The 72,089-nt window shown below is 34.9% G+C and overlaps 3 protein-coding genes across 4 annotated transcripts in view; 1 reads left to right on the top strand and 2 right to left on the bottom strand.

The window, feature by feature from the left end:
• Window positions 1-4,573, top strand: part of LOC129804926 (hairy/enhancer-of-split related with YRPW motif protein) — a 15,120-nt gene extending 10,547 nt beyond the window's left edge. Inside the window, exon 3 of the mRNA XM_055852712.1 lies at window positions 3,500-4,573. Coding sequence (XP_055708687.1) covers window positions 3,500-4,200 — 701 coding nt within the window. The 3' untranslated portion in view covers window positions 4,201-4,573. The remainder of the gene's footprint in view (window positions 1-3,499) is intronic.
• A 42,614-nt stretch (window positions 4,574-47,187) lies between these two features.
• On the bottom strand, window positions 47,188-56,196 carry LOC129804924 (uncharacterized). The gene is made up of 3 exons (XM_055852710.1): window positions 55,799-56,196; window positions 48,554-49,075; window positions 47,188-47,829 (listed from the first exon to the last, which is right to left on the bottom strand). The coding sequence occupies exons 1-3, from the start codon at window positions 55,844-55,846 to the stop codon at window positions 47,308-47,310; spliced, it is 1,092 nt and encodes a 363-aa protein (XP_055708685.1). The 5' UTR covers window positions 55,847-56,196; the 3' UTR covers window positions 47,188-47,307.
• A 3,645-nt stretch (window positions 56,197-59,841) lies between these two features.
• Window positions 59,842-68,464, bottom strand: LOC129804890 (semaphorin-1A-like). Of its 2 annotated transcripts, XM_055852610.1 has the most exons (4): window positions 68,312-68,464; window positions 67,750-68,250; window positions 62,391-62,990; window positions 59,842-62,119 (listed from the first exon to the last, which is right to left on the bottom strand). In XM_055852610.1, the coding sequence occupies exons 2-4, from the start codon at window positions 68,148-68,150 to the stop codon at window positions 60,943-60,945; spliced, it is 2,178 nt and encodes a 725-aa protein (XP_055708585.1). In that variant the 5' UTR covers window positions 68,151-68,250; window positions 68,312-68,464; the 3' UTR covers window positions 59,842-60,942. The 2 variants fall into 2 exon arrangements, with proteins under 2 accessions (XP_055708585.1, XP_055708586.1); XM_055852611.1 differs by having other exon boundaries at window positions 67,750-68,464.
• Between the last annotated feature and the right edge of the window lie 3,625 nt (window positions 68,465-72,089).

Raw genomic sequence — 72,089 nt, 5'->3', positions numbered from 1 at the left:
TATTATAATAAGGAATCTTTTATATAGAATTTGAGGTTATACTAAACTAACCTCCAAAAAACAGATCGTTTAATAAAATTCAATATAATTTTAATATCGATATTTTATAAATCTGCGATTATTTCTAACGAAGTTTATTAGTTTGCGTTCAGGTGGTGTGAAAGCAGACCCAGTCACTGCAACTGGTCAATCTATTGTACCCATCCTGTATTTTTTAGGGTTTTAGTTTCGTATCCTTATTAAAGCATTGTAAAACTCCACGTTCAGACGCTTCAGACGTTTTAAAGACGGAAGATGGGTAAACAAGTTCGCTCAGAAATATCCTCCGAAACTCTAGCTGGTATCACAGGATATGAATTACTCTTCGTCCTCTAGACAAAATCGGAAAATCCCATCTGTGATGTCTATTCCTTTTAAGTAGAAGCCTAGAGCACAGTGTCTTGTAAGCAGGTCAAATAGCATTATTAACTGTGTTTTGTTGAAATATAAGATCTTTTTTTCCATTTTGGTTCCAAGATTAGCTTAGTGAATCTACGTATCTTTTGTTCATTGGTTGCCATTGAGAAGGTCATTGATGTGGGTCTCAGAATAGCCGTAAATAAGCATTGGATCAATGATTGCCTAATGTGCTGAACAAACCTACGGCTTAAGCCGAGAGACGGCTCATCGTAATTATAATTAAAGTATTGCCCTAGACGCCCTAAGACACACGTACGACTTAAGCCGAGAGACGACTTAGTGGAAAATGATGGAAATTTAGTTTAACTATTATTTATAATATAATTACGCTAAGCCGTAATTTTCAAGTGAGTGTTTTTGAATTTGATATTATTTGGAAAAAAAAGTAATATAACGCGAAACAAGGAATGCCGTAGATGGCGTTCGTTTCTTAATTGCGATTTATGACAAATATTAAAGTTGCATATCTCGGGAACGTATAAAGGTTTTTCTATACTTATTTTATTTCAAAGGAAATTTTGTTATTTTTGAGACAATATACTTGATCTTAAATTAAGTGTTCAAGTTTCTCGTAAGAACCTTCTGAATTTTGTTTGGAATAAATTAAAAAGTGTTATTAAAGAATTAAAAAAAAAAATAGTAATCAGTAATATTGAATGCTACATTCCATGACAAGACAGCTTTTACTTTTATTTTCTTTTAACATAATTAAACTACATTTTCACTAAACCAATAAAACAGTAAATGCGCTTAAAATCATACACTGGTCAATCATAAAACGGTAAATGCATTTAAAATCACACACAGTTCAATCGTAAAACGACTAAGATCGCGCTTAAAAAAGCGCATTCTTAATCGTTTTATAACTGCACTGTGCGTGATTTTAAGCGCAAACTCAACCGTTTTACGATTGAGCTATGCGTGATTATAAGCGCAATCTTAACCGTTTTAAAATTGAGCTGTGAGTTATTTTAAGCGCATTTACCGTTTTATGATTGAGCTATGTGTATTTTTAATGGCAATCTTAGTAGTTTTATGATTGAACTGTGCGTATTTTTAAGCACAAACTTAACCGTTTTATCGTTGAGTTGTGCGTGTTTTTAAGCGCAATTTTAACAGTTTTATGACTAAGCTGGGCGCGTAAGTGCAATTTTATCAATTTTTTGTTTGAACTGTGCATGTTTTTAATCGTAATTTTCTCCGTTTTTTTAACTGTTTTATCCTTAATCTATGCGTGTTTTTAGCACAGTTTTAGACATTTTATGATTTAACTGTGAGTATTTTCATCGCAATCCTAACCGGTCATCTGTGCGTTTTTTAATCACAATTTTAACGAAAATAATTTAATTTTAATGACATAACATGCTAAATTTGATCAAAAATATGAGTATTGGTCAATTTATATAGCCAGATATTAGTGGATTATACAATAGCTAGTGTACTTTCATATATTTATCAGTGAATCAAATTTTTTATTAAATAATAGTTAGTTTTTCTAATAATTGAGAAGACAAGAGTAAATTTGAGCTTAAATTTGTGAGAAAATGTTTTAAGGATATATTTAACGAATTATACTCCTGAACAAGTTTAAGAATTCATAATACAAGATAATATTGTCGCTTTATTAAATTTCAGAAAATATAGTTTTGGGGGTACAAGCCCTATCATACTTAAAAGAAATTCGATAAATTATCTTGCTATTTATCCCGGGAATAAGCATATTTTCGCGCCCGAAACAATTTAGGGAATTGGCGTTATGCACCTAGAGGTAATTGCGTTTGATTAAGACTAAAAGAGCTGTATTTATAAAAAGTACTTTTTGGTTTTTACCCAGAGTTCTTCAAAATATTGTCAGAATATTCAAAAATATTACCTAAATTAAAGAAATTTAAGTTTCAACAATGGTTTCACAAAATGATATCCAATTTTAGGCAAACATTCATAATTGTATGAGCATAATAGAATAATCCCGTCAGGTGCGTAATTCCTGGATCTAGTATAAATATTACTTGTCTTCGTCAGATCACTTTATTACTTCTTTAAATCCATATGCTCTTCCGATCACATAAATTGTTCCTTGATTTATCATATCGTTTTTCTAGGTTTATGTAAACTTCCCCAAAGCTTAATTAATTTAAAAAAAAATGTTTTTAAAAAATCCTTGAAATCTGGTCGGATAAATGTTTAAATAATACCCGAAAATTTGAAGGGTTTTATCCGTAATCCGCCCGACCCGCAGAAAATAAAATAAAACCCGCCCGACCCGCAAAAAATCATGCGGGTACCCGCGGGTCGGGTCGGGTCGGGTCGGGTATGCAGGGCTCTAGTACGCACTGTATTTTAAGCCAATTATGAAAAACTATTAGCGGACCTATGACACCTAGGTTAGCAGTCTACGCCCGGCGATCTTCCGTCACTTCGGGAAGATGTTCACAGTCGATCTCAAGGATATCCAAGGAATTTGTTTCAAGAAATCCTGAATTTGTTTCAGTCACTTTGTCATAGGTCTGCCCCAAGGTCGACGCTTCCTTACCTTTCCTTTCCGGGGAAAAGTGTATTGTTTTTCAAATAGGAGAAACTGGGGCACCACCGAACCTGGGGTACTACCGAACACTGATTTTTATTTCTAAATTACTTGGACTATATCGACTATTTTTTCAATGGATAAGAATCCCTAGTATCTTATGAATTTATACAGGTCTCGTCCTCTGAAGTCTGTCTAATGTGTAATTAAAAGATCGCAGATTTTGGTGCTACCCCTTGTTCGGTGGTGCCTCAGTTTCCCCTTTTTACATAATTTTAATTTAAAAAACCACGTAAATATTGCAATTAAAAAGAAATAGGAGGCCACTGGGTATATCTTTTGAAATACCTAATGAATGTTTGTTGAATATTGATGGGATGCAATTCCCTCGGAATTTTACCCGTGTGGTCATCCTGCGTGTTACATTACGCTTGAATGGTTAGAGAGCGAGTGATTGGAAAATACTGACCAATATGCGCGGAAAATTTATGCGGTTTGTCCTGTTTTTCGCTGCAGGAATCGACTCGATTGCCTTCGATCCACAGCGTTTTGCCATGGATTACCATATAATCGGCTTCCGGGAGTGTGCTTCGGAAGTGGCACGGTATCTAGTCACCATTGAGGGAATGGACATTCAGGATCCCCTTCGATTGCGCCTCATGTCGCACTTACAGTGTTTTGTAGCTCAACGAGAACTTTCTGCCAAGAATTCAACACATTCCACAGCTACCCAGGCAGCTGGAGCCTGGTCAACTCCTGGATCTAGTGGAGTGTCAACATACCAAAGTGCAGCTTACCATCATGCAGCATATCAGAACTATGCACCGCAGGCTGCCAGTTCCTCAGGATATGTTCCCAATTTGCCTGCTCCTGTACCGTCCGTGGAGACCCTCCATGATACCTCAGTTTCAACGGCCACTTCGACGCATCAGTCAGAGGTGACGGTGCATCAGAATCAGGAAGCTCAACAGCAGCACTATCCTAATAATAATCAAGAACATCAGAGCAATGCAGGTCCCATTTACACGGATCTCTCTTCAGCTGTGCACCGTGGAACAGCATCGATTCATGGATCGGCCTATGCTCAACATTCTCAGTACCCTGCCGGAAGTGCCCTCAGCTATGCGGTGCCCACATCAGGATACAATAATAATAATGCACCGGCTGGGAATGGGTCTAAGCCCTACAGACCCTGGGGAGCTGAAATGGCGTACTGAAGGGGGTCAGGAGGAGAAGAAAAGAGAGTTAACTGAAATCTAAGTCGTTTCATAGTCATTTTATACAAAGATGCCACAGAGGATGTCTATTTTTTATACATAAATTATTTACTAGGATAGTTGGAGAGTGAACAGGATGTCTCAAGGGGGTAAGTCAATTTATATAATTTTGTACATTGGTGGTGGATTAACAATAATTCCTGTAAAATATTAAAGTGAGAAATCGTGTCGAATCTAGACAGAGAATGGAAGTGGTCGAAGAGCTTGAAATATTGGCTAAGCTAAAAACGCATTGAATAAATGTAAAAAAGGATTTATGAAAATCCAAAAAGATTAAAAAATAAATATTAAATAGGGAGGTGCACAATAAAAATGGTTTGTAGATAATATCCCGCCTTTCGGACTTACGGAATTCTGGAGATAGATTATCATATTTAATATTGTCGTTATTTCGAAATGTGAGGTTATATTTGACATAACCTTAAAATAAAAAGTCCGAAGTTCTGACGTATGATATGATCACCTAACTTAATACGTCAGAGAAATATATTCCTTACGTTTTTTTGCAGGGAATGTAGGTATCTGTACAACAATATCAGAAACTTACGAAATTATAACCAAAAAAAATTCATAAGCAGAGAATTTTATGAAATTGGGACCGTAAAGAAAAATTTACTGAAAATTGCAACTGTAACTAGACGAACGTTATAATATAACCTCAAAAACTTTGAAAATAACGAAATTAGTGAGATTATATTTAGCCTAACTTGTGAAATAAGATGCTTGTTTATTTTTAAAAGACAAACACAAGAAGATCATTCTACATTTTTCCCTAAAAATATTTATCAATAAGAGCTAAATTCATAAAAATTCATATTATTTTTTGTGTTTGCTAAAAAACAATATATTTTTAGCATACTTTTGCTGAGTCGATTAGCAAAAATATGCTGACCGGTCAGCAGTTCTCGAACAAAAAGTGCTAACCAAATATACAAAAATGGCACTGTCTCACGAGTGTTGTTTTTAGGTTAGCAGAATTCAGCAGAAAATACAGTAGACGAGTAGACTCTCTCTAAAATGGGCATTTGGGGCAAAATGTCATCCGGTTTATCGATAGATTTGGGCGTCAAAGCCTTTGTAAATTCCACAAAAAGCACTCAATTATAAAGAACCACGATAAAATAGGAAGAACTACAGCGAATTTGAGCAAATTAGCTTCATAATTAAAAATTAATTGGGCGCAAAATAAAATTTTGCACCCAATTGAAAAAGAGTCGATTGAGCGAGAGTCTACTGTATATAATTTTCAGGTGAATTGATATTGATTAGCTTTTTGTGCTCACTGAATATTCAGTATTTTGTTTAATTTCTACCCAATAAACATTTTCTTTTCTTTATTCTCTTACAATTCTCTAAGGAGAAGGCATTATAGAACCGAAATTCTTATAATCTGGTTATAGTGTTCTTGATAGAAATAAAGTGGAACACTCTTAAGAAGTTTAAGAGTTTCTACGGGAACTTAAACACAAAATTCTCGTCCATTAAAGGTGCATTTAGGAATTCTTAAAATCTTGGTTCTATGGCCTCTACACACTGGAGAAATTTATGTCCATATTGTAGCAAATTGCCTACGCTTGTGTAGGAAAAACTGTCATATATGGACATAATATGGAATGAAACCTTGGAAATTACAAGGGGCCAACTAATTTTCGGCCATTCTTTCAGGAGACAACATGAAAGATTCAACTTTGTGTAAATAAGTATCTCAATTTAATGGCTGAACAAAAACAATTTATTTCTTTTTTATTTGTATGAGCACTAATATAAACATCGAAACTTTTATATTTTTACCTTTCAAAATATGTTTTTTTAATGAGTTAGCTTCTTGTCGTTCTAAATGATGTGCAAATTTTGCTGAAATTAGAATGACAAAGGCGACAAAGGCATAACTTGCTTGAGTTAGTCCCCTGTTTCACAAAAATTTGAACGATGAATATATTTTGTGCCCCTTTACTTGAAACAAAATTATGCAAGTAATCAAAAAGATTAAAATTTTGAAAAACATTTCTAATAACGAAATTTAATGACTTATATCATCTGAAAATTTATTAAATTGTCTTTCTAAGTGCATTAGAATCTCAAAATCGCAAAAAAGTGAGTTGACCGCTTGTAATTTCCAAGGAGCGATATTTTTCTCTAGTGTGCAGAGGGCGTAAGGTAGCTATTTTGCTTCTTGAGTTAGTAAAAAATAATATTCGATCAGAAAGAAAAACAAGTTTGAAAGCTAAATAAATCTCAGCTAATGGTGTCTACACTACACACTAGAAGCAATTTCCTCAAAAATTGCCTTTAAAAAAAATCTGACGTTTCTGCCTACAAGGATAGGGGAAATTTTCTATAAAAAGACATTTTTTAAAGGAAATTTCTCCTAGTATGTAGAGGCCTTAATACAAAAAATGCTTGGTAAAATGTTTCCTTTCTGGTGACCAGGATTATCTAGTTTTTTTTTACAGAAATGAGTCTACTCTCTACAATGTGCGTCGGTTGATTGACTATAAAAATATCGATATGTAGACTCAGTTCTTTATTTACAAATCAAATTTAATTTTTTATGAATAAATTTAGTAAAATGCTGACGATTTTGCCATAATTAGCATGTACTATTGGCTAAATTGTTACATTTTCGAATAACAAGACTTTTTCAAACATAAATCATCAGATGAACATCATAAATCCCCATTATTTATCTTTCAATTAACTTATTGAAATAAAAATTGAACAATGAATTTTGCAGGTTAGTGGTATTTCTAGTCTTAAACTTTTGTAGTTTTAGAACATAACCTCACATTCCGAAATATTGATTCAGCGGATTCAGCCATTAATTGTCCGAATCTATTGCAATTCATAACAAAAAAAATCTTTTTGTTTTGTTCTGTTTGAAGTGGCTGAATTGTAGATAAAACTGCTCAGAGATGGAAAGTTTAATTTCAATAAATTTTCAGTTTATTTTATTTTAGACTGATGCGTTTTTAAAAATTTATCATCCAAATATAATTTTTGAAAGTTTTGGTGTGTTTTTCTGTTAAAGTTAAAAGCATTAACAATAACATAACCTAACATTTTAACATAACCTCTAACTGAACTAAATAAGAAAGAGTTTCGTTTCAAAATATTGTCAGGGCAACATTTGATTTCTTTTAGATAATTCAAAGAAGGCAATAAGTAATTCAAAATTTCCTCAATTTTGAATTTCGAAGTTTCAGCAGCTTTTTGGAGGTTATGTTTGGCTTAACCTCAAAAATGCTCACTTACTTCTTTTTCAAGAAAAAAAAACAAAGGAATACGGATCAATGAGCCTCTTATATGATGGAATTCTTTCTTATTAACTGATTACCTGCCCTGTGGAAGTCGGCATTAGTTATTCCTATACCTAAGGTTAGTAACCCATCTGGCCCCTCTGATTTTAGGCCGATCAGCCTCCTTCCCGTCCTATCCAAAGTATTCGAGGCTTTGCTTCTCGAGCAACTAACTACCTATTTGAACTCTGAGGGACTGCTTGTTGACCTTCAATCAGGATTTCGTAGTGGTCACAGTACTACTAGCGCTCTGCTCAGGGTACAGCATGACATTGCTTTGTCACTTGACAATCGCAATTTTGTCTTGCTTGTACTTCTGGATTTTTCCAAGGCCTTCGACAGCATCCCTCATGAGTTGCTCTGTTTCAAACTTTATAATCTTTTCCATTTCTCCTCCACTGCTGTTCATTTAGTTAAATCTTACCTCGAAGGCCGCTCTCAAAGGGTAAAGATCGGTAACAAGCTCTCGGAACCTGCAGGTCTTCGCTGTGGTGTGGCACAAGGTTCTCTGCTTGGCCCACTTTTATTTTCCCTGTTTATAAACGATCTGCCTTCAGTTTTGCGTCAATGTTCGTATCATCTTTACGCTGATGATATGCAAATTTATGCTGCTGGGGACCCTTCCGACTTTCAGGCTGTATCAGCTCATGTGAACAGCAATCTCCTTTGTATCGGAAATTGGGCTTCTTTAAATGGCTTAGCTCTCAATCCCAAAAAGTCTCAGGCTCTTTTAATTTCTAAGAAGCCCTTAGCTGCTCCTTCAGTTCCTCTCACTATCTATGGGCAACCCATCCCATTTGTTGATCGGGCACGCAATCTAGGCGTCGTTTTTAACTCCTCTTTTACATGGTCTGATCATGTCTCTCACATTAATCAGAGGATTTATGGCACTCTTCGCACACTCCGACGCTTCCGTGAAATCACGCCGTTTAACACTCGTCTACTCCTCGTCAGATCTCTTCTCATCCCAGTGATTACTTACGGTGCTGAACTCATTTTCGCAGCTGACTGCGAAACACTAAGGCGTCTAGCGGTGACCTTTAACAACTGCATCAGATACGTTTGTGGTCTCGGCCCTCGGGATCATATTTCTAGGCACCGCAACATTCTGGTGGGTTGTGATCTCCCATCACTCCTCCGTCAGAGAGCGGTTTCTTTTCTGTTTCGTTTGATTTCATCGGGTCGTCCGCGCTACTTGACCTCACTTCTGATTCCTGGGGCCTCTGCCAGGGTTCGGGGACTCTTGGTGCCGAGAGCTCACTCTAACCAGCTATCGCGAACTATTTTTGTCGACGGGGTTGTCTTGTTCAACTCCCTTCCTTTGCATACCAGATCATCTTTGATCGGCATCGCTAGATTCTACCAGACTGGATCAGGCTAAATTAGTTTTTCTTTTTCCTTTTTTTTCTTTTTTTCTGTCATTTTTTTTTCCCTAAATTTCTTTCTTCTTCAAACCATGTAAGAGGGGCGGACCCTATTGGTATTGATTGAAATAAATAATAATAATAATAATAATTAGGAAAGAAAATACAAAGATATTTAATTTCTTATCTTTATTATATAATCTATTTTACTTATATTAAATATGGTCGCATTAATTTATGTGAGTAAGCATAAGTTAGGGCAAATTTGATTCAAAATTATGATAATGAACAGGAAGACCGATTAACTTTTCTATTACAAAATTAATTGAATCACTTCAAAAACCGATAAGATGAAAATATAAAGACACGATTTCAACCACAATGTACATGAATTTTTAATGACGCACCCCTGAAAAAGAGAGCTTTACAATGCCACAAAATTATATATATCAAGTGTAAAGAACACAAGAAATCCATTTTGAAAATGCCATAAAGTATTTTAGTAATTACAGAGAGAAATTTTATATATATATATTTAGGAGATACGGGAGAGACAAATTAGAGAGAAAGAAAATATATTTAAATGAGAGCAAATGGTGAATTTTTTGTATTTTTTTCACACAAAATATCTAAATAATTCTTAAGCAATAAAAGATTTTACAGAAAATTATATCATAAATTAAAAAAAAAGATAAATTGTGATTTTAACACCAAGATTGCCTCTTTTGCAATAATAAAAATAAAAAAAAACGAAATTTTAAATGAAAAAAATCAGCAGAGTTTAATTTAACTTTAGTAAAATTTGATCCCTATTCTGTGGAAAGCATTTTCAGCGGAAACGAGAAATGGTCTACAGAAGAAATTTCCATAATGAAAAATTCACACATCTGCGATTTCCGCAGCTGGATGAAGGAATAATTTCTTGGTGTTAAAGGCAAAGGGGATGCCGGTCGCATTTTTTTTCCAGTGCTTTGGGGTAGTATACCCTTTCTGCGCGTTTTACATTTTTTAGTGTCTACCAAAGTATTAAATGCAAATTAGGGCTCATTAGCACAATATGAGTCACATGAACGAGAAATGCAAGTGCGGAGACAACGAGGGCAGCTTCCGGTGGTGACCAGTGGTCAATTAGCATCCAGGAGGACGCCTCTTTTTTTCCTCTCTCAAACAAACATGAATTCATTCGTCTGGAATATTCATATGCGCGTCCGGGAGATTTTCCATGGGCATGTGAAACGGGTTTATGATGCATTTTCCACGAGGGAGTATTTATGTGTTCATTTTATAATGAGCGATGACGGACACTGGGGGAGAATTAGTGGCATCCTGGACTAATTTATATTGTGTGTCACACGATGAATAAACAGGGAGCTAGGAAATGGGAATAGCTTGGTTGGGATTTTCCCCATTTTGCATTCCCTTACACATTTTGGTTCACTGGCTGCAACTATTACTATTACAAATCAATTACAAACACAAATTTTGCTATCTTTCCCTGAAAACTGATTAGGGGAAAATGGGGCAATTTTATGCAGTCGTTTAACCCTATCGGGACCGCAGCATTATGTAAGCCAATTTCACGATTTTTAGATCAAATATCTTATCTCAGGATTTAATTGAAGCCCTACAAAAACTACACTAAATTTTGACATTCTTATAGTTCGTAACGTACAAGAATCGGATCAATATCGGTTCTAAACGTTATAAATACAGTGCCCGCTCTCTAATCCAGATCGCCGTAATCCGGACGAGCTATCGACGGTTACATTTAAAATAATTTTGAGGTCATGTATGCATGTGTGTTCAGCAATGAAAATGAATTATCCTGTGATGATTTTGTTTAATAAACGAAGTATAATAGCATAGAATTCTCTAATTACGTCTTTTTAATCTTTTTTTTAAACTTTTATTCTATTTCTACAAATAAACTTGTATTATGTTTGCGAGACGTTGAACAAATTCAAAAAATCCATCCGGATTACGAAGCGGACATCTGTCAGATTGTCTCCCAATCATCCGGATTACAAAGCGGGCACTGTAACTAGAAAAAAAATGTCTTTCCCAAAAAATTCATAAACTTCTTTTGGGTATTCGCAGAGTCGATTTTTAAATTTTGTTCTCAATTCAGTAATTGAGCCTTTTATAATTATTCTGTTATCACTAGCTTCCTCGCAACGGCTTATTCCCTTCCTCCTGTTGGTATTTGAATTGACATCTCGGCCATAAGTTTCTTGACAAATCGATGTTCGAGAAACCAGGTGGAAAAAATAACAGAAAAAATAACATTTTATTTTTTTTCTGTTTGCAAATGAGTTGCTTGTAATCCATATACGTTTTTTATGTATTTAAAAAAATTATTAATTTTATTTCACATCAAATATAATTGTTTTTCCAAAGTTGATAATTTTTCATCGGCCATAAGTTTCTTGACAAATTTAAAAGAGTGGCTCAAAATAGTATTCTCCCTTCTTTCTTCTTGGATTTCTCCTAAGAAAGTTCATAGTGTTAGCCTGTGAGTTACCTCTTTGGGAAGGATATCCTAAAGAGGATTAGTAGTGAGAATAAGTTTATGTTCGATTGTTGTAGGGTATAAATCATAAGGAGGAACGCTGAGGGTTCTGGAGAAACCACTGTTGGCCAAGGTGTTCATTGACGCGATTATCTTAACTCTTTCGCGTCACACTTTTATTCAGCAAGTGAATTCATGTAAAATTGAGTTTTTTCTAATGCTTTATGATCAAATATAGGGTAAGTGTGCCAAATTTCGGCCAGCTTCTAATTTCTGCCACTTTGAGTGTAATTTCGGCCATGCAAATAAATTAATTAAAATTACACTGTGCAACAATTTTGAACTTTTTTTTGTCCCTGGGTTCTCATGCTATTTTTTTCTATTGCTAGGGTCAAATGATTTACGAAAATACTAATCATTTTGATTTCATTTGGATTTTGCGCCTGGTATTTAGGAAAAACCGTTTTTTCAGTTTTTTGATACTTGGGTGTCTATATCTCCGATTCTGCTGAACCGATTTATTTCTCGCTATGGAATAATTTGTTCTCCTGTACATGCCCGATAAATCCTCTGAACAGATGAAGTTCGTACAACTGACACCAGAGGCGCTGTAGTCTCATAAATTTCATAAAACATGGAAAAATCGAAATTTTTAGCAACTTTAATCAAGAATATCTCGAAAACTAAAACTGTCCTTAACAATCTGTTTTGTGGGTTTGATAGAGAGTTTTATTAGCTACATGTCCATTTATCCATGTAGGGGGAGGCTTTGATCGTTCGCATATACGCTACCTTCGGACACTTCATATTTCTCCCATATTCCTTTATGAATCTGACATATGGCTTTATATTGTAATAGCTAACCTTAAATCCCATCTTTCCTGAAAAAATTGAGAGTCTAATCCTTTTTTCCTAGTTTCAGGAAGCAAAAAATAAAAACAGGTCAAAAACTGTAATTTTGCTGTGCAATATTTCATACGATTGTGCAGAATTAATATCACTTTTCTGAAAAACTACTATCACAGAGGGTAGAAGGGTTATTAGGAATCAGATTTAAGTAAAAATCTTTTAGGCTGAACAGACACTTTTTGTGGGTGGAACAAAATTCACAAACTTGACTCAGATTCATCGATCGCAAATAGAAGACTGCTTCTTTCAGATATTTTCCAGGAAACTTCATTTTAGATACGATCCCTCATATTCACATCTATTGTAATCTACCGATTTGATCCATCACTAAAAAGGAAAACTTAAAAATCGTAAAATTGATAAACAAGAAGTAATTTGACTCAAATAGGTTGCAGTTGAGTAATTATTAAGCAATTTTGCATTTCTTTGATATAAAAATATTTTTCAAGCTTGCACAAACTGAATGTGCAATGAAAGAATCACATCTGTAATAAGCTCATACAGTTTACAACTGGTTTTTGACAATCTTTGACATAACCTCACTATTGTGTTGTTTTGCATGACAAAGAAAAGAAACTGGTCCGTAAGAAGATGTTTTGTGAAAATTTTAGCTTGTTCACCTGCTGAAGCTCAATATCTGTGCTAAATCCCGATTCCTGCAGCTGCAGGAACAGAGAAATCTTCAATGATGCACATTCAAACGTTTTTGTGCATATCCGGCTCCGTGGAGGAATGGTGGAATCTTGTGTGGTCTTCTCGCTTGCAGAGTTTTAGTCAATTTTTAGCTTTAAAAACTTATTGATTCGTGTAAATTTGGTGATATTTGGACTTTTCAAGAAAGTATTCATCAGATTTAACCGTTTCCGGAGTGAAATTCTCGTAGAATCAAGCAAAAAAATGGTTTTTAATGTCAATAAAACATCTCTCAGAAAAGTTCCAAAAAAGTGATATTAAAATGTTTTATTCCTTATAAAAATGGGTTAATCAAGTAGATTAGAGTTCCCTTTAAACAATGATGTGCAACTTTTAGTGTCCGGTGCAAAATTTACGGTGAAAATGGGGTGTTCAATGATGGCGTGAATCGTGTGCGATAATAGAAACTTGATTCATCTATCGGATAAATCGCCATTAAATTTTCATTTTCCTCTGGAGGAAAATCTAAGGATTTCCTGGGATTATGTTTGGTGGGATTATGAACCTTATAAGTAAGACATTTTTTTGGCATAGTTGGAGAATCCATACGGTTTGCATGGTAGTCAGAAAAAATCACTGAACTTGAACATCATTTTAGTATGCGAAAGTTCAAAGCCTCCCCCTACAACTTTTCACTCAGATTGTTTTTTAACCTCGAAATTGAGGTTCAAACGAAAAACGAGCACTTAGCCAACTAGAGAAACGTTTGGATATTGTTAACTGATTAACTCACAATAATTTTACAAGTTCGTCTTGTGTCTAAGGCAATAATATATAGGGACACAAATGGATAGGATCTCCAGTATATAAGGATTCATATAATGTTTGTAAAATTTCAGAATAATGGTGCTATTTCAATGAATAATGAATACGTTTTCAGTACTTTACTGTTCTCAAGGGTTTCTGCATTATCGACTTTTTTTTGTATTGGTTGCTCTCACGACTGTTTTGTGATTTTAGAACACAGCGAAGACTGCAGAAAACAGTCGAGACAAGAACCAAGGCAAAGAAGAGTCGCTAATGCAGAAGCACTTGAGAACAGTAAAGTGACAATTAAGATTTTGCCAGGGGTCAGTTCTCCATTTCGGATATTCCGATGCATCCAGGCCACCAATTGGGCCCCTTATGCTTCCCCACTCCTATTCTATCTTATCCCCCGATACGGGTAGCCGCTCTATATCACAGCTCTGTGAGCAGTCAGTGCCGTTACTATGTCACAGCATCCCTTCTCGGTGTGTGTTTGGGATCAGTGACAGCGAATATTTGTATCGATTGAAGTACCACTTTCACATCGAAACGCGTTCTCGTACCAGCCTCTATTGTTTAGGCGGTTCACTTTTTTGTCAATATGCACCATTGACATTACTATTCATTCATTCACTGGACGAATTCAAAGCCGATATGGCATGAGAAATCTTTTTCTGCTGCTGCTCAGCTTTGAACCCCAGACCTCGCAGTCATAGAGCTACTACTCTATCCACTGACCCACTCGAGGCCCAAAGTGACAATTAAAACATGTTAATTTTTCATTGGAATATCATCATAAAAGGTATGTATAGTATATTTGACGGATGATTTTGTAAGTAACCTAAATTAAGTAAAGATTTATTCATCTAAAAAGCTTGGAGATAAAGGTTTGTATTTTTATCTCTTTATTAAATATATTACAAAACCCTTAATCTTTAACAAACTGCAGTCCCATTGCAATAGCGTAAATGCTAAATATTTTAAATTATACACATAGCATTCATATTATTAGCGTTTCTATATTAAATATTTTAATAACTGGAAAGGTATAGCTCATTATTTTTAACTATTGCAAATTCCATAAAATTGCAACTGTCTGACAGTGCCCCGATTTCCCATATTAGTAAATTTGTACAAGTCCACAAATTTCACAGAGCTCTTTAAGTACTCTCTAAATTATTCATTATAAAGTTAAAATATATTTGTTCAGTCATAGTATCAATAAAATTGACCAAAATTTATACTTGTTTGTGAATTATTAAAATTTAAATTTGAACTACTATAGAGCTGGGAAATATTCACTAAATATTGCACTTGTGAAAATGTATTTCAGCTTTCAAGTGGAGTTATCATACAAGTGCAAATCGTGACGCCAAATCTCGCCATACTTTGAAGGCATATACTCACCCTCTCGCTCCATAATACCCCAAAAATGTACCCTCAGCAAAACTATGTGAAAAAAGCGATGAGGTTTTAATGCAACATACCCAATATACCCTGCAGGAACGCAATAAATCAATACGGATTTTATAGTGTGAATTTTTCATCAGAACCAATGAGATTTTTCCTGTTCTGCTGCAAATGCAAACTTTTTGAAATCAAACATTTCATGAGCAACACTCGTGTTTTCCTTTGTTTGTGAATGAAAAGAACATATTGGTTTATTGGTATTAGATGTTGCAACACAATCATTTTGAGCATGTTTGAAAATGGTATCAATGGTATCAATCACAGGTGCAGAAACTTCACATTCAAACTTTGCTAAAGAAAATCAAGTTCGATACAGTGCTGGAAATTCTATCAAACTCCTTTTGAAGAAATTTAGTGAAATTTTTGAATTGAACTTTGAAATACAAAGTTTCATGCATGATCTGAATTTTGATTTAGTTTTTAAATAAGTGACTCAATCTCAGTGTTGTTGTTAAAGATTCACTTGTGGATTCAGCATTGGAAGCTGAAAGAACACAAAAAAGGACTTTGCGAAGAGAGCTAGACTTCTAAATTCGAAATACATTCCAAATCCGTATACAAAAAAAAGTTCTGTTGTTTAAATCGTGTCCACGATAAAACTGTTCCCAAGAATAATGCTTTAAAAATGAAGTCTACATAGGGTAAGTGTGCCAAATTTCGGCATAGTTGCAAATAAGCACCGAAGTCCTAAGTTCGAAATGCAATATTTTTTAATTCATATTGATATTTCTTGTTACTTCCTTTTCGGGAGGGTTGTGTGGAACCTTGAAAATTAGTTGATCATCTTTGTTTTCTTCAAATCGCTTCCTAAAATATTGAAAAATTAATAAAAATATGGACATTGCTTTGGGTAGTACTCCGGCCACTTTGAATGAAATTCCGGCCACCTTGTTTGTGACCACCTTTTGTGAAGCAACGGATTGAAAATTTCAAAACGTCAAACGGAACGAGTTTAATATTTAGTTTAATACGTTTATATGACCCACAAGCCTTGAGATCTTCCGTGTAATTTGTCCTGAAGATCTGAAGGGTAGCATCTCAAATTTACGCGCAGATTCCTGTAGCGATTTGCCCTTCCTGATGGTTTTTCTTCTCTGGACATTGTAGAACTCAGAAATTGAAAAAAGAAACACAAAATGAATAAAAAAATTAGGAAAACAAAAGATGTTGCCAGAATAGGCAACACTACTTCACTGGAGAGACGCTTACAAAGTATATACTTTTTTACGCGAAATACAGGATCCAGATGGGAAATTTCATCCGAAATTTAAAGATTGATTCACTATTAACATAAACAGAAACAATCTTTAATGAAAACTAATTAATTTTCCTGAAAAACACCGAAGGAAAACCTATTGCACTTCACCACAAATCGTAAGACTGCTAGAAACACAATCGATCTAGGGTAAGTGTGCCAAATTCCGGCCAGCTTGCAATTTCGGCCACCTTTTTTGTTCTTCGAATTTCCATGAATTTTTAGATTTTACGTACTCTAGAGATTATACAATGTAAAAGAATAATAAAAAATGTAGCTTCGACAAACAAGATAACGTGAAAAAGATATTGGTAGAACTCCCGAAGGGCAAGGAACTATGAGAATGAAGGTGGCCGAAATAGGGTACCAAAGCTATGTCTATATTTTTATTCATTTTAAAATGTATTAAGAATGATTTTAGAGTAAATAAAGACAGTAAACTCTTTACAAGGTTCCAAGCAACACTCTTACAAAAGAAAGAATAAAAAAATCAATTTGTATTTAAAATATTACATTTCAAACTTGAGACTTTGACGCTTGCATGCAACTATGCCGAAATTTGGCACACTTACCCTATCACATTTTTTGTAAGATTCTTTCCACACTGAGTTCTACAACGCAATTTAAATTCAAATTATACCTAAAATTTAACGGTCTTTGTGTTAATACATCCTAAAAACCAGAGATATAGCGTACTACGGACAGCCAGACGGCAGCCGGAACCGAAATTGCCGGCTTATGATTTTCGGCATCAGAGATGTTCAAAACATATACCCTGTGAATTTCAGCTCGATCGGAGCACTTTGAGAAAATCCGAGGATTACAAAATGAATAAATAGTTAAAAGCAAAATGAATTCATTGACTATTCGAAGATTACATAAATACTAATTCGGCCGAAATTAGAAGATGGCCGAAATTTGGTACACTTCCCCTAAACTTTTTATTCATGCATACCACCCCCTCCCCCGGCCCTCCATTCTTGTAGGCCCATACAAAATGAGGCCATTTTATCTAACGACTTCTTTCTGAGAAGAGGTACAATGCTGAAATACGGCATGCGAACAAGGCTTAAAGAAAACTTTTTAACCATAGATACCGAACCCTTCTTCCATCATCCCTTCTGGTTATTATTAATCGTATCGGGATATTTTTGTTGCAATTTAATCATATTATGTTATATTGTTGTTGATCCCGTGTTGGAAGAATCTGCGAAGTCCATTGTAGACCACCCAGGAGCGTCTTCCCGTGATGTGAATGCTACTTCCATGCTCCCGGAGTGTTGTACGGTATCACTTGTGGTAGCCCCCATACAAGATGAGAGCATTTTACCTTATAATTCCTATCTGAGAGGAGGTAAAAAGCTGAAATTCGACATGGGAACAAAGCTTAAGGAAGACTCTTTAACTAGCATACCACCCTAACACCCACCTGTCTGATAGTCCCAATATAGAAAGAATTCCTTCGCACAAATTGTTATTAATCCACTGAATTGCATATTAATACAACTTCTGTAGACAATAAATCGAGAAGCAACTCCAAAACCTTGATTACAATATAAAAAAATCACCACTAATGCCAATTAGATTATATGAGGATATGTTTCTTTCACGTATCAACAGATCTTAATAAGGCGAAAAATGAAATTATAAAAAATATGGAAAATTATTGTTAACGTTATTACTTATTCATTTTTTTTTCATTCAATCAAGCTTGATCAAAAATTTCTTCGTGAGGATTGTTGAAATACCTCTTCTCAGAAAGGAGTTATAAAGTAAAATGGCCTCATTTTGTATGGGGGCTATCAGAATGGAGGGTGGGAGGAGGGGGTGGTATGCATGGATAAAAAGTTTAAGTAATATACTGACCCTATACAGAATTTCATCAAGATCTCTTTAGCAGTTCTTGCGTAATTTGTTGTCAAAACAGTGATTTATCGAAAGGATAGAGGCTTTTCTACAAGAACTCCCAGCGTTTATCGTCCTGGGTCCCGAGAATTTTTTTAATCTTATACCAGTATCTGCAAAATGCGCCTACTCTCAACTCTAGATAAAGATGAATCGGTGCCCATATATACTTTCGACCATCATTCCTTCTAAGAAATAGTTTTTATACTCTAGATTTTTTCTTCCATATAGTTTTAGTCCTTCACTATAGTTTAAAACATTGGTCCCAGAACAAAAGTTCTTACCTATACCAATGTCTATCCATTGACATAGGCGACATAGGTCCCGTTCGTGGCGATTCCGGGACCGGATTTGACCATTATCCTTTCACAGCTATTTATTTACAATAAATAACGTTTTGTTATGTCGAGAGTTCCATAACAATCCCTGAAGTTTAATAAATTACAATATTACTAACTATGATTGCAATTTTTTGATGCTACAGGTTAAGCATGGGAAAGCTTTTAAAGCTCAAAAGTTCTTATGCAGGTATTACAACTATAAATTTACCAACAAACTTTTACTAATTTATAATGCAAAATGTTTGTCAGTTTTTTTCTTCCTGTTTGAAATGTATACCTGCATTGGGATTTCCTGCCTCAATCCACCGACGTGGAAGAGTCAGGTGTTTAGCAACTTCCCAGAGCTAGAGTTTTCTGTGTCTCCCATGTGGTTTGCACTGACTCCCTGGCGTTCTCATGGTAGCAAATGATGCACTGTGAGTGTGAGAAAGTTCACTCTAGTGACAAAGAAGGGTGTGCTCCGTGTGTTCCCTGTGCATTCACCAGGCTGAGGATTTGCTCGTTCGTTTATTTAGGGACATGCCCCTAGAATGGGTGCGTAACCCATTCAATTGTAAAAGGTTTTTATATATGTGTACAGAGGCTTTAAATAAATTTTCCCACGTATAATGCTGCAGCTCGAGGAACACATCAAAGTATTGAGGGTGGAACGTGAGGCTTCTATACTCCAACCCCAATCTTTCAATCTCCATCAATAAGCACCACACTAATGACTATGAAAATTGTAATTGAATTTCCATGAGATTTTTCCACCACTCAATTTTCCTCATGAACTCACTGTAGTGGTAAACCAATCACCTTCTGGTTATTCGCTCTATATTCTGCTATATTTTTTTTCTTAGGGTGATGAGGTACATCAATAAATAATGAGAGCAGAAGCAATAAAAAGGAACCACAGCAATTTCTCCCTCATCGAATACATTGGCTTTGTTTAGATATTCTTCTACAAAATACATATTGAATCATTGATTTGGAGATGTAAAAATTCACATATTGGAAGCACATTTGCATTTAATGTTGTAGAAATAATCATAAAACGTGCCATACACCTTGACCCTTCCTCCTCCCCACAATTATTGAATATTGATTTGTTTATCCATTTCAATAGAATTCACCAATTTTTCCACCCAAAACCCAAACTACCAAAACAGAGTTGAAATCAGTTAATATAATTTACATAGATAAGATAAACATCACGTGCCCAAATTCAGTGACAAGTGTAATGGTGCTATTTTACTGAAAAATAAAAATGAGAAATCTTTCTCCTCTGCATTTTTTAGCACTTTACTGTTCTCAAGTTCTTATGCATTATCGATTTTTCTTCGCCTTGCTTCCTGTCTCGACTGTTTTCTGCAGTCTTCGCTGTGTTCTAAAATCACAAAACAGTCTTGACAGGAAACAACACAAAAATATAGAGCATTTGAGAACAATTAAGCACCATAAGGCGTATGCATTATACAATCATAGGCAATTTTACTTCAATATACACATAAATTTGTCAGATAGATGGCTTGAGAACCATTTTTCATGCACACACTTTATGATGCTATACGAATAAAAAATGAACAGTTTTTTTTAGCACTTAACTATTCTCAAGAGATTCTGCATGATCGACCTTTTTATGGAAGATCAGTTTTCAAAATTCCCCATTCAGTATTTATCAGATCATAACAGATTTTTCAGCTGTTATCGCTGTAGTATTAGTCTCGAATTCGTCCAGTGAGGCAAAGTAATGTCAATGCATTGACAATGAACCGAATAAAAAGGAAAATTGGTACAAAAACGTTTGGATATGCAGAATTCAGTCAAATACACTTTCACTGCCCAGATTCACAAACGAAGGCTGCTCTACCGTGCCATAAAACAGTAATATGTGTACAAGAATGTACACAGAGCACCGTGATATAGAGCAGGTTTACCGCCTTGGGGGTTAAAATAGAACAGAAGAATAGGGAGTTCATAAAGGGTATAAAATAAATGACCTACGTGCAACGGTTCCGAAGGGAATATGATCGACCCAGAGGCAAATTTTAATTCCAATCTTAGCTGCCAAGTAGTTTTATTAGGTTAATCTTGAATTAAACAAAGTTCTGTTGCACCCTTATTGAAATTATGAACAGATCGTGCAACCCCCATTTACTATCTTTAATCTATAGTTTTAACAACTCTGTTCAATTCTTCGAAAGCGATCATTTGAATTTAAAGTGGCAAATAATGCAGATTTTTCACTTCAGAAAATCTTTAAAAAATATTTACAGATCTTCGTGACTACCAAAGAAGCCAAAGAAACGAGATTATTGACTATCTAGCACTTGCGGGGGAGTCCCTTTTGGGTCAAAGCCCTATTGTCATATAAGAGTCCCATGAGTAAAATTATAAGGTGGATGATTTTGTCTCCCAACTGCCAACTCCATCCACAGATAATTGCCACGGGGTGTGAGTACAAAGTAAATGCAAATTCAGTGGCAGATGTTGATGGTGTGTTCGCGTGCCATAAAGTACAACAGCAGAAGTCACTCAGCTGTATTTTCAAAACAGAAACATTAAAACATCTCATGTGTTTTTCATCATTCACCCAAAAACTTCCCCGAAGTTCTTCCCAAATTCGTGGTAAATTTTGTACCAAATTTACAGAATCACTTGCCATTTCCGCGCGAATGCACCAAACACTTGTGGTACTTTTGTTCACAAGGCTTGCCAAAGAATAAAAAAAACATCATTTTGTGCAGTCTGACAAAGTTTGAAAATCGCTTCGATGCTTACGCAAATAAATAATATTCGCAATCATTGCAATAAAATTTTGTTCCTTTTAAGCGCAAGTGTCAGTAGATGGATAATTGCTATTAAAATTGAAAATAATTTTAAAAGCTTTGAAATTCACCGAAGAAAAGTTCTATGTACTTTTATCTCATTTAATTTTAAAACCACAGTCAGCAAAATACGTTTTTCATAAAACAAGGATAATGCCCAGCGCACAATAACTTTTGTTTGTAAACATGTTTTTAAAATTTCCTATGAGAATGAGCGAGATGACTAGATCTAGATGTCACTCACTCTCATTGAAATGTCAAAAACATGTTTACAAACAAAATTTATTGTGCGTTGGGCATAAGATATAACAAGGATAAGCCTCTAACTCGAAATCGAATTTCTTAACGAAAGTTCGTATAAGGTTGAGGCATGGCCTCTCCATATTTATGGTAAAAATTTTCGAATTCTAGGACTCACCAATGAATTACTTGTGTCCGAACTAGGGGGTACACGAAGTTTCATTACTTTCCTTGTAGGGCTAAAGTTCGAGATCGACAAGATTTCACACAAAATGACGTGGTCTCCATCTTGATTTGACATTTCTGTCCGCTACTTTCAGTAACCGTCAAAACCTAAAACTTGCCCGATTTTGCTGCAATTTTAGTATGTTATAGCTGATGTCAAGACCTTTTTAGAAAATATCTATAAATCTGTCTAGATTAAGCCATTGCCTTGTTCCTTATATATCTGGTGTCATCTTTTGACAGGCCATTTGATGATTGTAATGTCTGTTTTGTAGTGATTCCAATTCAGGAAGCACTCGATGGTTCTGTATTCATGAAGGATTTTTTTTTTACTTTTAAACTCTAAGCCACTATATTCAGGTAATCGCTTGAGCAAGATTGGATTATGTAGGTAAATCAAAAAAGGTCTTGATATCAGCTACAATAGGTTTTGATAATTATTTAAAATGACGCGGACAGAAACGCCAAATCAAGATCGTATCCACACAATTCTCGTAAATCCCGAACATTTTATCTCAAGGTTTTATATAGGAGAAGGCTTTCTCTCATATAGGGGACGGCATTCTGGTTTCGAACACTTCATATTATTTTTTCCTGTATTTTTTTTAATGAATATGTACCACTTTTCTCAGGAAATATGTGATTCATTTCTAGATATATTACCATAGATTAGATTCAATAAAGGAATATGGAAAGAATATGAAGTGTTCAAAGCCAGAGTGTGTGCTAAGCCTGAAAGCTTTTCCCTATCCGTTCGGGGATCCTTGAATCCTAGTTAGTAGATATCATATCCCTATATAGTTAGACCAGATCAACGAAGACCATAAGTTCTAGAATTAAAGAAAAGCTTACGGCAGGGGAAAAATCACACACATCTACGTCTACGGTTAAATTTACGTAAAGACCTTGTAGAGATTTAAAAACAGTTTCTTTAGTGTAAGTTGACTTAATAGTAAGTGGGGGTTATCGAATACAGTAAGCCAACCTTATCTTTTTCGACTTCCTAGGAAGATGGCGCAAGAATATGGATAAGAAAAAACGCAGTATTCAAAATTGCGGGAAGCACGCTAACTTAGAACGACTGAAGCTTCGGACAACTAATTTTTTTTCTATATTTTTAATGTATTTCGCCCATGACACTTTTCAGAAAATTTTAAGGATTGGACTAGCTATTAATTGGATGGACTAGCTAGCCCATATTGCAATGGGCCAAATTTATTAAAAACATAAGGAAAAAACTGAATTGTTTGAAGCTTTAGCCGTCTGAAGGTAGAACGCTTTCCCCTAAAAGTAAATTAATTCCTAAATAGGCGAAAGCGCGCTACCTTCGGACGACTCAAGTTTCGGATAATTTAATGTTTTCTCTATGTTCCTTATGGATTTCACCCATAGCGCTTTTCTGAGGCGTTTTGAGGCGTTGGACTAGCAATTAAAATATAATATTATAGGGTAAAGTGATATAAGTTGGACAATTCGCCGGTACAAGTTGAACATGGCTTTTTTCTTGATAAATACAGTACAAAATTTGTTTTTAAGCACAAGGAATCAAATTATAAAACTGAAGCATTAAAAATATACAAATAAAAATGAAGTACTAAATTTATCAAGAAAAAAAACCCTGTCCAACTTGTGCCATTGTCCAACTTGTACCACTTTACCCTAATGGGCCAAATTAATTTATAACACATTGAAAAAAATTAATTGTTCGAAGCATAAATCGCCCGAAGGTAGCGCGCTTTCCCCTATACCGATTCATTGATTTTTTTAAAGTCTTGGACTAAACAAAAATAAAGGAGTTTTTGTGAAATGTCGATCATTCAAAGTAGCTTTTCCTGTAGAATGATAAAAGCTCTTTTTTTTACATTAATGCGTATTTCCGATGACGAATGACCTTAGAAATTAAATAAGAGATTGGAAAAATTCCATCCTTCGCAGGAAATCAATATTTCCATTTTTGGCATATCTTTCTAGAATATTTTCGCCTAATCACTCCAATTAATTTGAATCGTTTATCCTCTTCCCTGACTTGTTTCTTCCTGCCCTTCAAAAAAAAATTCCTACGCACTCCGGGGAAAAAAAAAGATGACAATCACTCTCAAGTTTAAGGTATACTTTGGAATTCAATTCAGACAAATAAGGCACCCTCCTTGACTTTTGCATATCCCATTTTTATATTTATTTTTTTTACTTCTTCATCCTTCCGCTCTATTGATTGCGAGTGATATCACTTGCTTCGCCTCACACCATATTGATGCTGAGTAAAATATGAAAATTTGCCCTTTTCATGCTAAACACACACCCTTATCATTTTCAATTTTTACAGAATTTATGCCTTGCGATTGACAATATTATATACTTCCCGGAATTTCCCTCTCTTCATTCCGATCTCTCGGTACAACACCCTAAATTTTATTCTGTCCAGTAGGAGTGAATTTTGCGATAAACTTTAAATAAATACACCACTTCGGAGCTTTTCCGTACCCAAAGGATTTTCGCCGAATTGGGGATGTTTTTGGTGAGAAAATCCCCCTCTAGATCACCCTTGTTCAAGATGGTCTAAAGCGGATTTGAAAGGGGTAAGAAATAAAGCAAAAAATAAAGAATTCCTGAAGAATATCGATCCATGCACTACGTAATTGGCAAAAAAGAGGATGTCATTCCTTTGTAAAAGATCTTCTCAATAGTTTCATGAACTTTGAGAATTTCAATTCATTTGAAAATTTACTGCATTTCTTTAGCTTCGAAGAAGAGAAACTTTTTGAAAGAATGCTTGGTATTCCTTTCTATCAACACTATAATTCTTTCTGCAGCACTTTCGTTATATTCACAAACTTTGGCAGAAACTTTTCAGATTATTAAAATAAATAATTCTCTTTTCGTGTTCTGATTGATGATTTCTTTTTTGTTACTAATGCAACATGTTCTTTGACAATTAAATCTTTCCGTGAACACTAAGAAATCCATGGAGTTTCCTAAAGAATTCAATGACGTGACGAATAAAGTAAAATTGAATAATAATTTTAAATACCTTTAAAACTTTATGATAAAATATTTGTGCTTTTATAGAAATAATAGTTTTCATAAAACTAAGAGAGAAACACTGCAACTCATGAATAAGTAAAAGCGTTAAAAGCACATTATCATAAGACAAACATCTTAATATAATACAACCATCAGAATAAGATTTAAAATTTAATCTTAGTTAAATAATAATGAATGTAATTTACCCAACACGGAAATAGAATTTTGGGATAAAAAATTTGTGTCATAATCTAACTTATTAAATTTACGGGAAAGCTTTCAGGATTTGCACACATTTTAGCTCCGAAGACTTCATATTTTTCCATATTCAATTAATGAATCTGATCTATGGTAATATATTTTAATAATTAGTATCAAATTCAGTCAGATTTATTGGAGGAATATGGGAAAAATATGAAATGTTTGTAACCAGAGTATGTGCGAAGCCTGGAAGCCTTCCCTTAAAGTCTAAAACCGAGAACTATACCTGACAAAATTAGTTTAAATGATTTCGAAATATTGATTTTGACTCAGGGGACAAAAAGACCAAAAGCAGTTATAGCGCCGATCTGAAAGTGTTGCTGGATAAAGATGATAAGATTAGCTTGCGGAAGCATTAAGGGTAATTCACCAAGGTTTATTCGAGATTCTTTTCAATATTATCTTTTTTCTAGCGGTTACGTGCCCTGAGAAAAATTTAAATGGAGAAAAAGGGGAGTTTAATGGTTTGACTGAAAGGCAATTCAAAATTTCAAAAATTGACTATTAAAATTTTATCTTCGCGGTATGAAAGAAACAGTTTGATACAAGCGATGAAAAAGAAGTATGACTCGAGTATTCCAGCTATAATTTTTTTAAAGAAAAGTAGTCAGAAAAAGCGCCAAATTAAGTTACATCAAAGTTAAATTGAAAAAAGAAAATTAAGAAAAATAGCAAGAAAATCAATTATCTCTTAGTTAAAACCTTTCCAAGTGATTTAGGGTAAGTGTGCCAAATTCCGGCCAGCTTGCAATTTCGGCCACCCTTTTTGTTCCTCGAATTTCCATGAACTTTCAGATTTTACGTACTTTAGAGATTATATAATGCAAAAGAATAACAAAAAATGTAGCTTTGACAAACGAGATGACGTGAAAAAGATATTGGAAGAATTCCCGAAGGGCAAGGCACTATGAAAATGAAGGTGGTCGAAATAGGGTACCAAAACTCTGTCTATATTTTTATTCATTTTAAAATGTATTAAGAATGATTTTAGAGTAAATAAAGACGGTAAACTCTTTACAAGGATCCAAGCAACACTCTTTAAGAAGAAAGAATAAAAAAATCAATTTGTATTTAAAATATTACATTTCAAACTTGAGACTTTGACGCTTGCATGCAACTATGCCGAAATTTGGCACACTTACCCTACTGCTGGTAATGATCCTCCATTTTTCAAATATACCAACCTTCAGGAAATAAGAAGAAAACATAGTTTAGTCGACCAATGACGAAGGTTCACATCCGGACCGAAAGCTCTGGGCAAGACAGAAAATTTATTTTTCTTCTTGAGGTGAAACAGAATTTGCACTGGCGATTACTGGAGATGTTCTCATAGAATATCCATCACGCCAGCTTATTATCCTACATATTTCTAAACTTTATGTCTGAAGACCGCTTTACACCAAATTCACATTTACGTACTTAATTTAACTTGCGATTTGTATTTTTCTTCGCAGAACATTGGGTTAAACATATGGTTATTTAATCGTAATTTAACTTAAATAGAAGCTTTGAGAAATTTCTAATGACTAACAAGAAATCAGAATCAGTTATTTCATTCCATTTATTTCCATAATTTGCTTATCTGGCATCAAATTTAACTTGTAGGGTCAAAGGAACACCTCTTCGACAGGGAACCCCTATTGGCACTTTTGTCAAAATGTGGAAATTTATTTAATGTAGAGTGGTGTAAGTACTTTTGGTTTCATGCGCTTGTAATTATTATAATCTTTATTTAAATAAAATGAAATTTTGTACAATGATACCTTAAAGCCGTTTCTTCCTAATAATCCAAGAGAATTCCCAAAATTTTTTGGATATTTTAGTGAAAAATTGATTTTATGCAACTATGTATGTTTCAGTACTTTTGGCCACTTTGTAAGCACTTTTAGCCATTGTGTGTAAGCACTTTTGGCCACTTGTTTCCAATAGAAGAAATAGCTTTCGAAAACTTTCACAAATACACAGCACAAGTCCTATTCTTATTTAACACCAATTTTATGTGATTATTAGAGTATTTTAAACGAATTTTTGCACATTTTCTATTTGATGTAAAAATCAGTCAAAAGTCACGGTTGTTTTTACTGAAATCTGCGAGGTGCGCCACGTGTAAAATGTATGGGAAAATTAATGGCCAAAAGTACTTACACAGCCGATAAAAGTAAGCTCTTTTAGCCACATCCGATTTTCATTTAAGTTGTTAAAAAATTTTATTAAGGATGATATCACAATAAAATTTAGTTAATTAAGAAATGGGCTTTCATTAAATAACATCAAATATTTTCATCAAAAATATGAAATAATGCAAAACAATTTCTCTTAACATTAACAAATTTCTTAAGAATCCCATGTTTTTTTTAGTGATTGTTTACCTTGTCGAGAATTTCTTTCAATAACTTAGAATTAATCAAGTCGATACAAAATCAAATATTGTTTTCTGATTCGTTGGATTAGAGGTCACGAAATAAGACCCATTTTCCTGTTCTAAATAAACTCATAATTGCCTTACAATGTGATTTTACAGTGGCCAAAAGTGCTTACCTGGCCAAAAGGGCTGACTCTACCCTATCTCATAAAAAGTAAGTAATATGATGTTTTGTCATTAATCTACGTTTTAAGATAAAGATAAATGTTCAAATTTTGTATTCCAAATGGTACACAGTAAAGTGTCAATAGGTCCTGACACGAGTTCTTAATGTGTCAAAATGTGTTCCTTTCACCCTACTACAAACAGGTCTAACCACCTGATATTTCTTGGACATACCTCAGGCTTAGTATCACCACATTAATATCTTTTGCAATAATATCCTTCACTTACCTGACGACGTCTTCTTTATAAATCTTAGTCAAATGTATTTATTGATCAATTTAATTTTTAGAAAATTAACACGAGAACCGAACTTAAACCGGTTGAAAAGTTTTTCTGAAAAGTTATAAAAATGCAGTTCAACCCTCTGCTTTAAAAATATAAGCTAAAAGTACAGATATAATTAAACATTTTTCCAGAATAGATTTTTATTTTAATAAAACGGGCAGGGCCGTAGCGCTGAAGCGATTCAGGGACAATGATCTACCTTAAAACTTCAAATGCGCTACCTTATAAAACAGAAACTAAGATTATGCCAACTAAACAATTCGTCCGTAGTATGACATGACATTAAAGTAATTAAACTTCTATTAAATAGCTTAATACATCTTAAGCCATTCCAATCTGGCTTGATGCAATCATACATAACAATTCCGTATTCTGTTTGTAAATGGTACTTAAAGTATTACTAGTAAACTCAGCTTATGTAATAATCAAACGGGTGCTGTTGGATAAATCGTTGGTGTCTGATGAAGATTTATCAAGATTAAAGCCGCTCTGTTTAATGAAAAGTATCCGAACGAAAAACCGGTTGGCTTGAACAACCTTGCCCTTCATAAGTATTAATTTAATTGGGGATGCATAATGGGCCCAAATAGAGTCCAGAGTGCAACGGTTTCGCAAAGAATTGCACCCACTTAATCTAATCTAGCATAAGTGAAATTATGCGTAGCGTCATTCCACAATCTCTGAAAATCGTCATTTTGATTTGGTATAGTAGAGCCCCGCTATAGGCCAAATTTGGTTCCAGATTTGACACTTGGGTCGCACTAGTCCATGTCATTTTTTGAAATTATCAACGACTTTTAGTATTGAAATTGCTTGTGATCATTATGGATCACAATTATTACAACTACTCAATAAAGTTTGGCAAAAATATTAAAATAATTATGACAACATTGCATGTCGCGTGCTAAAAAACATAACCTAACTTAAAATCAGTGTTTTGAAATCAACGGTCGATAAATTGTGGACTATAGAGCGATGGCCTATAGCGCGGCTCTACTGTATAGGTACTATCACTGTTCTCAGAACTGTAGTTCTTCTCTGATTTTTTATTATCTAAGATTTTTTGGAAAATTTTAATCTAAAAATTAGATATTAAAGGAAGAATATTCATTAGATTCTAAAAAAAATGCCAATAAAATCGATTTAGGAATATGGGACTTTAAGGAACTGGGCTAAACCTTTAGTCTAGAGACTGCTTAACGATTCAATTTCTGTACTTATGTGTTTTGCTATACAGAATCTTTCACTTGAAAATTCGTGTCTCAGAATTCGTTAAAGTTTACCTACATATTAAATTAATTGATAAGAAATATATCGACGAGTAAAGGATGTGTACATTGAGCTTTGGAGAGTTTATCTCTCCGAGAAACGATAAAATATATAGTTTACCCACTTTCCTTCCAATGAAGCACAAAGCTTTCATTCCCAGAAGTGCTTTTAGAGCACTTATCAGAGAAATATGTTTACGCGTTTAATCGATTTTCTATTGTAGCGTGTTTTACTTGCAACTTTCGATATTTAACTTTCTTCGGAAAGTGGGCTTTTTACTGCATTGAATCCATTTTTCGCAGTTGAAGCAATGGAGGTTGAGATAAGAGTGGCAATTTGTAGGGCCCTCTCGAAAAAAACAACATCCTCCCACGTTCAATGAGACATAACATTTATTTTGGCACTCATTGTGAACGTTAAATTAATAAGAAGGGTATTAGTTGGAGGCATTTTCACACGAAATTTAATAGTAATTTCCCACCCTTGTTTGCTGAAGCGGGTGGGATAAAAATCACTGGAAAAGCGAAGGGGGATGGGAAGGGCGTGAAAACGAGATTTTCCCACGTGCCTAGGACCAGAAAAGCGTCAAGTATCGAAAGCGGAGCAACAGTTTAGCATCCATCCGAGAATGATTAAATTCAATATTCCCCAATTGATATTAATGTGTGTGCGAGAATGATAATGTAAATATAATAAAATGACATATAAATAGAACCCGAACTCTCGCTCTTCAGCAAAATTGACTCCCTCAGCATGTTCGAGAGGATACGCAGAAAATTTTCAGGGAGGGTGAAACAGCTGTTTGGACGATGTTGAATTGTGGCGTGAGAAAAATGGGGTGACAGGAATCTCACCAGAGAAAAGCCACAATAAACAGCACTTATCGCCTTTTATGATATTCTATCCACAGCTCAAATGAGATTGCATCAATTTTCTCGTTGTCGCAATGAATCTTCCTCACCCATTAAATTTTTATACACTCCTTGGGACAAAACCATCACACAAAATTCTTAGTTGTCTCCTTGTGCGTCACTCACAGAGATTGAAAAGGAGTCACACAAGTAGAACAAATCTCAAAACACCCTTCATAAGAATTTTCTTGATTTCTGTCTGGGAGTATTTGGGTGCTACTTCTTTCTGGTCTATCATAAATCTGATAGAGTTGATCAATAACAGGAGAGACATTCTCTGGATTAAGAGTTCGATGGGGAAAATCATATTATTATGTAAGCCTAACGATTATCATGAATAGGACATAGTCGGGATTTTAGTAAAAGGAGTGCCAAATTTGATAATTCCAGTTGATAATTTCAGGAGAATATTTTTAGAAGAATAAATATTAAAAAAAAAACATTTTTTTGAACCTAAAAAAGGAGTTTTCTTGAAAAGTCGCTCAAAAAACCAAATTTAATCTAACTTTATTAATGTAGAAACGTATGGCTTGTTCGACATATGTCAACCCATTTGACGGCCGAATCCCAGCTATCCTAATGTTTTATTTTTTTGACATGCCAATCTGCGCCCAAACTGTTTCCATCCTAGAGAGGAAACTAGGGCACCACCAAACACGGGGTAGCACCAAACACTGCGATTTTTCAATCAGACATTCGACTTCAGAGGTCAAGGCCTATAGGAAATTATAGGCATGCTTGTCCAGTCCACTGAAGAAATGGTCGATATAGTCCAAGTAATTTAGAACTAAAAATTAGTGTTTGGTGGTGCCTCAGTTTCCCCTAAGTGCTGAAATATTACTTTGTTGTTAAGTAAGTGTCTACAGTCTTCTCATTCCAAATGAAATATTCAGTCAATTCGGACGTGTTTTGCAAAGAATTGTTAAGGCGACGAGTTATTTCTGTGAGAAAATGTTATTGTGTCTCTGAATACTTGTCTTCGAGAACAAACGATGAAAGCTGCTTCTAGCCAGACGACGCAGATAGGGAGCCTTCATAGGGAAGAGGAAACTTCCTAAAGCTTTCCTGGTGTCGATGGCTTATCGTTTCGGCCCCTTGTTTGATTAATACAACCAGGGTGTTCCTTATCATCCTCATTCACGACAAAGCCAGGTAAATCAAGGAAAAGCTCTTATAGGGCTAAGGGACTTTCAACTCAAAGTGAACAAGCAAGATACAGAAAAAAAGACTGTCAAGTGTAAGGCCATCGACACGCATCGAATGCTGCTCGATCGTTTCCGGAAAATAGGAGCTTGGCCATTCCACTCATTCATGAAGAAGTAGAAAAAATCATTCATGATTTCTTTGCCAGGAATTGGTACAAAGAAGAAAAGATGAAGCAACTTCTCATCGCCCAAAAGGCAAATGTCCAGAAAGCAGTGAACTTCACAACTAAACACATCCAAGACGATGAATTCACTGTGTATGTCAGAAAGGAGAGACTACTGTTCAGTTGCTATACCACAAATTTCCCAAGCTCGATGGATTCCAAGTCTAATGGTCTCGATTCTGTAAGAAGAATGGTAGGATGACGCAATGTTTCAACCGTTAGAAGTTTGGCCATGCCTTGTCGAGATGTGAACACAAATTTAGATGTGTAAAGTGTTGTGCAGATCACCATACTGCAAAATGCGTGAACTGTGAGGGAGATCACGCCGATAGCTACAACATATGCCCTAAATATAAGAAACAGAAAGCTAGTTGTCAGAAAATGATCCAGAGTGAAGGACATGTTGGAAAATAGCAGAAGTTCATCCCAGCCATGGAAAACGCCATCAGGACCTGTTCCGGTCGTGGAAATTCCACACACACACATGTCCACGATTAGACATCCCTGTCGAGATGAGCAATACGCCGATGTGCGACATGTTTTCAGACTGAGAAGTATTAATTAAGTGCAATGGCGTACCAAGAGATTTTGGCGCCCGGGGCGATTATCTAAGTGAGCGCCCCTTGTCCCTTCAGCATGAAATATCTACTGAAATTTAAATTTTAGAACTTATCATTTACCAATGTATTGTTCGTCTATCGACAGAATATCTTCACAGGACATATTTTTGAACTATTCCTGATGTCGAAAATGGACAGCTATATTTTCAATGACACTTAATAGGTCAAGTGGTAGAGCACTCGCTCTATGATGCAAGTGTCCCGGGTTCGAATCCCCTTTAGGTCACCAGGAATTTTTCTGGCGTTAAAGGTGTTCGGATTGCATCCAGTGAGCTTCACTGCGTTTGATTCCATGAGCATGGAACTGACAACCTCATCCCGTACAATAAAAAATAATAAAGAATGTCTAGAAATCCCCTTGCGGAAGGCCTTGTTCCTTCATGGAATGTTGTGCCAGCATTATTATTATTATATTTTCAATGATTTTTGCTTTTTTAATATTTTGCAAAATGTGAGAAACTCGTTTTTTTTTCAAGTTTATCTCGAAATCTATCTCACCGATTTCGTATATTTTAGGCTTATGTTGTAGAACTATTTCAGTATAGACCAAATTTAATAAAAAAATCTTTAATCGGTATATAAATTTTCGAGCTGTTGAAATTTGAAACAAGAAAACATTTTTCAAAAATTTTCTGTTTTTTTTTTTTTATTTTTCGTAAGAAAAAAAACTAAAAAGATTATTGAATAAACCAATTTAAAAAAAAGAATCCATAACGGTACCATCAGAGACGCTGGTCTATAAGGGAGGTATTACGCCTCGAATATTTTGGATTGCCTTTAGCAGAGCATTTATTGTTAATAGTCGGAAAATTTGAGAGCTAAACTTAGTCGAAATGTTAGTGTAAATATTATGTTAAGTATACTATGCACTAGAGGAATTCTTCATGGATCTTTGGGACAACCACGGATTTTCGCGAAATTATTCTCGGACTGTATTTTTAGTTCATAGAATTTCCTTATTCCCAAGGGGAATTACGCACATCGTAAAACCGTTTTCAGACTAGAGGTTTAGCCTAGTTTTCGAAGGTTTCAAAATCCTAAATAACAACCAATTTAATTTATTCCTTTGATTCAAATATACTACTTTCCCTTGAAAGTCTATTTCTAAGTCAAAAGTTTCCAAAAACTTTCGATTAATAAGAAATTTGAGAAGTTAAGCCCTTGTGGCTAAGCCTCAGGTCTGAAGTCCGTAAGCAAAAAGGGTGCTCCAAACGGATGTAAAATTATAGGCCTCCATCTCTTATGGTTTCCGACAAAATTGACTATAAAATTCATTGTATAAAACTGTGCAACAAAGTTTGCTCGTGTTCTTTCAAAGGACTGGTATTTTCGGGTTTTTTGGTGATTCTTGAGAATATCTGTCAGAGAGACTTATGGTTCATCTAGCAGAGTTTCTGAATTAGCTTAAGATGAAAATCTTTTATAAATAGATCTCCTACATATTTTAACGCCTTAAGGCGTCTACACATTGAGAGCAATTTTCGTCTAAAATTGCGTTTTTGACAGAAATTTGACGTTTCCACCTACAAGGCTGCTGGAAATTTCCTTCAAAAAAGCAATTTTTGACAAAAATTGCTTCCAATGTGTAGAGGCCATTAAGTTTTCACCATCTAATCTAAGTATTTGGCGCCCTTAATTTTTTGGGCGCTCTAAATTTAAATGTCCTAATTATAAAATACCCCTAATTTTTTGCGTCAAGTTTTTTTCTTTCTGATTTCTTGACGCCTAGGAGCTCTAATTTTCTAAGTGTTTATTTTTAAAGCGTCTTCATTTATAACGTTTTAATCTTTTAGGTCCTTAAATTTTTTTGGTTGCCATACTACGCCCCTTATTTTTACAGCGCCCGGGGCGATCGCCCCTTTCGCCCCCGCCACGGTACGCCTATGATTCAGTGTCATGACGTTCTGAGGAGCGCCAAATCAGCAATTGACAGGAGTCAGATGATCCTCCACTTTCAGAGAGACCTAGACAACGTCGGCCGCGACAGGGCTACTAAGATAAGGATTTCTCAGGCTCGGTTTAAGAACGGTCTCCCACATCCAATGTTGAGAGTCGACCGTTAAGGTGTGATGTAAGTCAAATTTGGGAGTTCAGTCTAAAAACCTTTTTGCTTTTCTTCATGTTTACCAAGGATCGAAACGTGTCGGCCAATAAAAACATAAAGAACAGCGAGAAAGTTTTTAAACCGAGATTACAAATTTGACTTACGTCTTCCACATTTGTCATATTAGATTAAATTATTTAAAGTTAGGTTAAGGAAAAAATACCAAGAGACCTGCCGGTCATCTTTATCTTTAATTATTCATTTATTTTTTGTCTTTTTCGAATAATAATATATGAATGAATTTTATTTTTACATTTCATATGTATCAATATAATCTCTAATCAATCAATAAAAAAAATAACTCTGATTTTCGTGAGACCCTCGCCTTTTGTGGGTAAGAATATAAATTAAGTTGTATATGTTTTTGGCAACTTGAAAGCCATTTTACTTCTTGTTTTTCCCCCCTTCCAACAAATAAAAAAAAAGGGAAAGCACTGAAGGAGCAAAGCATGAAAATAGAAAAAAAATACACAACATGTGTGCTTTGCGGTTCCTTTTCTAATGTCCCCTCAGGATGATTTTTTCGTGTTCTGTCCCCCCAAAAAAAAGACGAAATATGTGTATTCTTTCCCCATCACCTTTCACCATCGATCACATGCTGGATGGATTGAAGGGTAAAAGGGATATTGTAGGAAGAAAAGCACAGAAACAGCACAATTTAGCATTCCGGATCGTTCAACTGTGCTTAATTCAATATTTTCCAAACTTTTCCACCGCACGGAAGCCCCAAAAACAAAACTGATTGGAAATAGAATTTAATTCATATTTGAATGAATACTAGCTACTATTTTGTGAATGAGTTTCATGGCAAAAAAATACTAATTAAATTCCCTTCTATGTGACATTCAGAATGGGAAAAATTAATTTGTTGACTTTTGAACTGCGTTGCATTTTCTTGTAAAAAAAACTTTCATTCCTGCTTCACTTTTTCAATTTATATAGTTTAATTAAAAACGTCGTAACACGGTAAGAAAGAATAATAGCACGGCAAACGGGTTGAAAATCACATCTCCGCACTTTTCAAAGGTTGAAATTTTATAGCACAGTGCAAATACCCTTGAGCAATTATATACATACTGGGAAAAATTCCTGGATGACCTCTACCAGAGCTTTTCCAGGAAAATTGCCCGGGAAAATATGGAAAAGTATCATGTGTGTGCATATAGACATAGTGTTATAAAAGTATGAAATATGCAAAAACAAATAAGATACGCAATTATGCAGGTAGCGTATATGAAAAATAAATAAAATATTTCGGTGTCATGAATTAAATTATCAGTGATTTTTATTTTTATAAATCACACTTGCATAATTAATTTCAATTGAACTTTATAATCTTTCTTTGAAGTTTTTGGTTTATTTTTTTATTGCTGTATATAATGCCAAATAAATTCCAAAGGGAGATGAACATTTTTTTTTACCACTTTGCTGTTCTCAAATGCTTCTGCATTACCGACTTTTCTCCGTGTTGGTCTCTGTCTCGACTGTTTTCCCAGTGCTCGCCGTGTTCTTAAACCACCAAATCGTCATATCAAGAACCAATACAAATAAAAGTCGATTATATAGAAGCACTTGAGAACAGTGAAATGCTCAAAGAATATGGTAATTTTTTTGGAATAGAACTATTATGTATTTTTTAGCACATCCATGTGCTAAATCTCTAAGGGCCCAAATAGACTCAGGCTGATCCACGAGAATATTTAGCTTGTAAAATTTGGCAGTGATGGATTAGCTAAAAAGATTGATGCAAAAGGCCTCTATATGATGAACCTAAGCCTAGCCCTTAAGTTTATGTTAGAGTTTGGGATAAGCCTCTACTTACCAAATTTAACGAGCTAAATATTTTTGAGGGTAAACCTCAGTCTATATGGGCCCTTACATATGTCCTAGACATACTTACGACTAAAGCCAGCAGACGACTTAACGTAGGTAATTATAATCAAAATAATGATCAGTCTACATTTCCATCAGTTTCTGACTAATTCGTCTCTCGGTTTAGTGCAGAATCACATTGACAATAAAATGCTCGCCGTAGCCTCATCGTATTTCATTAATTTACCCATTTTCATTGCAATTCTTATGCAAATTCTCGATTACCGTATTACCTTATCTCATACTCGGTGGCACTAGGTGAAAATAATATAAGAAAATTGAAAAAAAAATAAAACGAAATTTAGATAAACGGTGAGCAAAGAAAACTTTAAGAGAAATTAAGCGTACAGTTTTTTTGCTCACTGTTTATCGCATTTCCGTTTTATTTCATCAATTTTCTTATATTATTGTCACCTAGTGCCACCGAGTATGAGATAAGGTAATACGGTATTCAAGAATTTGCGTAAGAATTGCAATGAAAATGCGTAAATTAACGAAATACAGTGAGCATTTTACTGTCAATGTGATTCTGCCCTTAAGCCGAGAAACGGCTAAGTTAGTGGGAAACTGGTGGGCATTTAGTCAAATCAGAATTTTGATTATAGTTACGTTAATCCGTCTCTCGGCTTATGTCTTTGTATCTAGGAGGGCAATACAGAGTGTTTAGGATCATTGTTTAAAGATTTTTTGCATAAATTTCCTTCCTAATCTTTTACTGCCAAATTGGGGATCTCAGTGGCACAATAGGTAAGACGCTCAAGTCAGTTCCTTATACAATACAAATTCAGCTTAAGAATTTATTGACACTTACAAAATATTTTTTCTGAAGGTTTTAATGCAGAGCTTCGTTGAAAAGAGCTTTGTCCAAGTGCATAAAATAAGTCATTACTTATTAAGTATTTTATTAAAAAATTTCTTGGGCAACAGTTGCATGATCTGGTGACAAAAAATGCCCAAGAAACATTTTTTCTCAATATTGTCTTGTAGAATTCCCTAAGTGAGGCATTATAGAACCAAAATTCTTTTTAATTGCTTATAACGCTCTTGGTTCCATCACTCAGACTACTATAAGTAAAGTAGCGCACTCTTAAGGATCTTAAGAGCTTTTACAGGAATTTCAACACAAAATTCTCACTTTAAGTCTTTTAAAAGTGCATTAAAAGACTTGTCTAAGGGCGTTAACAGACCTGAGGATTAGCCGAGAGACGGGTTAGCGTAATTATATTTGAAATAATGGTTAAACTACATTTCCATCATTTGTGTATCTAGAACATAATACTTGGTTCTATGAGGCAACTGTTTTGCTTCTTGGTTGGAAACTGGAATAAAGAGTGCAATGGACACATCCATTGGATAATAAGAAATCAAGAAATTACGGCGCGAACTGGGAGTGTCAGTCAATTACTTAAAAGATTGGGGTAACTACTTAAAACAATGCTTAGTCGAAAGTTCTTAATTAAGCACTAAGTGAAAATACTTTTCATGTCCTTACTTAAGGAGTTCCACACAGGCATTAATTAAGTATTTAGTATTAAAGCAGAGTTACGCCTGATTAGTTTCGCTATTCGCTACAAAGCGCTGACGTTTGCCTCATTTTCGTATATTTTGTAAGTAGTTGAATATTCTACAGCTTCTTAAAAGTAAGTCATTCAGTTAAGAACTTATTAAATACTTAAAAAGCATCTAATGTGTAAGCCGGAGTGTTCAAGATAGTACTTAACGATTAATACTGAAAAGAATCTTTAGTAGAAAATTGAAATTTCAGTGTCAGGGTAAGTTCAATTTTTAGAGAGCGTTACTTTAAATATCGATGCATTAATTCAATCTATTTTTTCAGTGAAAATGAATTTCACAAAGATTGATCTAATTAAGTCAATTCACAGTTGACCCTAATTAAATTTTATTTATTTTATAAATTAAATATTAACATATAAATAGTAGAAAGTAAGAAGAAATTGTGAGAGAAAATAAAAAAAACTAATTCTGAATTATTTTTCTTTCGACATTATAGTCACGCTGAGCTTTAATCAACAGTACAATATTCGAAATCTAAAAGGATTGGCTCTATGAAGAAAATTATATATAGGGGAAAGCACGTTACCTTCGGACGAATCAAGTTTCGGATAATAATAACTTATGCTTCGCATAAATCATTTTTTTCAATGCGTTATAAATGGATTTGGCCACGGATTACTATATTCCTGGATAGTAGGTAGACATTTTTGTGTCCCATTCTAGTGCAAACAAAGTGAATAAAAGTACGAATAAAGACGTCGTACCCTTGCTTCTTGATATTCTCGAGACTGAAAATCAGGAAAATCACTTAAATCCTACATTTTCTTTCCTCAGCATCAAATCACATCATACCTGGGTGCATTTCTATTTGGTTTATTTGCACTACTATGAGACACGAAAATCTCTACCTACTATCCAGGAATATAGTAATCTGTGATTTGGCTCATTTATATTTTAAGAGCTAGTCCAATGCCTCAAATTTTCAGAAGAGAGCTATGGGTGTAATCCATAAGAAATATAGAGAAAAAATTGACTTGTCCGAAGCTTGAGTCATCCGAAGGTAGCGCGCTTTCCCCTAGTTTCAAAAATTTATTCATTTTGGCTTGAGTTGAATGACAAATGATTCATTAAATTCTGAAAAATCAATGAAATTACATGTCATTTAGAATTTTGAGAACATCGAAAACTGGGCTAAACCTAAGTCTGAAGACTGCTTTAAGTTTGAAACCTTTTCCAAGAAATTTTCACAATTTTTATACATTGAACTTCATTAGTTATTTTATTTTTAATTACCTACTTAGGGAAACATCTGGTTTTGAGATTTTCTCACTATTTCAGATAGTCAAAGAGAAAAAGAAAACTTTGAAAAAGTACAATACTTTACATTCGAGAATACTTGCTCGTTGTTTTTTTCTTTTGCTATTTCAAACTGTTAGGAAGTCTCACTGTCCCAAATTAGACGTGATTCCAAATTACCCCATCTTACCCTACCAAATGCGATTTTACTGCCCAATTTTATACCAAAATACTTCTTAATCGGCTGTCAGCCCTTTAAAATTTCAGTATAATTAAAGCATAGTAAAATCTCCTTTCTTGATGAAATTTATTTAAAGTCCTATTTTAATATTCCAATGTTTCTTTCAGTGCTATGATGGCTGTGATGCTCTCCATAATCCATCCGTGTCAGGTAAAATCTTTTGTGCTTTGTGAGTGTACTTTGGAAAAAAAAGTCCTTGTTGTGATGCATGCTAAAATATGATGAAATGTTAAATACCTGCCACACCCCCTAAATCCCTGATTATTCATTAAAAAAAAGAGAGAAGGTAGCTTGAGGGTGTGGAACAAAGCTGACATGGTGGAAATTGTGAAAAAGCGAGAAAACTTTCAAACGTTCTCCTTGTCTTCTGCGTAGTTTTCTAAATCGATAAGAACTACGGTGTGTTTGGGGGGATAAAAATAGCTCGCGATGAAAAGTGGATGAGGCCCCTTGTGCAGTAAACGAATTTGGTCGATATGGAGAGAACCTTTCTCGCCGTATTAATTTAAACGCTCAATTTAGTCTAGGACGTTTTTTGGGCTGAATTAGAACAAATAATCTCTCCAACGGTAAGGCAATTTTCTGGGGCAGCAATGGAAGGATGGGTTGGTTGGTTGGCTTTTCTGAAGTCAGACTTTTGGAGCGATTCACTGTTTGCGTGCGAATCTGCTATAAATTCATGCACAAAAGTCTTCATATTGTCGGTCGTAAAAGCCTGAAGAAACATGTATGTGATTGCAGGAAATTAAATGTTTTATACAAAATTCTACCAAGGTTCTAAAAGATTGTGTATAACACATGCCCGTCTCATGGAAATAGCACATAACCAGGTGAATTTATGGCGCCAAAAGAGAGGGCTCATAATTGATCTGCTTCTGTGTAAGACACTTTATATGACCAGAGAGGTGACCTTTTTACATCAAGTGCCTCGTACTTTACCTGCTCATATCTGCATCTTTGCCTTTGTGGTAAAGTTCAAATTGAGCCTCATTTCAATTAAATGGTTATAATGAAGGAGAACTTAATTGATTGTGGTTCGTCATAACTTGAAACATGTGAGTATATTAGAACGAGAGTTTCTTAATGAGATTAATAAAAGTGGTTCTTTCAATTAATTATATTTAGACGTGAAAAAGCTCTTAACTAAAAAGCACCATTGAGAAAGATCTTGAGAATGAAATTGAAAATCAATCTTCCGCATTGTTGTGTAATAGGAATTTCATTGGATTCAAGTTTAATAAGGATTGTAGGGAAGAAACAATCGACGAGTTAGTATCTCTCAATAGGGAATTCCGGAAGTTGTCGGAAAACATCAATCGCTCAGGAAAAGCACATCAACTTATTTAAGAGTTTTTGGCTCAGCTTCCAAGCTTTCATCAGTGGTCAAGTCTTTATAAACGTTCTCTGTAAGACTCCTTCAGAATTTTTATCAGGAATACTTAACACTGTTTTTCCCGTTTTTCCACAATTTTTAAAATTTCATGCCAAAAAAATCCTAAAAATTGTGGAAAAACAGTGTTAAGTAGTCCTGATAATAATCCAGAAGAAGTCTCAGAAAACATTTGTAAAGACTCTGGAATACGCTGATGTGCTTTCCCTGAATGATTAACATTTTCCCAACAACCTACGACATACAGAATTTCATAGAGATTTAATAGGGATATTGTAACGAAGTAAAAAACTTTTTGCAGAACGATTGATTCAATGTTTCATGGTTTTCGCCGTTTTCTCCATGGCAATGGTATGGGGAAATTCGATGGCAGGCAAATTAGAGATACATTCTGCTAATAAGAAAATAAATTAAAGATACATTGCACTGTATAAATGAGCAGTAAAAAGTCAAATTTGATTAGTACTCAATTTAGGTTTTTATGGCTCTAGCCAACCCCTTGGCAAGTTGCCTGAAATTTGAAGTCACTTTCTCATACTTCAATTTAAATTTATATAGAAATTTTTTTGCACTCGCTACCGTTATGCTAAATACTTAAAAAGTGAGAAGTGCAAATTCGAAAATCAGTCTGAATTTTTCGGACATAGACGACATTTTGTTCAAATAGAAAGCAAATTTACCTTTCGGTCTAAACACTTTTCGAGAATTAATTAAATTCGGCTTTCTTTGAATTCGAACATTGCCATTTTCGAGAATAAGCAGTAAATAATAATAATAAGTTTGAATATTCGAAAATTAGTTTGATTTTATTTTAACATAAATAACATTTTAGGTAAATAGAAAGCGATTTACCTTTCAGTCGAAACTATTTTTAAAATCGGTTCTCTTTGAATTCGAACATTGGCATTTTCGATAACGGGCAGCACATAATAATAATTATTTTGAAAATTCGAAAAAAACGTTTGAATTTTTTAAATAAATATAAAGCCATTTGTCTTACAGTCGAGACAATTTTGAAGAAATAAACTCCGGTTCCATTTGTATTTGACAATTCCCATTTTCGAGAACGGACAGTAATAATTTTGAACAGTAATTAAAAAATTAAAAGTTAAAGTATTTAAACTTGAAATGACTTTTTGCAGAGAGAAATAAAAGAGGTTTTTAGGATTTTTGCGACCTAAATTAAGTTCTTTTAGAACAAGGGAGTAGTTGAATGAGAATCAAGGTCTTTATTGTCAATTCCAGGGTAGACTTGTGGAGGGGTCCTCTGAAGATCGGTAATTGCTATCTCTCACCATTTAGGCCATTTAGCCGGTTTAGCCTCTAAATTTCATAACGAATGAACGATCAATAGCGTAATGTAAATTTATAGTTTTTGAAAAATCAGGAGATTTTGTATACTGTCCTCTCTGTAAAGTACGAGCTACAAAAACCCATAAAACATGTTGGTTAAAAGCCTTACGGATGAAGAAGGAAATACAAAAGAGATTCTGCAATCTTCCTAATCAGCGAGATAAATTGTTCGAAAAGATTTGAGGCAATTTATCAACCCCCCTGAAATAGCGTCTGTGACCTAGCCATTTTTTGCCACTTTCCAACCACTTCCGCCTCCAGATCAAAGTCATCAGGGCATACACGAAAGAAATCCACAAATACTTCCTCTGGTGGCTTTAAGGTTTCCCCCCATTTGCTTCTTGTCACGAGCATTTGGAAATTACCTTCTAAGAACCTCAGCATGATTTCGTTATTGGAAAATCCATAGGAACATTTTCTGATGCAACACAAATATTTGCATATACAGAGAATGTCCCAGTGTTCATGTACAAGGCTCAATATAGATTTTTGCACCTCTGCAGAAACTGTAGAAGGATATCCCGAAGAGGTTGCAAGTCACGTTAGCAAACATGATTTCTTCAATATTATTTTTTTTGCGCTTCTAAAAATCCCAGACATGGAGCTTTCACATCTTCTGACCTTATGGAAACTTTCCATCAGCTTCGTGTTTGGGCAACTTTTCATCACAACGTCTCGCAATTTTTCACCCTCCGGTATCATTTACGGATGAGAAAATTTTTTGGAGGGATTTCTTGGCACGAAAAGTGTCATACTTTTAGGGATATGTTCAGGATCATTACGGCTTCCATTTGAGCATTATTAACTTTAGTGAAGAGAACTGAAAGTCATGTGAAGCTTTTTCAAAGAATTTCTGCACAGATGGAGCAATTCTTCACAAAACATTTAAGAAAAAGTTTAAGTGTATATAAACTTTTAAACTTGTGAGACTTTCTTGTAGAGAAAAACATCAATTTGGTCCATGGTGTTGTTTTCTTTCTCAATTGTTAAATTAATTGAAATATGGAACTGTTTATGGAAGAATTATAATATTAAGTGACTATTTTTCGTTCAAGTACGAGTTTAACGGCGTTATCACACTTGCACATTAAAATTTTAATGTGATTCACATTAATTGTTGCTTGTGAGCGTCCAAATATGTTATTTGTGTCTTTGAGTCACTTAATATTTTGGTTTTTCTATTTATTGATAAAGAAGTGGACTTAGCCTGCAAAAATAAGTTTAAATTTACCTAAAGCATAAATATTTTTCACATTAAAAAATTAAAGAGAAAATCTCATTAATTTTTCGCATTAATGCTATAAATCAATTTATATCAAATTTTGCGGGCCAAGTCTACCTTTTTATCAACAAATAGATCAAATTTTGAATATAAAATGATTCAAAGACACAAATTACACATTTGGACTCTCACCAGCGACAATTAATTTAAATAATTAAAATTTTAATGTGCAAGTGTGATAACACAGTTACTCATATGCTTAAAGAAAATGTTCTGTTTTTTTTTTTTTTGATTCTTTATGAATCTACTCCGATTTTAATTTTAAGCAGTTGTAGAACATCCAACTACTTCAAAATATATAAAAATTAAATAAACATAAGCTCTTTGCAGCACATAGCGATAAAAATAACCTGATTCAGCCTTAACACTAAGTACTTAGTTAAGGCTTTTGTAAAAGTCTTTAATTTAGTATTTAGTATTAAGGACGTGAAAAATATTTTCACTACACAGAAAAAATATTTCGTAAAATTTTTGTAATTATTTGTGAATTCTTAATGAGCACTTACAAAATGTTTGCTACTAAAAAGTCCGTAAAAGTTTGTCCTTTTCCGATAAACATTGTTTGTAACATGATCACTTGACAAGCATTTTTGTTCTTTTACAAATATTTGTTCGTAGATTTTTGTTTGTCTGGAAAAATTTGATGAACAATTGACAAATTCTTACGAACACTTTTCTGTATGTTTACGAACATTTACAATTAAATGTTTGTAAAAGAACAAAAAATGCTCATGTGAATTTGTTACGAATAATGTTTTTTGCAAAAAGCCCAAACTTTGACGAACTTTTTAGTAGATTATACGATTTACGAGCATCTTGCATCTCGTCTCGTATGTCGACAATTAATTTTGCGATTTTTTCCATGTAAATACTTAATTAAGGACTTTCGACTAAGCACTTTTTAAGTAGTTAGTGTGTTAAAATTACATTTTATCACATTTCAAGGTTATGTTTTATGACATTCCCACATTCCATATCGATCTATCATATTCACGATTCCTTATTGAAGGCACTACTCATTGGGTCAAGTGGAACAGTAGGGGAGACTGGGGCAAAAAGTCACAAAACGGATATTTTATTTTTTTTACAAGCTACTCGAGCGCTTCAAAAATTTCTAATTAACGCAATTATATAAGAAATTTACCGCTCTACAACTTTGTGAAAATAATTTTCCTGTATTTTGTAAAGAAATACGTTTATTGAGCCAATTTCTAAAAGGTAATTTTGTGACCATTCTGAAAAATGCTGGGGCCGCTAGGGCAAATAGTACCAGACATTGGGTATTATCATATTTTGATTCGCTTCATTAGGGGCTTCCGTAAATATTTGAAAAAATACCTAGAAGACATATTTTCATAGAAAATTTATTCATCTACACCTGTAAAACACCGTTTTCTCTGCGAGAAAAGTGAGAAAAAGAGAAAAGCGCTTTTCAAGCTGTTTTAGAAAAAGAAAACACACATAAGACTGCAAATCGTTTGACCAATGCAAACAACAAGCGGCGAGACATGATAAAAACGTTTCTTTTCGCCGTGAGACATCAGAAATTGCTTCGCTTTTTTGTTACTTTTTGCTCTATACCTTTTGTTACTTTTTACCCCAAGTGGTCATTTTTAATAAAAGGATTTCTGGAGAAAAGAACTTTTGTGAAATTCTAAAATAGATAGCGGATTCGTATTCAAAAAATCCAAATTATTTAGAAAATATTCCGCAGTGCATCAATTTTGGAAAATAAGTAGGTAAGAATTGTTATCTTCTGCAAGGAAAATATTTTAAAAATAGGGCTAAAAATTTCGATATTTTTTATTTTCTAAATTCCTTGTTGGAATTCTAAGAAACTTACGACATTGAAGAAGGTCTACGGAGGATATCTATGGAAAAAAAATTGAGCCGCTATCTTTTTACCTTGGAAAATATTGAATTTTGAATTTTTCGATTTGTGACTTTTTGCCCCAGACTCCCCTACTCTCTCTGTGATACAAGTGCCCCGAGTTCAAATCTCTCTTTAGGTTACCAAGGATTTCTCTGGCGTTAAAAGTATTTGAATTGCATCCAGTGAGCTTCACTGCACTGGATTTCACGGGGCATGATGATAACCGTAACCGTGTATAAGAAAAAAATAATACTGCATGTTCCGAAATTTCCTTGCCAAATGGTCTAGTTCCTCTATATGGAATGTTGTGCCAGAATTATTAATATTGTAGTCGTTTTACCTGTCAACACAGTAAAGTAGGGTCGCCAGGGTCGTTCTCTACAACCTCACTGTGACAATGTCCGTTATATTCGAACCATAGCGGTTCCTTCTGGTTAGTCGCTGAGTGTGTAAAGGTGATAAGCAGCGACACGAAAGGTGTAGGGTGGACACCCCGAATGATGCCACTACCTTATTTGATATACCATCTTGAATAAAAGGATATATTTTCAATATTACGATATTTTCGAATTATGATATACAATAGTGATTGCTGCATATAGGCTGTATAGGTGGTATCAAATGGGGTAGTGACATCATTCGGGGTACCCACCATAGCTATTTCGTCACGAGAGCTTCGCCAGTGTACATTGTTTGTGCGAGGAGCCTATACCGACCGAGGAACACCACCAGTGTTTCGTGGTTAAGCGCCAATTTAAGGGGAATTCCGCATTCCGCGAATCCGGGAAAATATTGTGTTGTTTCAATCTTTTTACTTTCTATTCAATTGTTAACATGTATCCATATTATTTTCTATTCGAATTTCCACTTTTTGCTGCCAGATATCACCACTTTTGAAACACCTTAATTAAGGACTAATTAAGTACTTATCCCGCGACCCCAATAGGGATAAGCGGTTGAAAATGAATAAATGAATGAATTAAGTGCTTATTAAGGACTTATTTGCCTTCAATTATAGCAATGCGGTAGTAATAACTTACCTTGCGTTAGATTGGAACTTACGTGCTGTTTTTGTTTATCAATCTTTGTATCCCATAGGGTAAGTGTACCAAATTTCGGCATAGTTGCATGCAAGCGTCAAAGTCTCAAGTTTGAAATGTAATATTTTAAATACAAATTGATTTTTTTATTCTTTCTTCTGAAAGAGTGTTGCATGCAATCATTCTTAATACATTTTAAAATGAATAAAATTATAGACATAGCTTTGGTACCCTATTTCGGCCACCTTCATTCTCATAGTTCCTTGCCCTTTGGGAATTCTTCCAATATCTTTTTCACGTCATCTCGTTTGTCGTAGCTACATTTTTTGTTATTCTTTAGGATTGTATAATCTCTAGAGTACGTAAAATCTAAAAGTTCATGGAAATTCGAGGAACAAAAAAGGTGGCCGAAATTGCAAGCTGGCCGGAATTAGGCACACTTACCCTATAACCCAGTAATAATATAATGTATTTTTTTTAAATTGAAAAACTAAAGTCATCCATTCCGCAATGCGATTGAGAAAAAATGCATGAAATGATAACAAGCATCACTCCACCCTGAAACCAAATTCCAGCAGTTGCTATAAGAGAAACCGCACTATTTTCGCCAAATAATTTTTCATGTTCCATTAGTTAATTGCATTTGTTAGATTTAGATGGGCAAACAATTTAAGACGCTCATCAATTATCTCACAAAGTTTGTACAGCTTATGGTTTTTCACTCTAAGAAATGCTGCAAGTCATTCATTTTAAATTTATAATGAATGTCGTCTTCCACAGTGATTAAGGCGATTAGTGAAACAACCTCTGTAAATGCGAAAATTCTGGGTAAATCTTCAAAGGAACAAGTAGAGCATAATCCAAAACTCTTTCATCAGGAAAAATTTATATTTAATTTACGAAAAGAAGGGAATTCAATCAATTTTGTAGAAAGAAAAATTCGACAATGTCGCACTAGGATTAGATAATTGCTTGCGGAGTCAGAGCCGGTCATTTACCTCTCTTGAAGGGTACATCGTCGTTCTAATTCTTCGTTGAAGGAGTTGTCAAATATCTCATCCTCCAGCCAAGTTTCCACAGTGCACAGGCTCGTGCGACGACTGCACCAGCATGTATCACTAGTATCGAACACCTTGCTCTTGAGCACGTCCCAAGAGTCAAGGGTTTTTGGGTCTCCCTCATCAGTGTCCCATGGAGTAGAATGTCTGGCATCCTCAGCACCCCAACTACTATCCCAATTTTCAAAATTGCACTTATTCTCACTCCCGAAACCACTGTCATCCGGGAATTCTGGCCAGTTGTCGTATTCAGATCTTCTCTGAGCGTTCAGGTGCTCATTTCGCGGAGACAATTGCTCAAAATTGATGGACATCGAGGTGTTTTCTTCCATGGGAGGGAAGTGGATACCATTTAGAGTAGAGGAGACAGTGCTAGCATTGCTATGAATGGAAGGAGACTGATGGAGATACTTCTTATTCTTGTCATACTTCACTTTCTCGAAGACAATGGTTGAATTCTGCGGAATAAAGGAAAAACGAGGCCAAGGGCTTAGCGGATTTTTTTAACCCTTTATGGACGATTGGAACACCGGTGTCCCATAAAGAAAATAATTTTTCCTGACTACCTAAAGTTATTTTTCCCTTATGTTTGAACGTTTTTGCAAAGTAGAAGATTGAAGGAATCTAGGATAATTTTTGCAAGTCTCCAGCTATTTGTTATATAGTAAATTTTTAAGCTAAAAAATGACGAATTTTTAATTCTCGTAATGAAAATTATTTTTTTTTTATAATTCCAATTTTTTTTAAGCAAAACCATTTTGGAAATAGAAACTACAATACTCAAACATAATATTTTTCATTAGAGTGAAAATTATCATTCATTGGAATTGTCAGAAAAATTATTTAAATTTTTAGGCTATTTTGGTCCCTATTGCTCATAGGTGAAAAAATGCACCGAATCAGAATCTCTTGGATTTTTTAAGGTTAGATGTAAGACCTTTTATTGATTTTGTTTATCCGTTTCATTTTTATTGCTGATTTTCTGTCCGCGAAAACTGTCTCGTTCTTAAAGGGTTAATTCTGTTGTAGGTTCTTAAATGTGGCTCTGTAAGTTTGTTCCCTGATCTTTCTTTCCATCGTTCCTAGATTTTCGCCCTTGTATTATTTTCGGACCAGAAAATTTCACTCTAACATATACTTCAGGCGAATTGCAAAAGTGTAAGAAATTGAAGGAATTCCTACCTGTAAAAGAATACTAGGCTCTTCAAAAGCATTGAAATCTTCATTGTTCTTCCCTTCCGACAGTTTTGCTTCGAGATTCGAGCAAATGGTTTCTTCGACTGTTCTTTTATCGACCTTATCCACCACATCTGCAGCATCTGGTTTGAGATTCCGATCACTCAATCCGATGTAGATGCGATTTTCCGTAAAAACTATCTCTTCGTCATCGTTGAAGCTCGATAGGGGCCAGACATGGCGTCTATTCGTGAGATTTTTCTTGCCTACAGAATCACGTCGGAAGCACTTTGCCAGATTTTGTCGGTAGTTGCAGTACTTAGTCATGGCTAGATCCGAATAGGAAGGATCGTCATCGAAGGAAGCCACACTCCAGGCCCCATAGTCAGATCTAGGGCTCACTTCACTCCTATCCACTCGACTTTTCTGTAGGCGATATTTACCAATTGTTCTTGGGTGACTATATCGAGATTTTAGTCCATCTGACTCTTGGGACTCATCGTCATTCACTGATAATTTTCGCAATAACTGCAAAGACAAGGAAGACAATTAAATTTGGAGCCTTTTCCATCAGACTTTATCATTCACTTTAGTACATGGGGCACTCTTCCCGCCAAACCTCCCCCATCGAAAGAGCCAATGCACATTCTTTTAGCTACATTATTGCCAATTACTCCCACTTTATACAGACTGTTGCCCAAGAATATTTAATGGAATTCCAGTTTCTGGCTGTTTTTCCAACACCCACACTTTTTGCCACTCAAAATCACAACAGCAAAGTGCTAAAGAATCGTGTCCTTCTCACCAAATATTCCGTCTTTTATGATTTTCATGAATAATGTGAATTATGGAGAAAACTTACTCTCTCATTAAATGGAATTGCTTGAAATTTTCTTACAATTTCTCTTGTTGAACTTTGATTTATAAATATATACATAACATATATGTATATTAGAATTTGCAAGATTCTGCAATAACATCAAATAACCTCGAAGTGTAGGAGTTATATAAATACGTGCAGAAGATTTTAGTGCTACCTACAAAGTCTCCACAATCCTACAACATAAATGAATTTATCTTACAAACTTAATAGATTTTGATTTCTAACATTGCATTAAATTGTTTATTGAATTACGTGATTATTAATTTTTGTTTAATCTGTATTCAATTTTACCTTTCAATGTTAAAGTGTAGAATTTACTGTTTAATAAATTCAATCTAATTTCAAAATATTCGAATGACCTAATTAGCATACTTTCACAAATTAACATTATAAATTGATGAAATAACTTTTATACTTGGGGCAAAAATCAAAAACTTGATGAATATCATGGGAATACAGCAGACACAGAGAGATTACAATCTATATGACTGTGCCTGAAGACTTTTCAGAAACTGTAATTTGTCTCTGCGAAAGGACTTTCGTCAAGATAAACAGCCATTAAATGTTAGTGTACACCAGTGTTCATGGTGTTCAATTGCAACCGACTCTTGAACCCACAACAGAAGAGAGAAGATAAATTTTTAATGAGATACCATCCAACCAATTTTGCTACATTTTATGCGAATATCCCTTTTTCAGGTTTTAAAATTACATAGCTTTCATGATATTGTCATTATTAGGGTGGTTATAACTTTATAGTTCTTGTATTTTATCATGAATAAAGCAAAGATACAGAAAACTTCATAAAGAAAATAGAGTTTTTGTGAAAATTTGTATCTGGAAAATCAATATCGTTTGAATAGAAATTGTGTTGTAAATGTGTTTGTAGTTTGTATAACTTTGTGTGTTCTAATTTTAGCTAACAATAATTATTTTTATTAAAGTGCCGTTCAACACCTAATAAGACGAACCAGGCATTCTTGCAAGGGATATTTCTAGACATGCACCATATTTTCTCACCCAAAAATGGATTTAAAATACAATGTCCTATGGAATTTAAAGGGGTTCACCTAATTAAAAGCTCAAAAAATCGATATTTTTTCTTTGTTAAATCGATAAATAAACTATCTGAGAATAGGGTAAAGATAGGGTAATTTAGAATCATGTGTATTTTAGAATTTTGAGATTTTTTCACTGCTTCAGATCACCAAACAGAAAAAGAAAACCACGAAGAAGTCATTATAGGTTTAACAGTTCGTCTTCGTTGTTTCTTTTTTTTTGCCATCTAAAACTGTTAGGAAAGCTCACAGTACCAAATTCGAATTCTATACCTATTCGAAGATATAGAGTCGAAACTAAAGAAGGTCCGAGTACATTTACAACCTTTACAGCAGAGGTGTGCTAGAACCGTTATAAAACCAAATAAACATCAAAATAAGTTTGTTTTGGTAGCGTTTTGACCATTGACGTACTAATTTGATATTTATTCGGTTTCAACGGATCTTGCACGCCTCTATTTACAGCGTTCGGATGAACATCCAAAACATTGAATCGCGTTTTTCCTCTTCTCATTTTTAAGAGTTTGTTAAATTAGCGGGTAAGATAACATTAAAAAAAAACTCATTGACCGAATGAAATGAAGAAAGATTTAGGGTGAAAGGAACGTCTATTGACACTTTAAGAACTCGTGTCTGCACCTATTGACACCCTACTCTGTACTATTTGGGATATGAAATTTGAACATCTCTGTTTATAATTAAAGGTATATGACAGAAAAAAAACATTATATTACTTATATTTTACTAGATACATTAAATAATTTTCATCATTTTGACAAAAGTGTCAATAGGGGTTCCCTGTCGAACAGACGTTCCTCCGACCCTACTCTTTAGAATAATTGTTGAAAAACTGTTTTCCTATTTTTCACAGCATGTTTAAAGTGAAATTTTGTCACTGAAATTGAGTTTTTTCGTATTTTTGAAAAATGTATTTTTGGGAGAATATTATGCAAAAACCATTATTTTCGGTGCATAATTTTCGATTTTACAGGCCTAATACATTGTGAGTTGTGATCTAGGAAACATAAAATTTTTCGTTTAACCCTTTAAAGACGAATGGGACACCGGTGTCCCAAAAATTAAAACTATTTTTTCGAATTAACATTAAAATGACCAAATAACTTTCTATTGTCAAAAAGAAATCATTTTTGTTTTTTGGACACGGGTATCCCATTCGTCCTTAAAGGGTTAGGAAGCAATTTGCTAACAGGAAATATTTTGTTTCATTGACATCAGATGAATCAAGTCTGAGTAATCTTGTCCACAGAAAAGTAAGTTCTTTAGTTTTTACACGATTTTGAGTGAGTAAAATTTTAACAAAGATATTGTATGGAAGTCTGTTTAATAAAATGTTTCCAGCTTTTTAGCCATACTGAAGAAGGCGCATTGTCACCTCGAAAGCTTTTGCGAAAAAATATTGTTGTTTGGTCCCTGAAAGGATCAGCATCCCTGACGCACCCAGAAAGAGGTCATTTCCCTATTGCATTATACATATTTTTCGTGAGTTATTCTATTAGCATCTTTACAAAAAGGTTATCGTAAAACAGGCCTGAGAGTAGCTAAATTTTTAAAATTGTTAATTGAAAATTTAAAAAAATTATTTAAATGTATTACTTTAATATGCCTACGAGCTTGAGTTAAAATAAATTTTATATTATGTTGATAAAAGGGGTGAACAAAGCGTTCCAGGTTTTGCAAGGTGCTCGGACTTGTGACTTAGATGCTATATACCCATTATACATTAAAGACTTTTTAGGTACTTTCACATCATTTATCGGCTCTCAACCGATTTAAACCGATTTATAAATTCCTCAAAAGATTGCCCAATATAGTTTTAAAAAAAAAGACTAACAGAATTGATTTTCGAAAAAAACTTGTCGTTTTATAACCAGTTCATTTCCGACTCACAACGGATTTGAACCGATTGATAAATCTCTCAGAATATTGCCCAAAATACAATTGAATTTCGGATAATATGAGTTATCGAATGAAATGGTTCATTACCAGATTGGAAATGGTCCAGTTTCCAATTCAAAATTAAATTCCAAAATTCCAAGACGTTTCCAATGAACCCAAACATAAACCTATGATGTTGACAAATACGTTTTCTACAGTCATTTTAACTTTTGACCTTGAAATATCGGTTTAAGGAATGTTTAAATAGTATTTTCGTATATGGATGAAATGTCTGTCTTGACAACCTTTAATGCATATCCAAAAACAAACGAAAAATCATATGACGTGTACCAGAGCAATTCCAAAACATATGATTTTGGCGAGAACGGAAGAGGCACTGGTAAATCAAATGGATCAAATTGATCCAAATTTGATCCTTTTGCAAAGGATGGATCAAATTTCAAACTCTGAATGCACATTTATCATAATAGAACATGTTAATTTCGGAGGCAGTCAAAATCCCGAAAGGGCTAAAATCCCGAAAATCAAAATACCGAATGTTCAAAATCCTGAAAGGGATAAAAATACATGAAGGTTAATGTGTAGAATAACTTCCCAAGACAGGTAAATTTCCCTTTGCCTCCAGCAAGCGCAGGTGCAATCGTGGAAGTAGCTATGACACTTTTAAAATTTCGGGATTTTGGCTTTCGGGATTTTGGCGTTCCGGATTTTGGCTTTCGGGATTTTGGCGTTCGGGATTTTGGTTTTCGGGATTTTGGCTTTCGGAATTTTGACCGGCACCCGTTAATTTGATCCATCCTTTGCAAAAGGATCAAATTTGGATCAATTTGATCCTTTTATTTTTTACCAGTGGGTGGGGAAAAATGAAGGTCATGAGAATTAAAACACGGGTTTTGACCTGGTTAGGATTTATTCCTTTTTTCTCTTTACGACGTTTCGGGGATTGTTGTCCCCTTCTTCAGGTCTACAAATTAAACAAAATTAATTTTTTTTTCCCATCCCCGAAACGTCGTAAAGAGAAAAAAGGAATAAATCCTAACCAGGTCAAAACCCGTGTTTTAATTCTCATCAATAAAAACTGACCGAACTACATCTAATGAAGGTCATATTAACGGTGATAGGATCAACTCCAACCGTTAGATCTCTAGGCCTGTTGATAGCCAGACGGACAGACCGACGGGTGAACAGACTCCTGGGCACATCATACGTGATAGACAAGTTTCTTCATTAGATATGTTTAGGATACATCAAGGTTTTCGGACACCGATGGAGTTTTTGTTTTATTACCCTGAAATTCTAGATGAAACTTAAAAACCAATTAGATTGGTATGTATTTAATATGTATCTAATATGGTAGATTAGAATGTAGGCATGGTTCAAACAGAGTGAACCTTCAAACAATGTGAATTTTCTCTTTAGCTGCAAAGCAAAGAGCTAGTACGTTGAAGGTTCACTATGTGCGAAGCATGCCTACATTTTCCTCTATAGACAAATTTATTCATCACCAAAAGGGGAAGGAGCCATCCTGCTCCAAAGTGGGATAGAGAATAAAAGAGAAGAAGAATCAGGTCGAAATTCCGTTCGCTATCACCAATGCCTTTGAAGTAGAATTTCGTTTTGATAAGAGACTGCATAGTTTGCAACGTCTACTGCCGTCTTATCGTCGGTTATCCATATCCAGAGCAAAACGGTGAAAAAGCTTCGTAAGCCTTTGCTTTTTCTAGCTCTTGAAGATGGTCTGTCTGTACGCTCTTTAATGATAGGATTGATGGAGGCTATCTTTAAGTGCTAAAATTACAGAAAAGCTTCCGTAAAGCAGGGGTGCAAAGTCCCTCCGAAGTGCAAAGTCACCTGCATCTATGGTACAGTCTATGAAAATTAAGCCATTGTTTGGTTATAATCATAAATGTAACCATGGGCATTACCAATTTTCCCGCATAGTAAGCGACAGCTTTCAGGCTTCGTACATACTCTGGCTTCGAACACTTCAATGAATCTCACTTAATTTTTTTCAGGAAATGTGTAACAATACTTGTTATTAAAACATATTGCCATAGATTAGATTCATTAAAAAAATTGGAAAAATTAAGTGTTCGAAGCCAGAATGTATGCGAAGCCTGAAAGTCTTCCCCTACATCAATTCCGTTTTATCCGAGACACTTTCCCCTAGTTTAAAGACAATGGTGACTTAGCTTCTAGTAACCATCTACCAAATTTATCTAGTTAGGGGAATGTTGGCATGGTTCGTACAAAGTGAACCTTCAAACAACGCAAATTTTCTCTTTGTTTACAAAGAGCTAGTTCATCATTTCTTAGTCATAACATAGATAATTATCAAGCACATGAGACGAGATGAGAAATAGTAAGTCAGCTCTTTGCAAACAAAGGGAAAATTCTCATCGTTTGAAGGTTCACTCTGTGCGAACCATGCCTACATTCCAGTATGCTTGTGAATTTAACCTCTGACATATTTCATGTGACAATTTATGTGATATCTGATAACTCTGATAAGCTCTATAAAGTTAAAGAGAAGGAAAAGGTTTTTGGGAAATTCATAACATTTCTTTATTATTACAAAAAATATTTAAATATCTGTAGGGGAATGTTGGCATGGTTCGCACAGAGTGAACCTTCAAACAACGCAAATTTTCTCTTTGTTTGCAAGGAACTAGTTCGTCATTTCTTAGCCATAAGATAGATCATTATTAAGTTTATGAAACGAGATGAGAAATGATAGGTCAGCTCTTTGCAAGCAAAGAGAAAATTCGCATCGTTTGAAGGTTCACTCTGTGCGAACCATGCCTACATTCCCCTAACAGAATTTTTATCATTACACCCCTCACGAAGTTGTACAAAAAAATTAAATAAAAAGTTTTGTTCGTCAATGAAAGTCTATGATATGCAATACTTCTAAAAGCTTCCCTAGTGCAAAATTTCCCTTGAAATTTTGTAGTAACATATTCTCAAATGATATTTTCAAGTGGTTCCATTTGAGTGAAATGCTATCCCTCTCAATTATGCGTCCCACAATTCCATTTGCATGGTAAGTTCTCCAAATTAATTCACAACACACTTGCAACCCCTGACCTTTTGACACATTCCAACAATTATGAGTCTCTTATCAGCATGTGCCCCCCCCCCAAAGCCCTTCAAAGAAAATATATATATATATAAAAAAAAATAAAGAATTTAATGTTTTTCGAAGGCGCAAATGGGATGGAATTACAGTCAGTAATTGAGTGCCTCATGCTGGGGTATTCTTTGCCGCCCTCGGTCAGACAGAAAATATTACCCCAAATGGTTGGGATTATTGGGATGATGATGATGAGAAAAATAATGTTCTTTTCTTTTATTTTGGACGCGAAGGATGGATAAAATGGGATTAATAGTCACCTTCATGCAGCATTTCTTCGTTCGCTTAAGAAGTTGAGACATTGTCATTGTTTGCTTCTGTTGTTACACTTTCTATCGCTATAGTAACGATAATTTTCTGCACAACACTCACACTTTTATTGCCGATTCACTTCGATGGACATTTTTGGGGGTGGAGAATAAAACTTTTCCTCCTTTTTCCTCTTTTCACAGCGTATTAAGAAAAAAAACTTTCACTTTTTCAGCTGATCTCAAGTTTCACAGGATTAATTTGCAAAGGAAACAGGAAGAAAAACCCGTCTCACCTGCTACCGAAGGTGAGACTTTTTCGTGAACTTTCCTGTAACCTCTGGCGAGAGAGATGAGATGTATGCCTCACTATTCCACGGAGGGTCGTCACCGAGTAAGACTTGACTCATAATCTACACATAGTTTTATATCATCCCCTCTCAGGCACATAGGGTCTTCAATAAAGGCGCAAAATCCAGCTCTTTTAGGGGAAATGATGGTACATCTGAGGGGAATTTTTTTTCTATTGGAGGGTTGAATGACTCTTCGGATTCCCCTTTTGAACTTCTTTCCATTAAACTTGAGTCCCTCATTCATGAACATCTCTTGAAAAAGGGGGAAGAAAACAGACCATGACCTTACCATACAACCATAAATAATTTCTGGTGCACCTGAAGTATCAACAGGAACTTTCTTAAACTCTCCCAGAGCTCAAGAAGACAAACCACAGAGAAATCCTCTTCCCCAGGTGAATAATCAAACTTTCTCCGGGCCGGAAGGAAAATTTTAGCCAGAGAGTTTGAACTTAAGTCTCAAAATTGCGTCTTTTGCAGTCGTAACTTTTGCTCTAACACACGTTACAAAGTTTCCGACACTTGAATGTTGGTTATTTTGGAAGATTAATAATGGATTGTTTGGAGAAAGTTTAGAGGAGACTGGGGTTGATTTAGCCAGCAAATGATACTTTTTTATAAAAATGATAAAACCTGTTAAAGCCTACCGTTAGAGCCGTTAGCTCATCAAAACTAGAATGTAATTAAACTTTACGTTTTTCGAAATATAAGTCGCTACAAGGATAGGAGAGATAGGGGCAGAATTAGCCAGCAAATGAAGCTTTTTTTTCGCGCGTGATTTGTGAAAAAATGATAAGGTTTGTCTAATGTTTTTATATTTCATAGCATTAGGATATTGGCTGTATGAAACAGTGTAGTCCAAGGCTCTAAAATCCTTGAGTTTTCTAGAGAGGATGATGGAAAAAGTATGACACATTGGCTACACTTGCCCCGTTCTGGGTAGATATAGCCACTTTTGGGGTACTAATTGCCACCAGTTTTCCAGACGAAATTTTAAACTGGAGATGCCAATTATTGTTTCGCTTGATACATTGAAGCCCACTGATATTAAATATGTCATTTAAACCTAAAGAAAAAAGCTTTAGCCGACTTTTTTATGACATTTTTGTAATTGCGGCAAAATTGATGAAAATATCCTGAAAAACTCTATTTCACTGCTCATCCAAATTGCAATATTGCTTGGAATATCAATAGTACTTTTTCATCTAACAATTATCCATGTACTGGTGAAAAATCATTGATAGTTTTATCCCGCCACGGAAGAGTGGCTTCAACTGCCCCGAGGGCTGTTTCAGTGTTTATCGTCTTATATAAAAAAAATTGGATAATTATTATCCAAGTGAAAAATATTTTTTTTTAAGATTTATTAAACCAGAAACGAGGTAAAACTATGAAATCTTGACTAAAAACTCAGAAAACCGAATGCTGGTCCAAAAACTGTACTATCAAAATTACAATTTTATACCCATTTTATAAAGATGCTTCTAAATTGTAGGATAACAGGATCAGACTTATAGATATTTCTGAAAATATGGGGGTGTTCCTACTTTCATTAAAAAAATACTTTGCTCGATGTACATTTTAAGAAAAACGAGAGAAAATCCTCTGACTAATTCTACCCCTGGCTATAGGTACCCCGGTCTCCCCTACTAATATCATTTTAGGGATTTTAGAATGTTTCGGTTGAGGTCTAAAAAAAAATGTTTCATCGCTCTTGAAAAATCGTTTGTGAGTCGCTTAGATCGCAAACAACCTTTGATTTGATCCATCGAAGTTGCAGAATGTCGTCTCTTCTAATTAGAAAAATTTTAAATTGGGTAATTGATAAGCTAACAAAATGATTATGTCTACTTGACGAAAGGATCATACGATATTTTGGACATCCGAATGGCCATTGGAAATCAAGGACCACTATGTTGAAAGATTTGGACATCCGTGAAGGCAAATTATCATTTTTCAAGAGGAAGTTATGAGGCCGTGGGTATACAAAAATTTCGGTAAAACGTCACTGGAAGTTTCAACAATATTCGATACCGTCAAAGAAATTGTGCATTAAAAAGATTGAATATAAAGAAAGTTCCGTCGTTCATTTACGGAGCAAAAGAACTTCTGCGGTGTCCGGATACAAAATTCCTTGACTCTTCCAAAAGCAACATTTTGTTGGTCAATAAGCTGAAGACAATCCTTTGGCAATGCTAGGGCATTCCGAAGAGACTTGAGACCATTAAGCCAAAATAAGATCGTATATTAAACAAAACGGATAACATTCTTAAATTTTCATGTACTACCATTTTGTCCGTATTTCAAAAAAGTTTAATAAAAATAGGAATAATAACAGCGTTTTAATTTGTTCCATTTTTCTGTGTTATAATCTTTTTAGAAAATATAAGAATATGATCATATTTTAATTAAAAAAGTTCAAAGGTCAAAGTTAATACTTATCAAGATAGAAAAGCCTACTGTCTAAATCTACCCCTGGATGATTATGACATGGCTTCCCCTATTCATCGACGGCTTTATTCCATACTATTTTAAGTCGACTTAGAATTCATATTACTCCGAGAGATATGTTGTTCCTGGGATCAAGATCTACAACTGGTGAAAATTTGGTAGTCATCCGGTGTTTGGATAACGAGATATTCAATTTTTTTCGAAAAAAATACATGGACAGGATAGGAAATCGTCTACTTCAAATGGCTCTCCTGAAAAGTTGTCATTCTGAGATAGAATAGTGGGGAATGGAACCGGCGTCATATAAACTGCATATTTTCGCGTTACAGTAGACTCTCTCTCAATTGGGCATTTGGGGAAAAATGTCATCCGGTATATCGATAGATTTGGGCGCCAAAGCCTTTGTAAATTCCACAAAAAGCGCTCAATTATAAAGAATCACGATAAAATAGGAAAAACTACAGTGAATTTGAGCAAATTAGCTTCATAATTAAACGTGAAAATTGTCAACAAAATTTTTCTCTCGATTGAAAAAGTGCCGATTGAGCGAGAGTCTACTGTATTTTCATCCAGCCAAGTCCTGATAATATCGAGGTCCGATTCATCGCATCACATACGATGTCCTCCGATCCACCACAATACAGGAGAACCATGTCATCAGCATACGCTGTCATGGAGCCATTCAGATCGCATTCCAACAGATCATTCACGTACACAAGAAACAACAAAGGACCATGCACAGATACCTGAGGAACACCCAACTCACAGGGCAACGGTTCACTGACATGACCGCCACAGACTCGCACTCGTTGCACACTTTCCACTAAGTATGCTCTCAACCAGTCCAGAAACACTCCTCGGAACCCTGCATTCTCTAGTTTTACCAACAGTAGCTCCAGATTTACCGAATCAAAGGCCTTCGTGATGTCAATAAAGAGAGCGGAAGTGTGCATCCTAGGAGAGTAATTCACTGAGTCATTCAGACAGCCAACAAGTCTCCCAATGGCATCCTCGCACCCCAAGCCCTCACGAAAACCAAGCTGGGCATCCGAAAGAAAGCTGTTCGAGCACAGAAAATCGTGCACTCTCACATAGGCTGCTTTTTCCATGATTTTTGAAATTGCAGAAACTAGAGTAATAGGCCTATAATTGGCGGAGAATCGCCAGGATTACAGTGAGTGGCGTATAGATGTGGAGGCTTAGTTTTTTAAAGGAGCCTTGTACACACCTCTAAAAGTAAAACAACTTGCATAATTTTAAAATTTTTATTTTTATTGCATTTAAAAGACTCAAAAAGAAATTTTACAATTTAAAATTAAACATCTTCAATGGAGAATACAATTCAGTTCTTAAAGGCCCAATTCCAAGATTCCAGGCCTAGAGATTAATCTCAGAATTGAGGGATGTATTAGCGTGTTTCATGCCTCAAATATCACGACAATATGGAGGGTGTCTGTCTTTGAATAGTCATTTAGAAAATTCAGGGAAATATACTGTTGGATTCCGACATGGGATACAGTGGAAGTCAAAGAGAGAATTCTGGTTTGGTTTCTGTTCTGCAATTTTGATTGTGTCGATCCTGAATAGGATCTTCTGAGCATCAAAACAATTAAAAGAACAACGGTCAGAAACTCATCTGATGATGGCCATTCCTCAGCTAGCGATTAATGATTTAAAAAGTTATTCTAAAGATTGCTTTAATGCCTTGAAGTTGATAATATCTTGTAGCAAGTACGCTACAAATCGTGTACTGAAAGGTTCTGGAGTGGTCTTGGTCAGACTCTTAAATTGCGTATTCCGAAAGGCCTACAGCTACAAATCTTACTTCCTCATATCTTTACTAGTGATGATCGACTTAGGAGCTGATTCGAAATTCGAACACGCTTTTCGGGATAATGTTTCGGACGTTTACCGTCCCATAGCGGAGACTAGCTATAGTGCCAGTAGTCGCCAAAGCACTTCTCAGACCTCTCAGACTCAACACACCAAATGAGTATTCATTGCTATCGTTAGGGCTCTGATAGGCTCAGACTGATCCCCGAGAATATTTAGCCTGGAAATTTATCAGTAAGATTATCGATTAGAGAGGTCTTTTGCACAGTTTTCCTTTAGCTAATCCTTTATTGTCAAATTTTACAGGTTAAATATTTCCGAAGATCAGCCTGAATTTTTTAGCTTAGAAGAGTCTTCATCAGGACGGACTTATTCTTTTCATTTCCACTAGGTTCAACAGTACCACTACAATCAAAGATCGAAACTTTCGTTAACAAAAGAAAATTGAAGAACAGAAACCAGACCAAATAGTTCTCTTCGACTTCCATTTAGGAAAACATACCTCTGTCAATTCCCACATCAAATGTACGTCTTCTTAACCTTTTTCAATGTATCAGTTTTGAAATTATTTGGGTCCTTCTCGAGACTTTCTGTACTATTTTTACTCTCATGCCTCCTATCCTTACCATCCATACCCTCGAGATCCACCAAACCTAAATTGTCAACCTTCCTTGGTGGTTGTGGTGTATCGTGCGGTCCAAAGATGGCGCTGTGTGGTGATGGTGGAGAATAGAGATGATTGGCATTCATAAGTAGATTGACATCTTTACTGTGAGCTAAATGACGTGATTTAGCGGACCACGTTAGTTGATTGCGATGGTGTTCGAGTGGTCCAGTAGCCAGAGGGCACTCTAATCTACATCTATGTCCCACTACAATCCCTACAAGTGCCCCTACAGCTACGGCAACAGCAGCAACAGCCACAAGGGCTATTGCCATTGTTTGAGCCGAATAGGCACCAGCTAGAATAACATCAGGACCTCCATTGGGGCAAGATGTATTCTTATGTTGATGCACCAAATAGTCCGTTTCAGGTTCCCTACCAACATTACTAACGGTTCCACGTGTTACAACCCTCTCCTCAATCCAATTATCATCCGGACAGATACTCCTAACAATTTCCTCATCATCCATCGCATGTAGCAACGTCCTACCACCATCATACATTCCACTAACCTTCTCACATGCTCTCGATCCCTCATTCCATCCACACATTGGATCCCTGGCCGTCAGACAAGCTCCACAGCTTGTCCAATTGCCACAATCCTCAACCCTTACACTCACCATCATTCCACCACTAACTGCTACTATCCACTGATCCCCAACTACTGTTAATTCGCTCACTACCTGCCTCCGTGGCAAAATCTGCCATTCAGCCACAATCGTCGTCTTCACAGTTCCATCAACAACTTCAGTATAGAACTTTAGAAGACTTCCATCCCTTGTACCAGCAAATAGAACACTATAATTCCTCCCATTGGGACCTACTTGCTGCACTACAACTACACTCTCCAGCTGTCGACCTGTTGTCACTAGTAATGGTTCTCCATTCATTGCTGGAACTGCTCGTTCCATCAATGGATGATTCTTCACAAAATTCACTGTAGAACTAGGCAAAGTTCGTGAATCCTCAACACATTGGCCAGGTCTCGGGTCCGTCGGTAGGGTATTCGGAAACACAGGCAACCAACTGGATCTGCAATAGGAATCCCAATTTCATTCAAACTCTTTTTTTTTTCAAACTTACTGTAAGAACAATGAATTGAGATTAAACTTACTTTTGCACAATGGCGTCCGTTCAGTTAAGTTATTATATTAGTCTACTACTCTCACACTTCCTTTCTCGCTCTCACACACACTTGATTTACACCTCTGTTTTCTTTAAGTCTCTTATTTCTCATTCCTCTCATATACCTAAAGTCTGTCGTTCTCATCAATTGTTTTTTGAGTGCTGAAATTATTCTTACCTTGAGTCCTTCTGTGCCTTGAAAGGTCCTTCAAATGCCTCAATGATGTCTACCATGCGAAAAGCGCAGATAGCACTGCCCTCTATGGAATTTTCTGGTGTTCTAAACACACCATATATAACATCTTCACCCTCAACATTGACAATATCAGTCATTGCAATGACATTGTCAAAGTAGAATGGATAATCCCCAGGAAGACTACAATTGATCCTGGCTTTGAGGAATGATGTCCAACGATCAATAAAAATACCCGGACCTCCTCTATCGGTCCGGCACACCCTGCCGATGCGTGAATAGACGGCCTTGCCACAATTCATGAATTCCATAGAAATCTCCCGGAATACAAAGAAGACGTAGTCACTGTAGGCTGTTGCTCTGACAAAGGCCGGTTGATTGAGTTGCTTAAGATCATACTGTTCGGTGCGTTGGTGTTCACGATAGATCAGGGCATCACTCTCCGAGAAATCAGCTACGGTGCCCGTAAACAGATGACCATCGACAAAGGTATAGGCTGAACTGTGAGTAGGGCTGTAGGGACAACGGCCCTGAGCCTCTTCATTGTCACCTCCGCCAGCGCCATCCAGTGGCAAATTGAAGTGCCTATGAGCAGAGGGATATACTTGCTCAAAAAGTGTTTTTTGGAAATAGTGGAAAGGCCTTGAAAAAACTGTTCAAGTATTCATAAGATAACGAGGGATCGTGCACTATTAAAAAGGGGACTATATAAAATTTACTATCCTTCATATAAAATTCAACCAGACGATCGTCTTGTAATTTGTCTTCATAGATTTCCTAAGGAGAAAATTGCTACATTGATTCTGTTGTGGACAGAATGCCATCTAACGTAAATTTTATGGATTAATATTTTTTGGCATTGTAATTTAGGCCCTTCCGGCATTCAGTCTTTTCATTTTGTGACTTTGATGGCGAGACACGCGAGACGACGACTGTGGAAATTTGTTTATTTTCTCGAGTAAGTTCTGAAAATGGTGTAAAATTATGTCATCTATTGAATCTAAGAGGGTATTTCTTTTCTTTGCGATAGGTTGATTAAATAGAGACAGACGGATTCAATAGATATTAGGTGATATCCAGAATAAGATTGAAGTTTTATTAGGTAAAGACAAAGACGAGATATTTGGTAATTAGGACAACTTTTAATCAGTCGGCAATTGACCGTCATGGTGCAAATTTGTCTAACTCTGTGTGAAAAGGTAGTGATTGTGAAAAACCCTGACCCGATTTGTCCAATTAATCTCAATACCTGAAGAAGGGGACAACAATCCCCGAAACGTCGCAAAGAGAAAAAAGGAATAAATTCTAACCAGGTCAAAACCCGTGTTTTATTTCTCATCAATCAAAACTGACCGAACTACATCTAGTAACTTTTAATCAGTTTACTTATAAGCTCTACTAGATCTACTCGGGAATTAGCCGTGTCTCGCCGGTTGTAAGACGACGACAAATAAAAAGCATTTACAAAAAATACAGTCCACTCAAATGTTTGCCGGAAAGTTGTGACGAAGTTCAATGCCAGGGAGGAATACTCCTCTTATAAATATATAACTGAAGTAGTAGAGGACCCACTGATATGGTGGGCTTCAAAGAAAACCGTATTTCTAAGTCTATTTGCACAGGCTCGAAAGATATTTTGCGTATGCCCTTAACGTCAGTTCCAAGCGAACGGGCTGGTACAGTGATTTGATTACACAAGCGTTCCCGTTTAACCACAATCATCGCATCAAAAATATATTTTTGTACAAGACAATTACAACAATTTATATAAAATTTTAAATTCAAATAAAATAAATTCTAATGATCGTTGGTTACGATTTCTAATATACCCTGGCGTATTCGGGGTCCCTGGATATACAAGATCCCGGGACATTCCGGGGTACCGGATTCCGGTTTGCAGTATGTCCGCGGTTTCGGGATATCGGAATCCCTGATTCGGGAGTACCGGATGTAGAAACCCGATATGTTCAGGGTTCCAGGTTCGCAAGATCCTGGAATATTTGGATACTTGTGATATTCGGGGACGCGAAGTTTCGGAACATTTGAGGTACCTGCATATTCGCGATCTAGCGATTTCGCGATTCTGGAATATTCGGAGTCCTGGGATTTCGACATCCTGGGATATTTCGGGTCCCGGGATATTTAGTTACTCAAGTTTTTAGGGCAGTAGGATAACTGGTGCGTGAATCAGGCTCAAACTGTATTTGAGATGTTGTAATGATTTTTTAAACAGTAAGTTTAAACTCTTTCCAAGGGTATGCTACATGACTAAAAATTTCATTTCCTGTATTCTATGATGTTTCGTTTAAGCTACTAATTCCAGATTGTAAAATTTCATTTTGATCTGCTTGATCACCACTTTTATTTCCAGAGAATTTCCATTGAATTTGGCGCCTTTACTGTAAATTTCCAATGAATTTAGCGCGATTCCAATATATTTCCAGTATATTTGGTGCGTGTCGCAGTAAATTTTCGCGTAATTCCCATGACACCAGTGACACTTTCCAAAATGTTTCTAGTGTTAAATATTTTATTAAATTGATAATGTGATTTTAACATATTATTTAGTCGATCGCGCTCACTTTTGAGCAAAATAAAATGGATAAGTTATTCAAATTTCAAATTATCCACTTTAGCAAACGCTAAGTGCTGAAAATTAGAAGTATACTAGCTCATTTTTTTCTAAATGCTTGGAAAATTTTACTAAATAATAGATAACTCAGAAATTAAAATAAGACTGAAGATAAAATTTGAATTTCAATGTTTTTTTTAATCCTTATCTGAATTTACAAACACATTAATAAATAATTATAATGTCAAATAGAACCCAACCTAAGCTTGCTAATCTAACCAAAATAGGGAAAGGATACCACGAGTCTCTAGATTAAGAAAAAATCATAATTGGTTAAAAGTAGGGTAAATTAAGCCAACTCAAAACCTGCTCCAAATGGAAATTTTCGTTACTCCAAATGGAAACGTTATTGTTTTCATGATAAATACAGTACTAAATTACTATATTTATATATTTTCTATACCTCAGTTTCATTATTTAGTTAATTTTGCTCCAAATAAAGCGAAAATCCATTCATATTCACAAATTTTAATTTGTTAATTTCTCAGAAAAATGAACAGTGTACCTTTTCACCATCGAATTCTTTATCGATCGACCATATGTTCCAATGAAAAACACAATGAGGTAATTGTTGTTTATTCGTTTTGTTTAACATTTATGTCATATTTCTGGCTAATTTTAGTTAAATTAAGTGCTAATCTTTATTGTTAATGGTACGTGAAGTTTTCAAATAAAATAATTACCTATTTCGTGAACAATAAGGGTTTTTCTGAAGTGTCTGCAAATGCTTCAATAGGAAACCCAGAAAATATCAATTTTTTTGGAGAACTTTTTTATTGTTTTAGATGGGAAAGGAGAAAAGACCAGGAATAAGAATAAATCCTGCGCTTAGGAGCAACTCAACAAGGCTTTGGAAGCCTTTCGTTGAGGTTTCATTTACACTGTTTGTCTCCAATTAGAAACTTTCCCTTGTCTCCATTTGAATTAATATGTTTCTAATAGAAGCATTTTATGCTCGCGTATTTTCCTTGTATTTAAGAAGTTTTCAAATTATATCTAATGAATTTTCACTAAACAGTAACATTCTAGAAGAGTCAAGTAGCATATTTATGTAATTCTCTTCAGAAAAAATATAAACTTAATGTGTTGAATCTTCTGTCAAAGTTAAAGGCTCTGGAAATGGTTTTGAATTAGGACATTTACCCTATAATTTCCAAAAACACTATCTAATTCTCATATTTTTGTATGTGCCAATTCAAAAAATATTGATCCAACTAATTATTTATGAGTATTTATTATTTATTGAAATTGATTAAAAAATTGGTGTCATTGCAAACAAGAGCTCTGTTTTCATAGATTAAATATAAACTAACGCAATATATCTTTCAAAAGCTGATTTATTAAGCAAAAAGTAAGTAAGGATAATTTAAGAAAAATCATTTTATTTCAAAACAATAATACGAGGGACAATCTGGAAATACAAGTCTGTACACCTATTTCAGCAATCTCTTTAAACTAATCCAAATAGCACTCGGCGTCTTATTCTTCAAAGTAGTTTTTGTAAGATGATATTTTCTCATTTGGTAAAAATCTTTGTCCTCAACACAAAATTTTTGGATTAGGGAAAAAACGCAGTTAGTTACATGGTGCTGGATTTAATGAATGTGGAGGAGGGTAATTTAGCAGTTTAAATTTTAAATCGTAGAATTCCGTGGATTTTAATTAGTGGATCATCTATGATTTGTTTATATGTGTAATGTCGTTCAAAAACAATTAATTACTAATTATTTAATTAGGGATTTATATTGGATCTTTTCCATTTTCAAAAATAGTCACATCTATACTCTTAAACAAAACTCATTGAACCACAAAATTAGAAATTCTTGTGCGTACATACCTAACAGATCGAAATCCATTAATCAACCAATTAATTCACCTACCAATTTCTATGAGTCACTCTTTTACTGCTGATAATAATTAATTTTTATTCATGAGAATCATAGGAGCATAAGTGAATCCAGTCTTATTCGACAAGGAACTCACAACTACACACACGAAACATATCTAATTATTGTACATGTGAATTCACCACTGCCTTCCATTGGAATTTTCCAGTTGGAGAAATGTCATTTTGAGATAAAAGGAGTGAGAATTCTCCTTTTCCGCAAAATAAATATTAAAAAAGTGAGTCAAAAGTGTTCTTTCCATTCCAAAAAGTGTTGTGACTTTAAATTGACTTAGATAGATGAGAAAGAAGAAGAGAATACTTGAATTTTTGAAATGAGACTGATAAAAGTGTATTTATGTGTAGCTCGAATGCCGTCGTTCGGAAGACTGTCGTTCGTTTGCAAGTTTATTTGAACCTTAATGTTCAGTACTGTTTTTTTGCCATCTGAAACTAGAGTTGGTAAATTTCAAGAAATTTCATGAATTTCCGACTAAAGTAGGTGGCGACTGCTGTGAAATTTTTAAAATTTTACCATTTCTATCTGAAACGCAATTCATACAATTTTCCATGCGTGCCAACTGTCTTTCGGGCAGTTTTCGACCAGTTTTCATGGTTGCCAACTTTGTACACCGCAGTGATTGCGGCAAGTGCGAATTGGAGTTAAGATCAAGCACTTGCTTGATTAATTTACTTATATGCAACACAACGATCAAGATTAAGCGATTTTTGGAAAAGAAAAATCCTAAATTCACAATTTATAGAAAATACCATCCAATTTTTTCTCAGTGTAGCTCAGGAAATTAATTGGTGAACAATTTACTAACCTGCACATTGGTTTGTAGGAATTTGTTCCGCATATCAATGCCTTTTGAGTATTAACTTGAGCATAGATTCTGATATAGTTCTGACAGTCACTATGTTGTTTTCCTTTGAGTAAACATAGCTCTCTGTGGGCATCTGTTGAGCCCCATTGTATGCTTCCACTGAGTCCAAGAGCGCCCCCATCGGTTACACTGATATTATAGAGCGCATTGCGCCCACCAACAAGCACTGATTGACTCCCAGGCTGACTGTGGAGGAGTTTGAGATGATCTGTTGTGTTTGTTGTAAATTGACTGACTGTCAATGGGGCTCCTTTGGCATGTGGCACATATATTTGATTTTTGTCCCACGCTACTACTGTGTGTAGTGCAAGAAGCAATCCCAAAACTTCTAGATAGTGCATCTTAATTTGATGCCTTTTGGGAGGCTGAATCTGCTACTTTTGTATCATAATAACAATCTTAAGAGAGCCACCAAGGCATTTAGGGTGTTGCGAGTCAGAACTACAACAACAACAAAAAAACACAATCAACTAAAAACAATTGAGAGATCTTCAGTGCTCACTTTTGGCCACATAAAACAACTTAGAAACAGTCACTGTATCGATTTAGCAATGAATTGTATGAAGAAAATTGTTGAGATAGCTATTTTTCATGCCTTTAATAAAATTCAACAAAAAGACGAGCTTTTGGTGCAAGAGATCAAAACAAAAATGGCGATCGATGCATTCGTCACACAACCCAACAAATAATGCTTCTGGAAACAAGAAATGGACTCCTCAGACAATATTTAACATTTTAGCCAAGAATATCAAAGATCAACTCAAAACAACAAAAAACCAATATAAGAGGCTTAACTCAGTTTTAGTAAATTATAATAAGATAGAATAGAATATTAAAAATTGAAATAGCATTGACACAGTTCTGCTGTATCGATAGATATTCTTCAGAAATGTCCTATATGTTCGCTATGATGGAAGCTGTGATAGCTGACACAATCCATTACTCTTGTATGGAATTGGTAGTTACATGATAGGGATAGTGTAAGCCATTTCTTTATTCGCTATGTAAAAGCCATACGAAAACTTTGAAGTATTTCCATTGCCTCTTCATAATAATGTAATCACATGTAAGCTATATAAAAGGTTTACACAGGTATATTTTATAATACAGGTACGATATAGATATACATTACAAATGACTGGTTGGAGATCTTATGATTTTAAAAAAACGTCTATAGAGCAATGGAGTAATATCACAAATCAGAAAACTTAATGTTTTTAACATTAATAACATACTGACGCACAAATGAAGAGAGCGAGAAAAATAAAACAATTGTGGTTACTTGACCAATTCATTACTAATTGAGACCAATGCAGCTGAATTGAAAATTTCAAGGCCTTTCCAAAAAATCCAAATTTAAGCATAATCGGTTAAAAAGTCAGCCCTAAAAAGTTGTTTAAATTTCGCTTCCAAAGATACAAAATGGCGAATATTCCGGTTACTGGTATGTATGTATGATATGTCCTCGCGGGGCGCGGGGCTACGTGCAAAACATCGGAAAATCATTCAAAGAGCTTGGGTCAATTAAGATAAACACCAAAGAAGTTGGTTTTGGAGGGAGATGAGGACAAGTAGGACAAAAGACCATATGAAATAATGTCCATTTATGAGGGGTCACCGGAGAACGGAAGTTGATGTCTCTTACCGTGTGACCACTACCTCAGAAAAAAGCATAAGGTCAAATAAAATAAATCATGACCATGTCACATTATAAGATTAATATTAAGATTAATACTTTCTGAACTGCAAGAATGCCAAAAAAAAGATAGCAAGTGTTTTATCATGACTCTCTCTCACGCTTCGCTCGAAAACTGACCGAATAAAAGTTGGCAAGCATGGAAAATTGCTCTAATTGCCTGTAATACGATTCAGAAAGCAATTAATACGAACAGAATATCTTACTCATCGTATTATTCCACTAGAGTGTACTCTTTCTAACACACGTGATATTCCATTTGAAATTTTGAATACTATATACCTCTCTCTCCGGCTTTTCTTAATATTAATATTAATCTTATATGTGACACCACGGTCAGTTTACGGTACTTAACCGTTTTATTAATGATTAAACCAATACAGCCGGGTTGGAAATTTTCAAGATATTTATAAAAATTCCAGACTAAATCAGTTGAAAAATGAACCCTCTAAAATGGTTTGGTCATTTTCAAAAACTGAAAATGACGAATTTTCGGGTCATAGGTCTGTATGTACGAAATTTTCCTCCTGACCTACCTTCAAAACATATCCGAAAATCATTGAAATAGCTTGGAGCAATTTCGAAAAAAAAACAGAAAACATGTTTCTGGAGAAACAATGGAGTGAAAAGAAAAATGTTGTTATATAAGCTAACTAAGGGTAAGAAAAGACGGAAAGAGAGGTGTATAGTATGCCAAATTTCTAATGGAAAAATACGTTTTGTTAGAAAGAGTACAGTCTAGTAAAGTAATATGATGAGTAAGATCATTATGTATCAAACCGTCCAAATGGTAACATCGTTCAAAAAATGATATATGAAGTCCAAGTGTATGTGATTGTCCAAGTAATTCCCCAGAAACCTGATAAAAACTTCCCCTTACCTACCCATACCTGAGGAAGGAGACAGCCAATCTTCGAAACATAGTAAAAGGAGGAAATAGAGGAGTTTAAAAAAGGTCTATACGGTGTTTTTTTTGACTCTGAATTATCCAAAGAGACCGAGAATGAGAATACAATAAGATATTACTGTTCGTATTAATTGTTTTCTGAATCATATAACAGGCAATTCTAGCAATTTTCCATGCGTGACAACTGTGATTCGCTCAGTTTTCGAGCGTACGTATTGCTGCCAACTTTGTATGTAGTGGGGAAATGTGAGAGTAAGGCAAGAAATATCAATTGTTATCTTTTTTTTTGCCATTCGCGCAGTTCAGAAAGTTATTAATCTTAATATTAATCTTATATGTGCATGGTCTTAAATTAAACATTGTTTAGATTTACGCTAATGGTTCTAATACACTTTATAGACTTTATAAATTAGTTTATGGGGGATAAGTAATTTAGAGAAGTTAAAACCTTAGATGTGAAGTCTGTGTATAAACACCGTAAGTACCGTGGCGACCGTGACTTTGTTCTTTCTCTTCTAAAAGTCACGACTTTTCAAGCATTCTGCAAAGCTAAGCTGCTTTGATACACCCTCTCAACGCTCTCAACATATTAAAGAAAATGTGATACTTTTTAAGCTAGCTCAATCGATGTGTAAAATTGTCTCTAACTTCATTCTAAAGCGCAAATTATATAAAACTTTCCCCAAATTTAATCTGCTCAATTTAACTTCAAGGATGTTCATTGTTTGAGTGAGTTACAGATACTTTATACTTCTTTGACAATCAGAGGTAATTAAAACTTTGAGAATTCATTTAGTTCGATCAAACAAGTCCTAAGATTCTCAAAGAGAATAACAATTTTCCTATATAGAATTTAAAATGTCTTGTTGTAAATTCAATCTTGCATGTCTTCCTTACGATTCTTGAGATTACCTCTTTACTATCAATCAATAAAAATGTAAATATTTGAAGAATTCAAATTAGAAAATTCCAATTGGAAAACACTATTAATAATTAAACTTCTCTAATTCCACTGCAATATGGTTCTTGAATTTCTCAGAGGGTGAAAGTGGATGAATTATTTTGTGGCAAAGGATCGACTTTCACATCAAAAAGAGAGTCTTAAAAACTGAATACAGTTTCCAAAGTGATTCGCCGAAAAATATAAAAGGGAGATAGTCCTACATAAAGTTCGTATCAACAGAAAAACGCTTTCGTTGAGACACGCGACTGGAACGTGTCCATGTCGCGTGTCTTTTCAACTCTTACAGAGGATTTTGTGAGAACAAATTAAACAATGGCTCTCAGTGGGACAGCAAAGAAAAATGCTTCATTTTCCATTTACATCTAATCGAATTTTGATTTTATTGATGACAGTTCACACTTGCACTTCCCCCAAAAGTGAATTTATAACCACCATTTTTCTTTTTTCATTCATAAACAAAGTGCAAAGTTTCTCAATCAAAACTTTGTGGACATTGATACAAATTTAATCATTTCTTTGCAGGCTAAAAATTAATTTTTAAATCAAATTGAAATTTTTGGGACTACACAAGTTACGACAATTGCTGATCTAAGCGACGATATGAGACTTATTGAATTTCAATCAAAATTTTGGAAAAAAAAACTATTATTTACATTTATTTGAAATGTATATTATGAGAAAACAACAAAGACAAGACCTCAGCAACTGTGTAA

This window comes from Phlebotomus papatasi, chromosome 2, assembly GCF_024763615.1.
Source record: "Phlebotomus papatasi isolate M1 chromosome 2, Ppap_2.1, whole genome shotgun sequence".
NCBI classification, from domain to species: Eukaryota; Metazoa; Arthropoda; class Insecta; order Diptera; family Psychodidae; genus Phlebotomus; species Phlebotomus papatasi.
This window is presented reverse-complemented; position numbering and strand designations above follow the sequence as displayed.

Coding starts and splice junctions, on each gene's coding strand:
- LOC129804924 (XM_055852710.1), bottom strand. CDS start 55,846: ATGACAATGTCTCAACTTCTTAAGCGAACGAAGAAATGCTGCATGAAG. Junction 49,076..55,798: donor CGAAGAAATGCTGCATGAAG/GTGACTATTAAT, acceptor TTGTCTTTGCAG/TTATTGCGAAAATTATCAGT. Junction 47,830..48,553: donor AGCCTAGTATTCTTTTACAG/GTAGGAATTCCT, acceptor TTTATTCCGCAG/AATTCAACCATTGTCTTCGA.
- LOC129804890 (XM_055852611.1), bottom strand. CDS start 68,150: ATGCACTATCTAGAAGTTTTGGGATTGCTTCTTGCACTACACACAGTA. Junction 62,991..67,749: donor TCCTACAAACCAATGTGCAG/GTTAGTAAATTG, acceptor CTCTGCTCATAG/GCACTTCAATTTGCCACTGG. Junction 62,120..62,390: donor AAGGCACAGAAGGACTCAAG/GTAAGAATAATT, acceptor TTCCTATTGCAG/ATCCAGTTGGTTGCCTGTGT.